We start from the raw sequence: 72,089 nt of genomic DNA, 5'->3' as shown, positions 1-72,089 counted from the left end.
TGTATGCAAAACTAGCTAGCTTGGTACATAGTGTTCACTATGTGTTCATTACTGCCCTGCCCCCATCTAGACCTCTAGGATTCTGTGTTAAAAATGTATATTATTTATGTAGAGATTTGTATGTTAAGCAAGTGAAAATGCTTAATAAAATACATTGAGATTAAATATATGCAGAACCATATAACTCTTGATATTTGCTTTCTCAGAAGTTAAGTGTGACTATTTCAAACAAAGATCTTTCAGCTTTCATCTTTTCTCTTCAGTGAGGTTCTGTCTCTTCTTATGGAAGCGTCACTTGTGCGTGGACTCCTCTGTGTGTGGTGATGGTCAATGCACTTGGGACCAGCCTCGTGCCACCAGAAGTCTGAGGGTTAATGCATGAGAGACACTGTATTGCATTTACAGGTACCACGCATGGAATGACACAAATAGATTATAATGGAAAAAAAAAAAGACGGAAAAAATAGAAATAAATAAATAAAGAAGCACTATATAGAGATTCAAGTTTTGGAAAGAGGGCAACTTTGCAACAAAAGAATACAGTTAAGAATAGTTCTTCCTACACTGCTTCCTGCTTGGGCTTCATCTGCTCTTCAAGGAACATGACTTTAGTGAAGCCCCAGTTGAGAAGATTTTGAAATGTAGTTCCCATGGCAACAGGCTCTGAGGTGACATAAATCCAAAGGAACTTTTCTTGGTTGTTCTATCATCCAAACAAGAATCCTCTAAGGCTCCTAGAGAAAAGTCAACTTTTAATGAAGGTTGGGTCTTCTCTGCTGTCTGTGCCCCATGGAGCCCTTTTCCTGTGGGTCTTATTTCAGGTTTGTAATAATGATTTATTTTCTTTAATTGTGAGTTGACTACAGTAGCAATGAGAGCAGGGATTGGGATTTATTGTAATCACCACAGCAGTGGCAAATTTCTAAGTGCAAGATTTGTGCTTCAGGCCTTGAGTGATTAAATATATATCCCTCGTGTGAAGGATAGGCAAGCAGTGGGAATGCACAAATGTCATCCAACACTCACACAAGAAGACATGCACACACATACAGAACTGATATAGGAGTTGTAATTAGCTTGCCAAGTGGAGGACAGATAGCTGCCAAAGCGATTCTGATTATAAACCCACAGCACGATGACTGCAGCTGCCCCATCCCCACCAAAATGCACCTCTCATCAATTGAGTGCTGTTTCAAATCTCATAGAGATCTATTTTTTTTTGGTTGTAGAATTTAACATCATTAAAAAAATAATTCCCGGAAGAGGGTGTGGCATGCGGATGATACCCAACAAGTTCTTCATGGACTGTGTCGATGAATTTGTGAGATCTTTCCTGAGAACTGCTTTTGACAATCAAAGGCAGAGCAAGCATTAGGACTGTGCGTGTTTGGGGAAGAGGAATTTTTGCCAAGACTAGAAATGGGCACAGAAAGAGAAGCTTGGAGGCTGTAAAGGAAACCTCACCCGACTTCATAATTTGGCCTTTGTGGTGTGGTTATTTGAAGAATAGGTCATCCATGGTGGGATGCGAAGTAGGGACAGGTGGAATCCTCAAGGATCCTGATCCTGTTTGTGGATTAAGTTATGTTGGAGAGTTGGGTCTTAGGTAAAGTTTTGAAGAAAAAACATTATTTCTGAATTTATCTTATTTCTAGCAATCAGCTCTCTTCTTCCTCCCTATATTAGCAACTCTCTTGCCCCCTTCAGGCTTGTCTAGTTCTTAGAAGCTTTTTTTCCCCCTCATTCCCTCCCAAAATGATATATGTTTTTTGTATGTTCTAAGTATGTTTCCTATAACATTTATCGAGGCTCTTCCATGTGTCAGTCTCTTTGCCCTATAGGCTCTTCCATTTTATGATTTAATTCAACCCTCACAACAACTTTATGGATTATTATCATTATCCCCATTTTACAGATGAGGAAGGTTGAGAATCTGAGATTAACAAATGTTTTGTGAGTTGTTGCAAGCCAGCTTTGATATTTGGTTTTAAAGATATACACATGAATAAACCTAGCTCCTACCTGCCACAGCTCCGGGAAGTATACGGTGATCACAAAGACAGCAAAACAATGTGAGGAGAGTGGCAGATCTAAGGACAAGCTACTATAGGACCTTCTGGCTAATCTGCCAGAGGGTACGAGCTGGTAATGATTTGAGATCCTATTTCTTCGGGCATTTTGGCATTTTGCTAGGGCATACTCAAGACATACAAATTTTCTGAAACATGGAATTTCTGGTACTTGATAAATTTAGTGACTCATATTTAGTTTCCTGACCTGGAACTAAACAGGTTTGGGTGAGGCTGCTTCCTCTCAGGTGGAGTAGGAATATTTTGGTCAGACTTGCTCCAAATACTATCTTAGAAGCACCTTAGCTGAGGTTTCCATAAAAAGCCATGCTGGGGACAAGGACTTGTGTGCATGGAGCTTATTTTGGGAAGTGATCTCAGGGAAGAGGAAGAGTAAAGTAGGGGAGGATGGGAAGCCAACCCATGGTGGGCTATCGAGGTGTTTACCTTGATGGGAAATTCACAATCAATCCCTCTGAGGCCCCTTTGAGAATCAATGAAGAAAGAAACACTGGAGACACAGAAGAGCAGAGCATTTATCCACTGACTCCCAAGGGGGGTTATCTCCTTCACACTTCCAGGTTTGCACACGCACCAGAGCGGCTGGGTGCATTCTGGCAGACAGTCTGTGTGTGGTGGCGGGGACATCTTAGGGCAGAAAGCAGGAGAAAGTGGCACAGCCAGTGGACTGTGCTCTTTGACTGCAACTGCATGCAGCCAGCTGCCGCGGCAACAGAAGAAACCAACAAGATGGGCTGAGATGAGGCAGAAACAATGTCCAACACAGAGAACCTGGTGACGGGATTTGAACTCAGGGCCTTGTAAACATGTTTAGAGTGGAGGGTAGATGACACCATGGCTATAAAAGGCAGAGGCCAGCCACATTACGTGATTTGTAACGTGCTAAAACATTTAGAAAGGCCTTTTGCTTCATTTACCTCTTTCTCATTCTGAAAGTCCATCCTTTGTCACTTTTCTTATTGTGGTGCTTTGAGTTAAAGCATCTTGCCTGAATTACAAGATAAACATTGCCTAGAGGGACTACTGCACCAAGTCATTGACACCCAATAGCCTATTAGACTGATTGGTCTTCCTCAGCACACCTGATCAGGCCATTTCTCCATGGATTCACACTGCATACACATTTCTTAGCATTTAAGTTTCTCCCCAATATGACGCTGGGGTGCTATTCCAGGTTTGATGTCCAATTATGTCCTTTACTTGTAGTCTGAATTGTAGTCAACCAAATCAAAGACTGGGTAGGCTTCTCCTGGGATAGGCTGAAAAACCCCTCCAACTGGAAAAGTTAGAGATTCATGTTTTATTCCAGACTCTACCACCAACCAGCTGTGTGACTGGTTGGGCTTCAATTTTTCTGTCTGGAAGATGTAGGGTAGGACGGTTAGATCCGTGAATTCTAAACCCGGCTAAATATCCCCATCACTAGGGATAGATTTAGAAGAAAAAACAGATGATAAAGTCTTACTTCTGGAGACTCTGATTTATTATGTTTAGATTGGAGTAGCAGAATATGTACTTTTAATAACGCACAGATTTATCTGACTCAGTTGTATAGCTAGATTTGTGAACCACAGGACTAGATGACTTTTAATATTGCTTCAAATCTATGAGACCCCAAACGTGTGAATTAGCCATCACTGAGCTCAAGCAAGGCTCTGAGAGACTGGGGCACAGTGGGGTAACTTCTGTCATGAGGGAGAGTTAGAAAATGAACAAAGTAAGCAAAACAGGGAAAAAAACATTGGTGGGTCTGGTGGGAAGAAGAGGGGTCAAACTACAACACCATGAGAGTCAGCATGAGGGCACTGAGAGCCTCCGTAAAAAGAGCTGACAGGATGGAGGACAGGGGCCATCAAGAATTCCAACAATTTAGCAATTTTGGAAAAATATGTTCTTAACAGACAGGGTTTTCTCTTTATTGCCAAGCTCAAATTCCAAGAGATCACAGGGAGGCTCTGTTTCTCCTTGGACTAGATATTATGCAATTGCTGTGATAAACTGAAATTTAAGTGGTGTATGGAATGCCCTTCTCTGAACCTGAACAGCATTTTATTTCTACCTTTTCTGGATCCTATCATGCTTTTTCAACAAAATAAGTTTGTTGTGTTCTAGCTTATGTTTTCCAGGAGATTGTCAAACCCCTGAGAGCAAGGACCCTGCTTATGTATTTCATTATCTCCCACAGGAAGAGTTTAAACACAATCATTAAGAACACCAGATTTATTACTCTAAAATGGGAGCGATAAAACCTAGTTCATAGGATTCGGGGGAGAATTAAAAGTAAGTGTTGTATACGAAATGGTATTGGATTCTGGCCTGCTGGAGTCAGTACAGAAGTGCTAGGACAGGAAGAAAGTTTGGTATATATAGTAAGTGCTCAATAAATGGTTATTATTTTTAAAAATACTTTGCATTTTTCTGAGTAGATGCTAACTGAACAAATAATGTTTCTAAAAGCCCAATGAAATATTATCAAGGGTACAAGAAAATATTCCTTTTTTTTTAAAGTTAGTTTCTAGGGTTGTGATCCCAAGGGATCCTCTGACTTTCTACTTCTAATCAGGTCCCCAGATTCATAAATCCAGAATAAAACTGCTCAGTCTCCTGTCACCAGATGGTACTGATTATAGGCAAAGACGCTGTTTCCCTTCTACAAACTGGAAAACAGCCTTGGGACAAAGCCTCCATCATATAACAACTTCTTTAGCTCAGAACAAATTCTAAGGCAGTCCAAATTCTGATCCTTCAAACAGGACAGGAGCTCAAATCGTCTGTGCTTAGTTCCTTTATCTGTGTTAGCACCAGAGCCATTTACCTGTCTGAACAACCGTGGACAAGAGTTGGATTGAAAGGTACATCACTGAGGCTCTAGGCTGAAGGAGGGTGAGTGATTGAATCTGGGCTGAACTTTTTTTAAGTCCCCAACCTCAGGAAGTAAAGGCTTTGGGAAAGACTACCTCCCTTTTCTGCTCTGTCTGGGGTGACCATGGGGTGGAAAACTCCAGCCACAGTTGGGCTGGCTCCAGCCTCTGAGAGGACTCTCTCCAGATACTGGCCTCAGGTTTTATAAACTTGAGCAGAAGTTGGAGTTGAAGGACACAATAAATGGACCAAAGTAAAGATGTGGGAGACTCCTGAGCTCATCTTTGAGACCATTCTTCCCAGCAGGATCTGCCCTCACCATGGAGAAAGGTCCATCCTCCAGAGGGTGCTCCAGTGGCAGAGTCCTTAGGGGGCCATGAGAACAGACCCACAGGCATCTTGAGAGGCCTTTCTGCTGAAGTTCAAAATCTCTCTATGTGGATCCAGTTCTCAAGAATGGGAGGTGACTGGGAGGAGGGGGGGGGTCTCTGTCTTTTTCTCTCTCTTTTTCTCTCTCTCTCTCCCCCTCTAAGTGACTCTTTCCCCTTGTTCCCACAGAATGCCTTTAATAAGAATGGGAGCTGAGAACTCCTCCGTGACAGAGTTTATCCTCGCAGGCTTAACCAACCAGCCAGGACTCCAGATCCCTCTCTTCTTCCTGTTTCTAGGTTTCTATGTGGTCACTGTGGTGGGGAACCTGGGCCTGATAACCTTGATTGGGCTCAATTCTCACCTACACACCCCCATGTACTTTTTCCTCTTCAACTTGTCCTTCATAGATTTCTGCTATTCCACTGTTATCACGCCCAAGATGCTGATGAGTTTTGTCTTGAGGCAGAACATCATCTCCTACGCAGGGTGTATGACTCAGCTCTTCTTCTTTCTTTTCTTTGTTGTCTCTGAGTCCTTCATCCTGTCAGCAATGGCATATGACCGCTATGCCGCCATCTGTAACCCACTGGTGTACACGGCCACCATGTCGCCTCAGGTCTGCCTACTCCTTCTGTTGGGTGTCTATGTGATGGGGTTTGCTGGGGCCATGGCCCACACAGCATGCATGGTGAGACTGAACTTCTGCGCCAACAATCTGGTTAACCACTACATGTGTGACATCCTTCCTCTTCTTGAGCGTTCTTGCACCAGCACCTATGTAAATGAGCTGGTAGTTTTTGTTGTTGTGGGCATCGATATTGGTGTGCCCACAGTTACCATCTTCATTTCTTATGCCGTCATCCTATCCAGCATTCTCCGTATTCATTCTACCGAGGGCAGGTCCAAAGCCTTTAGCACCTGCAGCTCCCACATAATCGCAGTTTCTCTCTTCTTTGGGTCAGGGGCGTTTATGTACCTCAAACCATCCTCTCTTTTACCTATGAATCAGGGGAAAGTGTCCTCCTTGTTCTACACCATCGTTGTGCCCATGCTCAACCCACTAATCTATAGCTTGAGGAATAAAGACGTCAAAGTTGCTCTGAAGAAAACATTGAGCAAAAAACCATTCTCTTGAGAAAGGGGTAATACTTAGGAAAGGGCCTTTTTCCATTCCTTATATTATTCAGGTTCTGTTGGTTACTTGGAAGAAATTTTAACTCTTTCTCAAAGAAGTTCATCCTTCCCATTTTATGCATCCTTTAATTTAAGAAGATTCTTAAAACTATAGGGTACTCACTTTTAGTGGACCATAAGGATCATTTAATCCAGTTCTCTCATATTTCTGAGAATAGATACAGTTTATATACCTTCTCCAAAGTCAATCAGTTTTCAGCCTATTAGGATGTAGGTTTTTTATTTCTTTTTTTTCCTTTTATTTAAAAATTTAACTTTAATTAGCCAACATACATCATTAGCTTTTGGTGTAGTGTTCAATGATTCATTAGTTGTGTGTAACACCCAGTGCTCATCAGTAGGCTTTTGATTTTTAATACTAGTTGCTTTTCACTATGGTTCACTTTCTTCCTTCATCAGCACTGGAAGATTTCATTTCAAATGTGAACTGATCTAGGATGTTAAGATCTGGTTCTATCTACAGAAATTTCATGCAACTTTTCAAGGGCTAATTTTAAATACCACATTTTTGCAAAGAAGGTAGGAGGTATAAAACTTTGTTGAGATGGTCTTGGCTAAACGACCAAATTCTTTAAGAATTTTGCAGAGTATTTGGGGGAAGTATGCTAGAGCCCAGATAGTAGCAAGCATGGTAGCTCCTAAGACAGTGGTGTGGAGTTTCAGGGACTTGGACTTTAAAGGATTTGGTCATGCTGACTGGATGACCTTATAGAAAAATGCCAAGGTTATGAAGTACAGGATTTGGGCATTTTTTTTTACACACAATCATTTCAATGTTTCAAATTGTGCTTTTAAAACCTGGGTGGAGAAGTCCAGAGCTCAGGGTGGTCAGCTAAAAATCTGGAGAATATTTCAGAACCATAGAGGAGAACTTGTGTTACAAGCCAGTAATTAGGTTAGGACCACACAGCAGTCAGTCAGCAGAGGAAATGACCACTGACTGTTATGGAACTATATGTGACAGAGACTATGTGAGGTATTCTCCGTGTGCCTCTCTAAATCAACTCTCTGTTCCTTTGTGCCTTACTTCAAGTCCTGGGAGGCATTCTCTAATGGATCTTGTCAGTGGGCTCCCTGACCCTCTGGTTTCTTCTGGTTGGGTTAAGCCAATGGCAGCAACAGGAGAGGAAATCAGAGGAAAAGTGGAGCATGATATTGTGATATTTATTTCCCTGACTTCCCTCCAGTGGGCTTCAGTAACTGCCCATTTCTTAGCTGTTTACAGTAACTGCTCCTTCATCTCTTCATACGAAGGGGTGCTAATGCTGCTGCTGTTAGCTTCTGCCATCCTTCTGTGGTTTCTCTTAACCACTCTTTTGCCTGCCCCCATGCAAACAGTACCCTTGTTATGTTTTTCAATTATTTTGTTTCAGGTCGTCATCTGTTTTCTGTTGGGACTCTGATTGACACACCTTCCAGTAAAGGGTGGAAAGATTATATAATTTAGGTTTGTAAATCCACAGCCTAATGGTACTATGTAAAGGGAGGTAGAGTTGTTTTTTGGTTTAAAAGAAAATTATAAGTGGTAAATATTTCTTTTGAGAAGCAATGATGTATGAAAGGCTCTGAAAATACTTTTGATTTATGAGATTCTTTTTAGGAAAATTCTCTTCTAATTGTAAAAATGGAGTCTGGATGGATATATAGTTATATCTTTTGGGAAGGTACAAGTCACTAGGGGTGAATTCAAAAGAATAAAAATGGAACCAGGGAACTGTGTTTAGATGGCACAGAACATAGGACCATCATGGAATTGAGACGACTTGGACGGGGAAAGGAGAACAGCAGAGAGACTCAAAGAAAGCAGACTAGGGACTTGGGGGGGGTGTCAAATTTGAACCCTAGCTTTCACTCAGCAACTGTGTGACCTCACAAAAGTTACTTCATGTCTCTTTCTCTTTAAAACCATTTCCACAGGATTATTAAGAGAATTATTTCTCTTTCTACATTATACATTTCTGCATTCTTTCTACATCCCATCTGCAGTGTGTATTTATTTGTATATTGACTGGGTAGTACATATTCATGGTATTTATAATTATTACCAAAAATACTCAGTGTGGGGTGCCTGGGTGGCTCAGTCGGTTAAGTGTCTGCCTTCGGCTCAGATCATGATCCCGGGGTCCTGGGATCAAGCCCCGCATCCCTGCTCAGCGGGGAGCCTGCTTCTCCCTTGCCCTCTGCCACTTCCCCTGCTTGTGCTCTCTCACTCTCACTCTCCCAAATAAATAAATGAATACAATCTTTTAAAAAAATACTCAGTAGGGGTGCCTGGGTAGTGCAGTGGTTAAGCATCTGCCTTCGGCTCAGGGCGTGATCCCAGCGTTCTGGGTTCGAGCCCCACATCAGGCTCCTCCACTAAGAGTCTGCTTCTTCCTCTCCCACTCCCCCTGCTTGTGTTCCCTCTCTCGCTGGCTGTCTATCTCTGTCAAATAAATAAATAAAATCTTAAAAAAAATACTCAGTGAAAGGAAGTCTCCCTTTACTCAATTTCCTGGCCCTTTTGTACCTTCTCCAGGGTCTGTCACTGTTGCTTGTTGGTTGTATGTTTTAAGACAGTCTTTTTATGCACAGTGCTTGTGTAAGCCAAGACGTAAGAGGGAGTTCCTCAGGTTAGAGGGCTGAAAGCTATCAGCAGAAGTTGGGAGGGGGAAGGGACAAAAGCAGGGAAGGAATACGTTTTGTTTTGCAGAACCAGTGGCTCCTGACAAGGAAACCCAGGCTAGGTGTTTCCCCTGATAGCCCCTTGCATAAGCCAGTCTGAGCTGGTTTGGAGTTGAGGACTGGTGCAGAAGCCCCCCAAGTTGACCTGAAGTTACCTTTAACTCACTATAATACTAAGATCTCTTATGGGCAGACTTTTCTACTATAGTTTGAACATATGATGGATGCACTAGCATGTTGACACACCAGGCATGTGCAATTGAACCAAAGTGCCTAAGTAATAGAATATGTATTAAATTCCTCCTTACTGTGTATGCAAGATCCCTGTCCCTGCTCCCTAATCCGCTGAATAAAAGCTTCCTGTACTAACCCCATAGGAAGACAGTGCATTGAGAGCTATCTTCCCGTCCCCTTACTTGTAACAAGTAATAAAAAGTTCTTTGCTTTCAACACTTCCTTGAATTGTGTTCAATTCAGTGCACCCCAAGTGGTGAACCTCTTGAGTTCGGTTATACCTGCACATACATACACACAATCTTGTCCTTGTTCTCAAAGTCTATGAGCAGCTGCTTTAAAATGTATCTACCAAGGAAATCTAATTCGCAAAGGAGGGAATGAACGGTTGTTATTGGATAAATAAATGAATAAAAAAGCAGGAAAAATGTATATGAAGGGTTGTGGGTAGCCAAAAAGAGGCAGAGAGAAAGGCACACTCTGAAAACAAGGGAGTGTTGGCTCTAGTTACGTAAGTGTGTATCCCAAGACACAGCTCACGGAATTTGTTTTTTCTGATCTCTTGCTTCCAACTTGATTTTTTAAAAAAGATTTATTTATTTGACACAGAGAGAGAGAGAGAGGGGAGTGGCAGACAGAGGGAGAGGGAGAATCAGACTCCCCACACAGCAGGGAGCCCGACATGGGGCTCGATCCCAGGACCCTGGGATCATGACCTGAGCGGAAGGCAGACATGTAACTGACTGAACCACCCAGGCGCCCCCCAACTTGATTTTTATGATTGCATAAAATTCTAGTATATGGATGTATTATAACTCATTAAAAATTTTCTACTACTGTATGTTATTTTTGTTTTCCCAAATTATAAACAATGCTTAAGAGACTTATTTAATAACTCTTTGAGTTTTCCCCTAATTAGGATACATTTTTAGACAGGGAATTACTGAATGACGTAAGTATTAAATATTATTCCAAAATTCCTTCTTTAAAGTCTATCTAAATTTACACTCTCACTAGTAGTATAAACATTCTCAGATGGTCTACTCTCAGCCAGATTCTGTACTAATAAGGGTGTCACTCATCATAACTGATTACCTTTAATTTTGATAGTGGTGGTGTTTGTCTTATTGTCTTCTTTTATATCTTTTATTCCTTCTTACCTCATAAACTACTTGCGTCATTTGAATGGATAAAGAAGAGAAAAGCAGGAGCAAAATTGAGAATGTTTTCTACTGTCTTCTTTTTCTTTCTTACATATTCCCTGTAGGGGAGGGAAATAATTTTCCCTCTATCCTCCTTCTAGATTGTTGGCTGAGACTCCCCTGTGATAAAAGACTGATTAACAGGAGAAAAAACAAACTTTAATAACATGTATACCTCCTATATACATGGAAGATAACTCAGGAAAAATGGCCTAAGTCACCACCTTAAATACCATCTCCAGCTAAAGACAGAAGATGTTGGGGGAGGCTGGAAGGTTATCAGGCAAAGCACAGTAAATGTAGGTATTGTTGTTATGGAGATGTAAGCTGCTACCTTCTCCACTGATAACAGTTTCTGCGGATTTAGTCATCACCCTCTTCTTGGTACAGAGGGGAGACAGCCTTACAAATGGAGATTTCCCTTATAAATATAAATCTTCCTCACAAAGAGGCAACATTTGCCCAGTTTCCAGAGCTTCTTCTATGCCTTTGTTTTCTTAAAAATAATCAGAGTAAGATAATCCTTATGCCAAAGAGACACATTTTGGGGTAGCAAATTCTGCTCCACTCCATCCCTTTGTTTCTTCAATGTTTTTTTCTTGGCTTCATCATAACTCTGGTAATCTTTTTGGTCCAAGGAAGGGAAGATACTCTGGAGCTTTCCCTTTGAGATAATCTATTGTGAGGTATCTTTCTGGAATATCTTTCTTCCACCTCTCTGTCTCTTTCAATGTCTGTGCTCTGTATTCTCATAGCACCCTGCACTTAACTTATTAAGTGTTGGTCAAAATATAGGGCCACTGCTCATTTACTTTTCTGTATACACTTACACTACAAATCAGACTGTAAGTTTTGTGTGAGCAGGGTCCCTGGCGTCCATTTGATACATCCTCTACATCTAGTAGCTGCAGCAGAACCAGACCCTACCCTAGATTTGTAAATCCCAACTTTCCACTCCTTTTTATGGTCAAGAGTAGTGTTGTATAAAATGGTTAACCTAAGCAAACTCTAAATCACTATCCAACTGAACACTGGCTCTGAAAGCAATTTTATAAAACACCAACAATTGTGCATTCACTCTGAACTCTCCGTTTTCACTCATATCCCAGAGACAACACACCAAAGAAAAATTTGTACAATGAAAAAAAAATGAATCATTCACGTACGAATCTCCCATTTTCCCCAAATAATAGACTAAGCCTGAAAGACTGTGTTCAAAAGATAAATTAGAAAAAAGTCACCAAGACATAGTCTGATCCTTCCTTGTTGAGTTTTCAGGGCACAGTACTGCTTTCCTTCTTCTTTACCGTCACAAATGAATACATTCTATATCTGGTCAGACTGACTTCTGGGGACATTTGACAATACAGTTTTTGGAACTTTGCAAGTTCCTAGCAGTTTTACCGAGGAAAATTACTACTTTCCCTTTTGTAATTAAAGTTCCGAAGAGATACTTTGAGACTGTGAAATGTCTTATTCCTTTTCAACTTTTCACACACCAGTTTTAGCATCCATTGATAATTCTTGCCTGAATCAATATTACTCTGATGGTTGAAAAGTGGAGATTTTCTAACTCCATGTACCCTTCATTATTGTTAGTTGGCACTTTGTCAGGAAGAACCTTTCCTTGTGTATTTATTTATCCATGCACTCATTCATCTGTTTATTCATTCATATTATAGTGGACTCATGCATTCCAATTTTATCCACTGGGTTATGATTCATAATTGTCATTGCTTACTTTGATGCTCAGATTAATCCAGTGGGAGACTTTTCATACTAGTTCCTATGTTCTTTTGATATGCCTCTATTAGATTTTGGGTACTTTGTTTCTTTAGAGCAAAGCATATGTTTCAGGCTGATTTTGTACCTTCCCTGCCCCAGCATTGGTTCTATTTAGAGACAAATGGTGTTTAAACCAAAATATGAATGGTAGGTGGAATGAGCTGTATTTAGTATAATTCTGCAAGTAGATATTTAATGAGAATATTCATGCTTATAAAATATTCATTCATATGTTTTTCCCTTGAGGATACCTGTCTGTATACAATTGGTAGGCCTGGTCTCTGTGAATGAGCCAATGCTCTGTGTCCCAAAGTCCATTAGCCTTGAGTGTCATCTGTGGTCCCCTTCTCACTACTTTTTATCAACTCACATGACAATATCCTCAGGTCCCCTTCAGTGATTGGTGAGACCCGATGAAAGGAAGAAGTGGGGCCTGGACTGAGAAGGGAAAAAAGTCCTGAGACTCTTGTCCACACAATCTGATTTTGATGCCATTCAGTCTAGCTTCCTTAAAGATAGGACTCCTTGTCCCATCTGCTTCCTTCCTTCACATTGTATCTTGCTTGCAGTGACTACCCTTCCCCCTTTATCCTAACTTTCCAGACTTGTATGACTTGAGAATGAAGGTGGACAAGAGTTTCACACTCAAGAGACTCATGTTTTTCGAGCCCCAATAATGACATTGTGGAAACTTCATGTCCTTTGGACTTCACATACAAGTTCTCATTTAATCTTCTCTACAAGTTAAGGAACTTGCTTAAGATTGTATTAGATACTAAGTGGTGGAGTAAAGAACTGAATTTAGACTGTCTGACTCTAGAGCCCATACTCTTAACACTTTCTGCCTTCCAGACGTTCCGTCTGTGTGTGTAAGACATAGCACATATATTCATCTTGTGTAATGTCCAAGTTTCTGCTGCCTTTGAGCTGGGTAAGTTCATACATTCACTCCTATTTAGAAAAATTTGCTGAAAAGATATGTCAAGAGAAATACCCTAAAGATTTTTCTCCTTATTTATTGGATTGAACTAATAGGGTCAGTAATATAAATATGTGTGGGACCTGCTGAACTACTGTAACATGGACTATGCAGTGATAAATTTAGAAAATGCTTATTTGAGGTTATATACCAAACCTCAACCTGGTGATCTAACATATGCAGAGAATTTTATGCCTGGCAGATATAGAAAGTGCTAAATAAGTGTTGAACAAATTCTTAGTGAGACTTTAAAATATTAAATTGTGCAGTGTTTTTTTTTAAAAGATTTATTATTTATTTGAGAGAGACAGAAAGAGGGAGAGAATGCACAAGTGGGAGGGGCAGAGGGAGAGGAAGAGAGAATTCCAAGCAAACCCTATATTGAGCACAGAGCCCCACACGCAGGGCTTGATCTCATGACCCTGAGATCACAAACTGAGTTGAAACAAAAGTTGATTGCCTCACCAACAGAGCCACCCAGATGCCCCTGCAAAGTTCTGTTTTTTTTTTTTTTTAAGATTTTTTATTTATTTATTCGACAGAGAGAGAGACAGCCAGCGAGAGAGGGAACACAGCAGGGGGAGTGGGAGAGGAAGAAGCAGGCTCATAGCGGAGGAGCCTGATGTGGGGCTCGATCCCACAACGCCGGGATCACGCCCTGAGCTGAAGGCAGACGCTTAACCTCTGTGCCACCCAGGCGCCCCTGTAATTTAATTTTAAAAATAATTTTTCTTAAATTTGCAAAAGTGATACTCAAGTACTATAGGGATATGTAAAAGTAGAGATAAGCAAAAGATTAAAAAAAAATCCATGATTCTACTACCTAGAGAAAACTACTCTTAAAATTTTAGTATATATTCTTTCAGAATATTTGTGTGTGTGTGTGTGTGTGTGGTTTTAATGGCTTAGACCATTTTGCACAAACTATATATACACACACATACACACATATTTTATATATATATGTATATACACACACACACACACACACAGATGTGATCATAGTAAGTACAACTTTGTGACTTCATTTTTCATTCTGTAACATATTGTAAACAGCTTTCCATGTGATTAAATTTTCATCAAAATCATTATTTTCAATGACTATATTCATTGTATTTAAAGCTAAAAGATCAGTGGAATGAGGCAAAATGTTTCTGTTTGCTGCACAGAAAGACATTGTTTCCTTCTCCCAAAGAGTTTTTTTAACAGTGATGTGTTCATCTGATGATCCTAAATTCCTCTTCTAAATTCTAAGAGTAGCTTTGTCTTTGATTTATTCTTAGTGTCAACTCTGCATATTCCTCCCACTACCTTAGTTCAGTTTTCCTGGTCTCCATCCTTCTTCTTCATCTTTTTATCAAAAGTCAAAGGCAAGTCTAGACATTCTAGCCTCATTTATGCTTTAATTCCCTTTCCCTAGGGAAGAAGTCTCTACATCCCAGGCAGGTAAATAAAGAAGCAACCCTATCTCTTCCCCTTTATCCTCCCCACTTTAACCTAAAGGAAAGGGATTGTTTATAGGATTGATGAGAAATTGGGAGAATGAACTTAAGTGGCTCAGTGTGGCCAAGCCCCCTTTGTATGGCCCCTAGCCCCATTTCTGGTTAGGACAGGCACATTTTCAGGATTCCCATTCATTTCTTCCATCTGTTACCTTTCTCTTTTATAAGAGAATACCAACTGTTGTCCAGCTTGGTTTAGACCTGTATTAATTAATTTAGTCTGTGAAGTGCCATAGGGAATTTCAAGGTCCTACTGTACATTCAAGCTGGGTCTTTCAACTTTATCAGCAATAAAGCTGGATTTTTTTTTCTGACTTCTGTGTCTAATTTCTCAATTGATTCTGGAATCAGAAGTGGAAGAGACTGATGATTTATTATTACCATGAACCCTTCCCGACTATCTCCCATCCCTCCCTGCTATATATACAATAATTCAAGTCTCAATATCATTTACCATTCTCCAAATTTGTAGTACTTTTTTTCCCCTCTGATGGCCTTTTAATTTCTTTTTGTGATTCCTTTTGCTCAGAATGTCCTCCTGATTTTCTCTGCTGGTAACCTTCTACTTATACTTAAGCCTAATAGCCATGCATTTCTAAAACCATATCATAAAACAGATTGTATATTTCCATAGTAACAATGTAATAATTGGAGAATGTTTCTGAATAAAGATCTAGCACAAAATAACCTGTTAAAAAACCCAAAGATATACTTTCTAGAATACTCTATAATGATTTTTTAAGGGGAAAATCATTTCCCAAGTTTTAAAAAGTGTGCAAAAAGCTATTACAGGTATTGATTTCATATGAAATATCAAAAGCAATAAAGTGAATATAGAGTCCATGAAAAACAGAACCCTATCATAACACTGTCCAATTTAAACAAACACTAGCTATTTAATCATTAATAAAAATAATTATTGTGTCATAAGCTTCCTTAGATGTTAAATATAATTCCTTTTATTATTATTATTACTATTATTATTATTATTATTATTATTTGCTATGGCCCACATTGCATTAAAAAAGCTGGCCAGATAATTCACTGAATACCTTTCTTTTTAGCCAGCAAAGAAGTTTATTATTCATTCTACTAAACAGTGTAATGAAGCTTATTAAAAAAGAGGAATCATTGAAGAATTGAAAGTTTTAAAAACTTTGTGTAGAAGTATGAAGAATAATCTGTAGAACTGGAAATGTTTATTCATTTATCCTCAAATGATATCCAAACATTTCCATGAAAGGAGAAAAATCATTCAAAATAGAGCAAAACTTTGAGAGAAAGAAGGTGATTTTGGTAGTTGTGTCTGCCTTCATCTTGGGGAGAAGAGAAATTTGTCCCATAGCCTCAACAATTTCCCCATCTCCACTCCCTGTCTACAGCCCCCTGAATGTCCAGTCCCTATTATGCCAGCAAGGGTTATTGACTGCAAACAGCAAAAGTTGATTCTGGTTAAATTTGGCAAAAGATGGAATTAATTGGCAAGAAATTGGGGGTAATTAACAGACTCTTAGAGCAGGCTAGGGGAACCAGCTTTTGGAGCCAGGCAGGATCTAGGGGGAAGCCAGGTGGTGGAATCACTGCCAAGTTACACCACAGAACCATCCGGTTAGGCTGCACTGGTTGCTTCTATTGGCACTGCCAATACCAAACACGTTATCAGCTGGTAGTTTTTTTGTTTTTGTCTTTGCCAAAATGAAATATAAATTGTTCCTGTTTCTTTTTGTCACTCGCCCCAGACTTAGAGTCCTGCATGGAAACAACCGGGTGAATTCAATCTTATGTTCTTTGGGGAAGTTTCACAGAAGGACGCTGGGTCTGGTTCGAAACAAGGCTCACATAGGGGCAGATCCCCAAAATAAAAGGAGTACTGATGCTGGACAGTCAATATTTCTAGTTAGTTACGTATAAGTATCTGTTTATTCTATGTATCTAGGTATATATCTAGATCATATATTTGAAAGGGCAGGAATTGTGTCTGTTTTTGATTGTTGCTTTATTCTTAGAGCAAAACACAGGCCGTAGAATGAGGCAAATACTCTATCTATTGGACCTCCTCTATTTCTACATTTCTTAAGTTATATCTAATTCACAGTTTTTTTCCCCATGGCTGATGCTGACTTCTGGATAATTTCTTTAGATGTATCCTCCAGTTTACCTATTATCTCTTCACCTGTGTCTAATAGGTTGTCTAACACATTCATAAAGTTCCTCATTTCAACTATCATGTTTTCATTTCTAAAAGCTCTATTTGATTCTTTTAAAAATCTGCCCTGTCAATTTTGATGGGGCCTTCATTACACTTTTTCTTTTTTTTTTTTTTTTGAACACATTAAATAAATTATTTTGTATGCTGTCCCTGATAAACCTAATAATTTTGCAGGTCTTGTCCTGTAGCTTGTGGTTTATCATTAATGGTGATTTTCATTCCTGGTGGCTTATTTAGTGTTTGTTTAGTGCTTTTCATTAAGAGCTCATGATCCCCAGATAGTTATCTGGGGAAATTCTTTGATATCTGGAGCTAACTTGTATTTTCCAGAGAGGACTTTGTTTGTTTGTTTATATTTGTAATATGATGGGGGTTTTTTGTTTTTGTTTTTTTTGCCTGAAATGCAGAGGTTGTTAGAAGTTCTCAGGGGATATTTTATGTCTTCCTGGCTCTTCCCAGTGCCAAGGCCAAGTTAGACACATATCTTTGCCTTTTTCCTGTGTTTTTTTTTTATTTCTCTAATTTAGCCATGGAAGATGTTTCCTTTTGGAGATACAGTATTACAAGTTAATAATGATTACAAACTAGCAGGCTTCTAAGGTTTAGTCATGAAAGGACTTATTCCAGGATTTATCTCTTATGCCCTGCATAGGCCACTCAATTAAAACCCAACTCTGGAATCTACTAGTTCCGTAAGGGCAAACTCCAGGTCCAGTGCCTATGTACCCCTCTGAATTATTACTTTATCTTTCGCTCCCACAGGAATTCACTTAGTTTCTGCCACCTCAAACATTAACAGATAAATGATTTTTATATTTTCCCCAGAATTCTTAGCTTTGTTTTATCAGGGGAGATTTGTCTGAGTATAAAGTTTGCAATAGTACTGGAAATAGCTGGCCTTAATACTTACTGGATGATAGATAAATGAGTAAGTTGATTTCTACTCTAATGAACAGAGATAATTTTCAGTCTTTCATTGCTAGACCATTGCCACATATCTGCTAAACTGTTATTCAAGAGGGGAAAATGCAGTGGATATGAAATTATGTGTACAAAAAAGAAATACCAATTTTCTTCATAAAAATAAACCTAAAAACATCTAATATGGAACCAAAAGGAGATTTTCTGAGTAGTAAGGGGGAACTGGACTAAGTAATTCAAACCTGTACTAAAAATTCCCTGGGCCACTTCCCTTGAGTATTTTCCCCTGATGTCTATCAACTAACATACAGGTCCTAGAGGGCTTCTGCACCCCCTTAATATTTTGTAAATAACCATAAACTTGCTGTCCTGTAGTATATCTTGAGACAAGGCCAGGGGGTTCCAATATGACTATCCTGAAGGCTAGAGGATGATAAAAGAGAAATCAGAGTGGAAAGGGGGGAACGGGGACAGGGAGGGAGGTACCCTTTTAGGGCTGAACCTTGGAAGTCACAAAGCATCCCTTCTGCCATGCTCTTTTGTTTGAAGAAATCCCAAGTCCTCACCTAGATGCAAGGGTAGGGAACATAGATCCCATCTCTTTGAGGAGTGTCAATCCTATTGTACCAAGAACACGTGGGATGCAAACTGTGCGTGTGTGTGTGTGTGTGTGTGTGTGTGTGCGTGCACGCACTTGTATGGCCATCTTTGGAAAAAACAAAACAATCTTCCATACACATGCGCATTGTATGGTTGTTATAAATATAATATTACATTAGGAAATATCCAACATAATTGCATAATGCCAGGCACTCTGTAGTTGCTCCATATGCCATTAATTCTTTTATCACTTGACATTCTCCTTTTATATAAGAAATAAAGGGAGTTTTATGTTAAGAGACACAAGATGAATGAAAAATAAAAATGACGTTTTTGGTTTTGTTTTTTGCATGTGCTACCACACTGAGTTGTTAGGTCAGTAAATTCCCACTTTACAAATTAAGGAATTATGGCTCAGAGATTCTTAGTAATTTTAGTGTTGAAGTAGTTTGTCAGGATGACTTACTAAAATATTGTTTTTGTTCTTGATTTATGTTTTAAGTTAACATTTAAGTGTAACATAAGGATATAGCTTGATGAATTTTTGCAAACTGAACACATCCAGGTAACCAGCACTCCTATCAGAAACAGAACATTGTCAACAACCCTGAAGCATCCTTCGTATCCCTTTCCAGTCACTAGCCTCTGCAAGACCAAGTATGAAGAACTGCTGACTTCTAACACCACAGATTAGTTTCCTTATTCTTGAAATCCATATTAATGGAATTATAAAGTATGTACTGTTTTGTGCTTGGCTTCTTTTGCTTCATAATAGGTTTGTGATCTTTATCTATGCTATTAACTTTCATGGCTATATGGAATTCTATTTTATTAATATCAATTTATTATCCAGTCTATAGTTGATTGACATATGGGTCATTTTTGGTTCTTGGTTATTATGTATAATGGTGCTATGAAACTTCTTGACATGTCTTCAGATAGCATGTGTACTTATTTTTATGGGGTATGCACCTAGGAGTAGAATTGATAGGTCAAAATACATGTATATGTCCAAATTTGTAATAATCAATTTATTGTACCATAAACAATGATATTCAACAATGTTGTACCACTATATGAATGGTTACAATGTAAAATTGTACCATTGTTTAATCCTTGTACCTACATAATTCTTCTCCTTCTATTTCCCTTCCACCTATTTTAGGCAGGTAGCTAGGGTTTGTATTTCTTTGCTTCAGAGTTTTTGGCTAGGTATAAATCAGAAAGCTTGCAGCAAGTGCCCTTCCCATTTCTGAACATAAATCTACTGAAGATATAATATTGGTTGGTCAGGAGGAGTAGCTTCAGTTAAGGAGAACTTTGAGGGCAAGGTGGGTGAAGGACAGAGAGATACTCCCTTAGTCAGAATGGGGATGGAGGTCAGTGGGTCTAGAAGTAGGGGCCAGAGGACCGGAATAGCTGCTTATGCTCTTTTTAGTAGGGTGACCACATATCCAAATTCAGACACTTCTGAGAGTGAGAGAGTGTGCTACTAATAATTATACAAGGATAATAGATGTAAATCAGAACTATTCCAGGAAAACTGGGATTATTTTAGGCAGCTTCAGTTAACTTACAAATGCAGTTGCTTACATGCCTTTGAATGTTTCTTAGAATATTCATGTAGCAGATCATATGGAGAGCAGCTTTGTCATCTGGAGAATGACAGGATTAAAACATTTAGGTACATCTCCTGTTACATCTTGGACTGCACACATCTATAGAGTAACTTTATGCAGGTGTAGGTATGCTTCCTTGCATATGTGTTGTTATATTTTAATCTCCTTATATATAGCAAAGGCCTGTCTGTGGCCCTTAATAGAGCGGAGGGTAGGTGGTGTTTGTGGTGGTGGTAGTGTGGTGTCTCCACTGTTCCGAGCAGCTCAGGCTGTTAGAAACATTTTGTCTGAGGTGCTCTCTGTAGCATCTAAAACTCTGATCTAAATTGTTTTTGGTCCTATTAGCAAAACTCCTTTTGAATATTTGGAAATGGTGGCTAAAATAAGCTTTAGGCCATTTTCCTTTAGTCAAGCTTAAGTGCCAAGAGTTAATGGAGAAGAAAAATGAGCCCCCACACTCAGCAGTGAATGGCATGAAATCCCTGGAGTAATAGGGAAGTTTGAATAGAACACCTGAGTCCCAAGATGCTAGGTAATCCAGGCTGTAAACAAAGACAGTGCAATTCCTTCTTTATAGAAACAAGTCTCTGAGAAATTCCCAAGGGAAATTGTGTCAAAGCAGACCCCTGAGATCATCAAGTAGCATAAACTTCTCTGTGATATGCCAGCTGGGGTTCTGGTAAAAATGAGAGCTGCTATTTTTTTTTTTTTCTCCTGAAGTTGGCATAGACCATCTGGGAAAGTCCACAAACAGAAATCTTGGTCTATTCGCAGAGCACCTTGATGACTGGGGTTGGTAAAAGGTCTGATTCTCAGCACTGAGGGAACCAAAGAGTTAACACTAAAGGCTGCCTGCTTTATGCATGAACACCATTTTCTCCTTTGGGCTAAAGGAAAAAAGATTGCATAAGAACCAGCACTGAGTGGGGCCAGGGAGAAGGAAGGTAATGTCTGAATCCCATCTTTCCTGGTAGCTTTCTTTTAAACTCACAACCAAGACATCTAGAATATGTTGATTACTTCCCTGTTCTCAACACTGACTTTAATGTGAGATGGAGTGAGGGACTTAGAGGAAGAAGGTAGGGTGTATACAGTTGGGGACACTCGTGGCTTTCTCTCCAGAGTGGGAGAGGGAGGCAGAGAATGGGTGGAAACAATGGGGGGACATGAGAGCTCCTGTCTCTCAGAGCCTGAGGCTGTGGGCTCAGGTTGTACTCCTGGCTCTTGGGATGTCCCTCTGATAGTCCTTGGACAATCAGTGCAGGTATATCACCTCCTCACCTCTCAAGAAGGGACAGAATTCTTGTGCCCAAGAACATACTCTCGCCCAGGGTTGCTGAGATATAGTCACAGGCACATTGTCAACACCTTGACTGGGGGAGGGGGCATAGATGAGAAAAGAGAGTAAAAAGGTAGGACATTCGTGCACGGGCTCATCTGCTGGAGCCTTCTTCCATCAGTCATGCTTGTGCCTATCATCAATCTATATATTTTATCACTTGTTTCCACAGACAGCGCCCTGGAAGAGAATGACTCTGAGAAACAGCTCCTCAGTGACTGAGTTTATCCTAATGGCATTATCTGAACAACCACAGCTTCAGCTACCCCTCTTCCTCCTGCTCTTAGGGATCTATGTGCTTACTGTGGTGGGCAACTTGGGCCTGATCACCTTAATTGGGCTGAATTCTAGCCTTCACACTCCAATGTACTTCTTCCTCTTCAACTTGTCTTTTATAGATCTCTGTTATGCCTGTGTATTTACCCCCAAAATGCTGAATGATTTTGTGTCAGAAAATATCATCTCTTATGTGGGGTGCATGACTCAACTATTTTTCTTTTGTTTCTTTGTCAATTCTGAATGCTATGTGTTGGTATCAATGGCTTATGATCGCTATGTGGCTATCTGCAAACCTCTGATGTACGCGGTCACCATGTCCACTCAGTTCTGTTCCCTGTTGATGTTTGGTTCATATGTGATAGGGTTTGCTGGAGCTATAGCCCACACTGGAAGCATGCTGAGACTGACCTTCTGTAATTCCAACATCATCCACCATTATCTGTGTGAAGTTCTCCCTCTCTTGCAGCTCTCCTGCACCAGCACCCATGTCAATCAGCTGGTGTTTTTTATTGTTGTGGGAATTGTCATTTCAATATCAAGTATCAGCATCTTCATCTCTTATGCCTTGATTCTCTCTAATATCCTCCATATTCCTTCTGCTGAGGGCAGGTCCAAAGCCTTTAGCACCTGTGGTTCCCACATAATTGCTGTTGCTTTGTTTTTTGGGTCAGGGGCATTCACCTATTTAACAACCTCTTTTCCTGGATCAATGGACCAGAGTAAATTTGCCTCAGTCTTTTATACCAACGTGGTTCCCATGCTTAACCCTTTGATCTACAGTTTGAGGAATAAGGATGTGAAACTTGCCCTGGGTAAAACCCTGAGAAGAGTACTCTTCTGATGCTTCTGTTTGTATCACTTAATTACTGGTAAGCATCACACTCAAGTATCTTTTTATTTACAGGTGCAGAACTTTCCATCTTTTTTCTCAAGTAGGGTCTTCTCTCCACATTACAAAATTGGAAGTCTCTTGCTTATACTCTTCTTGAGGATTATACCATTTTGTACTACTTAAATTGGTTCATTGCATGCAATTTAACATCTGTTGAGTGTCCACTGTTTACTAGACTCAATACTATTTACGCAAGAGATGAGTAAGATGAGGTTCCAGGCCTTCCATCCTTTCCTTGGTAGGCTAAATAGGTTTGTCCAAGCAACAGTTCTGGTTGGGAGAGGGAACAAGTAATGCTAAAGAGGGTCCGGGAGAGTGAATTTGTTTTCTTCAGTTATGGGAACAGCTTTACCAAAGACAAAATGTAGATATCTTGGTGCCATAGGTAAGATAGTCTCCCAGCTTCTTGAGAGACATCATAAATCATCTCATATACATACATGTATACACAAGAGAAGGCCTCGTGCAAGAGTTCTTTACATGGCTTGAAATGTAAAGATAAATCAAAACTAAAATCTTTCATTTCCAAGTTTCAGAACTCTTAGGGCTCGGAATGGTAACCATGGCGTAGGTGGTTTTGTAATTGGGCCAATTTCTTGGGCTCTGTATGCTAAGGCTGAAAGTAAGAACAAAGGAGAAATTCCATGGATTTATGTGATTTTGTTAATTGCCACCTCTATCTTGCCCTGGAGATACTATGTACATTACGGGGCATTTAGGAAAATTCTTTTATTCTTTAAAGCAGATCTAGATTTTATTGTCTCTAAGAATATGTGTGTGTGGTTATGTATGTATGTGTATGTATTATAGTTAAATAGAGAATCAGGAACAAAGAGGAGTCATATTACACTTTTTACTTGCAGGGAAACTTGGAATCGATCCAGATTTTGAGTGCCAAAGTCCACTCTGTACTAGTCTGCTGAAGACTCTGCTATTCTATATTGAATAGTTCAGATTTCAAGGAATACACCTGCATAAACTGCCCTGAGTGTAGGCAAGAAGGTGAATCTTGGGCCAGACCAACCCATGAGCAGAGATGGGAGGATAGAGACTCAGTGTGGCCAGAAGAATGGGGCTGAGCAGAGGCTAGAACTTGGGGTGTCTTTGAGAAGACTCTCTGTGAAGAGTATTTGGTACTTTTCTTTTGGATATGGTTAGAGTCATATAAAGTACTAAGCTGATGTACTTTGCTTATATTCTCCACTCTTCCATAAAACTGGATAGTTGTACAATGTGTGTTGGTATGAGAAACAAGGCAGTAAAGAGCAATTAGTTCTTCACATTTACCTCTCTGCTGACACTCATGTGGAAGCAACAGCATCATACTGAGAAGTAAGGTAGCTCAAGTGTTCCAGGTCATGGCCAGAAGCAAGGCATACTGAGATGGAGCTGACAGCAGAATAAAGAAGCATCTGCAGCATGGAACTGACTAAAGAGGAGACATAAGACAAACCTATTTTCTTCAAATATGGTAAAGACAGGAGTCTGGAAAGAAGGTGGAAAAATCTGATAGATAATTGGATTATGCCTAGATTATGATAATCATATGTAACATTTACTGAGTATAAACTAAATGTTTAGGCACTTTTGCGGTGCCTTACAGACATTAAACTCTTTGGAATTATGTTAATGCCATACTGAACAACTGCTTGTCGGTCCTTTGGGCCTAGCTGACTTCTACCCTCTAGAGGACTGTCTGTGTCTAGGTGTGTGGGGATCTTGGGGACACCAGGAAAGAATCAAGAATAGGGAAAGGTAACAGAAGTGTACTATGATACAAAGAAAAAATTACCATTGGTATAAATGAGTAGGAAAAAGGAATAAATCAGAACCATAAGGATATGACTGGAAAGGAATAATTACAAAAAAAATGGATGAAATCCCCCAAATATCCTTCCTTACACTCATTACATATTGGCATTGGGTGAGTAAAGGTGAAAACGTAAGTTTGACTTATTGAGACACTGGCTGGGCTCTTTCAGAAAGCAGTCCCTTTGAAGATCTGAAATGACCAAACTCAGAGTTACTTTTCCTGGTTCTTGCAATAGCCAGATAAGAGACATTTATTGCTCCTACAGGAAAGATGACATTTTGTAAATTCTAAAGACCTTCACCTCCTCTTATAAACCAAGGCTAAGTTATCTTTTGGTCCTTTTAGGTCAGTGTTGAGGAACAACCAGGAACACGTTTGGGAGCTTCTGCTTTACAATAACTGAGAGGCCTACTTTGATACTCTGTGTCAGATGTCCTCAAGTGAATCCCTCTGCCACAATGCCAAAATGCTGTCACCTGATCACATCATGACATTTTGACTTTCAGCAAAAGGAGTTTTTCCCTTTAAGAAGCATTGTAAAAGTTGGGATTCCTCTCTGTCCAGTTCTTGGTCCACTTCTCTACGTGGCTCTTCCTGAGGGATCTCTCCAGCCTCTCTGGCTTCAACAACCATTTACTTTATGGTGACTCTTAAATCCATAACTCTGGTCTTGATCTAGGATTATAATTTACAATCAGTTTTAAATTAGAAATATAAAAATATTATCAATGTTGATGTCCAAATAGAATTATGTAATGATTAGGTGGTAAAATAGTTTTGGAGTATAAAAAAGAATAAACTTTTCTTGATATCTACACATTCTCTACAGGTGGGGGAGCGCAGAGATAAGTGATAGACACCAAGTAGCAGCAGTGAGAGTCCAAGGAGTACTTCTGGCTAGAGTTTGGGGGGGATAGGTCAGATGTTTCTCTATGTTCTGTGGAGCAGATGGAAGGATAACTGTGACTATGGCTCACTGTTGGCCCTCAGCCCATGTATTAGATAGAAAAACATATTACCTCTCTTCCCTCACACTTCCATAAATGAAATCAGTCATTTACTAATTGCTTCAGCTGCTAATAACATGAGTCTGACTGTAGCGGCTTAAGCTCATAAAGGTTTGTTTTTCTCTAACATAAAAGGCATCTAGAATAGTAGGCTGATATGGCAGTGTGAGTCAGCAAGGACTCAGACTCTCTCTTCTGTCTCAGTAGTGACTTCATTCTCGTGGATGCATCATGGGTTCCATATGGCTATTAGAACTTCCATGTCCACGTTCCAAGTAGCAAGAAGACACAAGGACAAAGAAAGGCAGAAGATGCAGTGATCTCCACTGACATCTTATTAGCCACCAACTACTTACGAGGGAGACGGGGCAACTTAGCATTTAACTTTAGGACGTTGCCATCCTGGAAAAAAACCTAGGATTTTATTACTAATTAAGAAGGAGGAAATGGCTAATGGGTAGGCAATTAGCAACTTCTACCAAAGAACAGAATTTGTTCCACTTGCCAGGAGGAAAAAGTTAAGAACTGAGCACTTTCCATCCCTATTTTTGCTTTCTTACTTGCTGTACTCTATGAGAAGAAGATACATTAATCTGACAGATAAGATGGGAAAAGAGACAAGTTGGTCATTAGATGGAACTGTACCTAATCTCTTCATTACTGACCTGTTGGTATTGAATTAAGGCTAAATCTTGACAAGGACAAGTCAGAGCTATGCTATTTCATTTCCAAGTCCTCCTATATTTTATTGGGTGAAGTTAGAGTCCAGGTTCTGGGAGGGAGGTTTGAGTCCTGACCTAGATTCCTAATCAGCTTTGTTATTAATAAAGGTTGTATTATTTTGATCCTCTTTGGCTCCTTGTACATTCTCACTAGTTAGATGTCATAGGGAAGGAAGAATGTTTGATTACTACTGCTAAATCTCCCATATGATGGTTATCTTTGCACTTTTAGCATAAAGGACTTCTGGGAACCAAAGCTCTCATTTTTGTATGCTTTGAGATGCTTCCCCTTGACCTGTAGCGGGTTACTGTAAATTGTAGGGGAGGAAAAAATCCCTTCTATCCATCTTAGATTCCTTGACTAGGGGCCTAAGAATTAGACAAAAAACAGACTAAAAAGAGAAAAACAGAAGTGTGTGTATTAACATGTGCATCCTGCATTCATATAGGAGTACTCAGTGATGGGTGGTTAGAACTTCAGCTTAAATAGTATCTTAAGAAAAAGAATAATAAATTTGTAGGGAAGTGGCAAGACAAAAGAAGGCTTTGAGCCTCTAGGGGTGGCAAATTGTGGAAAGGTAAAAATATGGGGGAAAACTAATGGATGGTAAGGACTAGTTAGTAAGGTTTGCTATGTAATTCTGCTGGTGAGGTCTCTGTGTGGAGAAATGTCTAGAGTTGTCTCCAGAGATTAACTTCTGTCTTTCCTGGTAGGTAGAGAAGGGGAAACACCTTTACAAATTTATGTCTTGCTTTTAGGTAAACGGGGAAGGCAGAGAGTTTTTCTTGTATCTGCTATTTCTTAAAATTGCCTTCAAATCAAAATAATCCTTATGCCAAGAGTGTTATATTTTGGAGTGGCATATTCTGCTACCCTTCAAAATCATACCAAGGACAAAGTTCTTAAGAATATACAAAATGCAACCCAAATAGGGTCATGGACAGAGGGGCTCACTGAAAGCTAATAGGGACATTTAACAAGAAACATTAGGCTAAAGAATCCATAGTATCACAGAGAAGCAAGAAGATTTGCTTATCTTATAAAATTTGCCCAACCATTTATGAGTTCAACAGATATTCACTAAATTCTTACTAAACTACAGGTAAAGAGTTCAAGATTTCACTTTATGGGATCATTAGGGCTTGAAACTGTCTCGTGTTTCCATTAACATGCACAATCACGTGCCTTAATTGATAAACTGAAGTGGTATTAATTGATATAGCTTTCTGAAATTGGGAATCCTAATTTAGAACATTTGCCTTATTAGAACAATTTGATATCTCCTTGGAGGTAAGACAAAAGTATCTACAAGCTGCCAAACAAAATGAAAAGATGTGTTTATCAGTGTAAAGTAAACACAATGAAATAATTTATTATTGACTAAAACTGGATGGTAGAAAAGAAGGAGAGGGGATAGGAAGTGGAAATGTTAGTTGTATCATTAATCACAGCAGGGAACTAATAGATACAGTAAGAATTTTATATAAAGTTGTAATTATAAAAGCATGCATCAAAATTTCACACACATAAAGAGGAAGGAAAGCAAACCATCTAGTGAATGACTAAAATAATACAAATATAAAATATGAAGCCATAACATATTATGATAGATTTAAAGCAAATATGTATTATACAAATAAACGTAAATGTCCTAACCTTTCTATTAATAGAAAAAGACTCAGGCTGAATCAATAAACAAAATACTACTCCATGTTGCCTACAAAAAACACCTGTAAACCAAGTGATTCAAAAAGGTTGAAAATAAAATGGTGGCCAAAGACGTACCACACGAATGCAAATGAATAAACAAATAAACAATATAGTTATCAGCTAGAATGTAAATCAGGCCAAAAATGCTAAGTAGGAATACTTTACAATGTTATAGGGTACAAGCAACAATGCATGTGTAATAGTTGTGTCTTTCCATGAACCAAATAGTAAAACATCAAGAGCTGTATGAAGAAAAAAATATGTTGGTGGAAGGAAACTTTAAACTACCTTTCTCAGTCTATGACAAAACAGGTTTACAGAAAAAGAGAAGGAGAAAAGATAGAAAATTCTATGTCTAAATAAGATAATCAGTTAGACACATCTAATTGATATACGTCATTTCCATGGTATAAATTTGATATATATGTGTATATGTATGTACATGTATGTGGGTGCAGTTCTGTGTCCTAGAAATTAGAAATACAACTTATTGTGAAGAGGACAAGACAGTTACATAAATTGAATGGATATTAGGTCACAAAAGCAACCCTCAATAAATTTCATATGTTGGAAATAGTACAGATAATGCTTTCTGATCACTGTGTAATAAAACTAAAACTTAACTACATAACCAGAACACAAAGTCCTCTATTACCTGGCTATTACAAACTCTCTTTAAAACTATTTGTAGGTGAAAGGAAACAAACAAAATTGCAAACTATCTAGGGGAGCCTGGGTGGCTCAGTTGGTTAAGTGTCCGACTCTTGGTTTCGGCTCAGGTCATGATCTCGCAGTTGTAGGATCGAGACCCACGTTGGGCTCTGTGCTCAGTGTGGAGTCTGCTTCAGATTCTTTCTCTCCTCCCCTCTTATTCTCTCTCTCTCAAATAAATAAATCTTTAAAAAATAGCAAACTATCTAGAAGAGGAATATGAAAATCCAACATTTTACAACATATGGGATATATGTACAGCTAAAGCATAAAACAACTCATAACCTTATATACTGTATCAATAAACAGAACAATGAAAATAAATTAACTAAGCACTTAGTATGTCAGGAAAATAAGCATAATAAATTAAATAAAAATAGAGGGTAGGAATTAATAAAGTTAAAATCAGAAACTACTGAATTGGAAAACACAATAGCAGAATGTATACATAAATTCAACAGTGGTTTCTTTGCAAAACTGATACAGTAGATCAACTTCTATCTATTCTGATTCAGAAAAAACAGGGAGGGAGAACAAATACAAAAATTAAGAAAGAAGGGGGAAGTAGAAACAGGAAATAAAAAAACCCCAAATAAACTACTTTGTTTCAGCTCTATTCAAATGAATTAAGGAGCCTGGATGAAACAGACCTTTTGTGAGGGAAATATAGTTTAATAAAACAAATGCTGAGATGTAAAGAAAACCTACAGTCCAATTCCATAGGATAAATACAGAAGGTTGTCAAAGAGTTACAAAAATTCCCAGACCCAAATTGTTTCACAGAAGAATTCAGCCTAAGAACAAATAGTTCCTATACTATTTAAACTGATCCAAAGCCTAGAAAAAGAAGAAAGACTCCAAAATTATTTTTATGAGATGAGCATAACGTTGATGCCAAAATCTGGCAAGACTGCATACAAAATAGGAAACTACAGACCAACCTTACTTAAGAAAATCAATTAAAAAATCCTAAATAAAAAATTTTAGACATTTCAGCAGCAGAAAAAAAAGACCCATCATTAATGCATCTTAGTAGGATTTAGTCCATGGCTGCATGGATGGTTCAACATTAGGACATTTAATATAATTTATTTATTAATAGAGTGAGGAGGAAAATCATATGATCATCTCCACAATGGATATTTATTAAAATTTATCATACAATCTTGATTAAATTCACCTTATAATAGGGCTTGATAGAGCCAATTTGAAGTTTGGATCTCTATCTCTCTCTCAAGCTAGAACTAAAACCCTCATGGCTCTTTTTCATTTACTTTTATTTCTAGCAATGGATGATGCTCATCAAACTGCCTGCCCTCTTTGGACAAAATTCACAGAAACATTGCATTTGTCAAATTTCTTTCCTGGCCCTTAGTACCTCACGCTATATTAGGTACAATGTTAATATTTTTGCTGTCTTGTTCATTTTTATTTATACTTCTTTTATTTTCTAGCTATCCAAGTTTTGGACAAAAATTCTGGGTCCCATAATTTTAAGAGCAAAAAACACAGCATATTGTCCCTGGTTGAGGACCAATGGGCGGTCTGCAGCATGAAATTTTTTTGTTTTCTTGACTGTGCAAATATAGCTCCCCAGCAAATAATATAATATAATATAATATAATATAATATAATATAATATAATATAATATAATAATTATAATTAATATAATATAATATCTTTTATTCCTCTTTGAAAAAGGAAAGAGATGTGGCAGAGGGACTTCCTAGGAGTGAATACCTTCCACGCAACTCCCATTTGTTTTCAGCCTCTTAGAAGGTAGAAATAATGCATATTCTCTTGACTATCATCTTTTACAGGGGAATAAACTATTTCAGAGTTAAAGAATCTGCTGAAGGTCACCAGAATGTGGCAGATCCTATTTTTTTTTTAAGATTTTATTTATTTATTTGACAGAGATAGAGACAGCCAGCGAGAGAGGGAACACAAGCAGGGGGAGTGGGAGAGGAAGAAGCAGGCTCATAGCGGAGGAGCCTGATATGGGGCTCGATTCCACAACGCTGGGATCACGCCCTGAGCTGAAGGCAGATGCCTAACCACTGTGCCACCCAGGCGCCCCAGATCCTATTTTTTTAAATTGAGGTTTAACCGATATACATTATATTATTTTTAGGTATACAACACGATTCAATATTTGCATATATTGTGAAATGATCACCACAATAAATCTCGTTAACATCTGTCACCATAGTTACAGAATTTTTTCTTATAAATGAGAACTTTTAAGATGAACTCTCTCAGCAACTTTCAAATATGCAATTCAGTATTACTAATTACAGTCATCATGTTGTACATTACATCTTAATGGGTTATGTATTTTGTAAAGGGAAGTTTGTACCTTTTGATTCACTTTACCTATTCTACCCACTGCCAACCCTTGCCTCTGGCAGCCACCAATGTATTCTCTGTATCTATGAGCTTTTTTATTTTTATTTTTGTTTAGATATCACTTCTAAGTGTGATCATATGGTATTTGTCTTTCTCTGTCTAACTTGTTACATTTAACATAATGCCCTCAGGATCTATCCATTGTTGTCATAAATGGCAAGATTTCATTCTTCTTTATGGCTGAATAACATTCCATTTAATAAGTATTCCATTTTACAAATTATGTATATAATTTGTTGTTGTGTACATATATATACACTATGTTTTCTTCATTCGTCTGCCGATGGACACTTAGATTGTTTCCATATCTTGGCTATTGTAAATAATGCTGCAGTGAACGTTGGGGTCCATATATATTTTCAAGAAAGTGTTTTTGTTTTCTTTGGATAAATACCCAGAAGTGAAATTGCTGGATCACACGGTAGTTCTATTTTTAATTTTTTGAGGAACCTCCATACTGTTTTCCATAGCAGTTGCACCAATTTACATTCCCACCAGCAGTGCATGAGGGTTCCCTTTTCTCCACATCCTTGCCAGCACTTGTTAGCTATTGTCTTTTTGATAACTGCCATTCTAGCAGGTGTGAGGCGATATCTTGCCATGGTTTTGATTTGTATTTCCCTCATGATTAGTGATGTTGACCATCTTTACATGTACCTGTTGGCCTTCTGTATATCTTCTTTGGAAAATGTCTATCAGATCCTCTGCCCCCTTTTCAGTCTGATTTTTTTTGTTGTTGTTGCTGTTGTTACTGAATTGTATGAGTTCTTTATATATTTTGGATATTGACCCTTTATCAGATACATGATTTGCAAATATTTTCTCCCATTCGGTAGGCTGCCCTTTCATTTTGTTGACCATTTCCTTTGCCGTGCAGAAGCTTTTAAGTTTGATGTAGTTTCACTTGTTCATTTTTGCTTTTGTTGTCTTTGCTTTTAAAGTCAATGTCAAAAAATCATCACCAAGACTGATGTCAAGGAGTTTATTGCCTATGTTTTCTTCTAGGAGTTTATGGTTTTAAGCCTTTCACGCATTTTGAGTTAATTTTTGTGTACAATGTAAGACAGTGGTCCAGTTGAATTCTTTTGCATGTTGCTGTCCAGTTTCCCTAACACCATTTGTTGAAGAGACTGTCTTTTCCCCATTGTATGTTATTGGCTTCTTTGTTGTAAATTAGTTGAGCATACATGTGTGGGCTTATTTCTGGGCTCTCTATTCTGTTCCATTGATCTCTGTTTGTTTTTAACCTAATACCATACTGTTTCAATTACCATAACTTTGTAATATCATTTAAATTCACAGAGCATGATGACTCTGGCTTATTCATCGTTCTCAAGATTGCTTTGACTATTTGGGATCTTTTTCGGTTACATACAAATTTTAGAATTGTTTGTTGGTTCCGTGAAAAATGCCATTTGAATTTCAACAGGGAATGCATTAAATCTTTAGATAGTTTTGGTACTAAAATGAACATATTAACTGTATTAATTCTTCCAATCCATAAGCATGGAATATCTTTCTATTTATTTGTGTCTTTTTCAATTTCTTTCATCAATGTCTTATAGTTTTCAGTGTACAGGTCTTTTGCCTCCTGGTTGAATTTATTTGTATGTCTTTTATTCTTTTTGATGCCCTTGTAAATGGCATTGTTTTCTTAATTTCTCTTTCTGATAGTTTGTTATTAATGTATGGAAACACAACCAATTTCTGTATATTGATTATGTATCCTACACATTTACTGAATTCATTTACTAATCCTTATTTATTTATTTTTGGTGGAGTGTTTAGGGTTTTCCATATATATTTTAAAAATGTTTTATTTATTTATTCTTTTGAGAGAGAGAGAGAGAGAGAGTGAGCACGTGTGAGTAGGGGGGTGAGGGGCAGAGGGAGAGGGAGAGCATCTTAAGCAGGCTCCATGCTCAGCATAGAACCCAAGGCAGGGCTCGATCTCATGATCTTGATACATGAGATATCATGACCTGAGCCAAAATCGAGAGTTGCACACCTAACTAACTGAGCCACCCAGGCACCCCCATATATAGTATTATGTCATCTGCAAATAGTGACAGTTTTACTTCTCCCTTTCTAATTTGAATGCCTTTTATTTCTTTTTCTTGTCTCATTGATCTGGTCAGGGACTTCCAATTCTATGCTGAATAAATGCATATCCTTGTCTTCTTCCTGATCTTAGCGGAAAAGCTTTCAGCTTTTACCACTGAGTATGGTGTAAGCTGTGGGTTTGTCATATGTCATATATGCCCTTTATTATGTGGAGATACACTCCCTCTATACCTACTGAAAGTTTTAATCATAAATGGATGTTGTATTTCGTCAAATGCTTTTTCTGCATCCAAAGAGAGAATCATAATTTTTGGCAGATCCTATTTTTAAACCCCACTTTATTTGGCTCAAACTCCACTGCTTTTTTGCACTAATACACATTGCTTTCTAGGAAGGAATGGAAAGATACAGGAATACGGAATATAGAAGTAAGAGAGAAGAGAAAGTGACAATCTGGAGAAATGACTGCAAATTAACAAGGAAGAGAGGGAAGACACATCAGTGGTGTCCTATAAGTGAAATACAGTCTGCATTGGTTTAGATTCCAAGACGGTCACTTGCATATACCCTTAAAAGGTCTATGTCTAGAACCAGATGAAAAAAGCAGCTACAAGAGAACATTTAACCTTGGTTTGTTTTCAACAACACTCACAAGATTGGGGGACAGATCAACCTCATTCTGGGAATATGTCAGAATCTTTGGGACATTGTGTTTGGTTAAAAAAAAAAGGTTTATTGTCATATAATTTTGTATATTGAAAGTGAAATAAGTACAAATAATTTTGTAATGCAATCTAGTGGTATAAAACATTCTGGTGTGATTACACGAGAAACAGAATTTATCTTCTTGACACCATTTATTCCAGAGACTAGCAAACAAGGCTATTCCTTCAAGGTGTATCCTCAGAATCTGTAAAATTTAAATTTTCATCAAATAGTTTTAAGATGGTTAAAACACTGTTTTATAGGAATAAATGTGGATCATATGTTGTATTGGTAAGCATTTAAAACTAGAGAATATAATAACATTAATTTTTTTATCCACAGCCTTTTCTACAAACATCCATTATATAACTGTAAATTCCTCAACTCTTTCATTTATTCAACAACTATTTTTTGTATTCCCATTATATTCTGGATATTGGGGATAGAGCAATAAACAAAATAACAAAAAAATACTTGGAGGTAACATTTTATTGGAGTATTTTGTTTATATTTGTATTATTTATACTGTGATTGCCATGTCTTATCCATTCCTTCCTCATCACACAACATAGCAGGTGCCCAGTAAGTTTTGCAAATTGAATATATTCAACCTGTTTAAATTTTTCCCTAAAGAACATCTTTTTAAAAAGCTTATGTGTTTTAATAATGAGTTGAAATTTTTATATAGGGAGTTATGTAAAATCCATGACTATACATTTAGGGGCTTAAGAAAATATAAAACAATTTTTTTTTCTTGTTGAAACAACATCACTGAGTCACCAGCACAACCTGGTGGCTGTTTGACTGAACTGCCTGGTTTAGTGTTTAAGATTTCTCCTCTGGATTATGTCTCCATTTTTGTATTAAGCTGGGCTTCCCCCCCCCTTTTTTCTCTACTTATTTTTGTATTTAAAAATCATATAAGAATCTTAAAACTATCGCGATTAAAATTTACACAACTTTTTGTTAAGCAAATGTAGGTATTTCAAAATACTGCACGTACTGGTCCTCTAATAACAGCGTGGCTGGAAGATTTGTTCCTCTTCAAAGTAAATTAATTTCTAGAGGGTCAGAAGAGTGTCGTGTGCACTTTTTCATTATAATCCTGTTCCCCACAGGAACTTAATATTTTGTGAATTAAAAGCAATTTTTGTTTTACTTATTTGTAACATTTTAAAAAGTTTGTGGGCTTTCCAGGTGATTGATGCCCATTTATTTAGCAGAGTCTGGGGAAAATATTTCTGTCAGATCCGTGATACTTGTAATCGGGAGTGCTGAGATGGTTCTTCTTTCAAGTGACCATTCACCAGAGATGTCCTCAAACCTATTTCACCATGGATAGGGATGGTTGCACTAGAAGACCTCTGATTCTAAGATTTAAAAACTATTAATGATACATTAAAGTACATAATTTTCAGCGGCTTGTACTTCCAGTAACTAATGCAGGAATTTGACTCTTGTGAAATTTCCTCAAGAATTTCTGAGAGTCTCCAAAAGGCTCTTGCTGTGCTCGGGAACCAGACATCTCACTGGCAGCACACTACTCTCTCTTGCTGCCCCCCTCTCCTCTAATCAGAGAATATATTGCTCTCTTTGTTTTTCTCTGAGGAAAAGAACAGCTGTTTTTTTCCAGCCCCAGAAACTTGGGCCCCCGAGTTTCTGTCACATTTGTCTGTTGCCCCTCTCGCCAGAGCTTGAGGAACAGTCCATGGGAGTACAGACACATTCTCTAGGCTCTGTTACCAGCTCCTGACACAGAATTCTACTTCTTTCATCCCTTGTTCCCCACTTCCCACACACATCTGCTGCTCTGGATGGTGGCCACTTCCATTGCTTTTATCACTGTAAGAAACATTTAAATGAGCATCTATGATGTCCTGGGTCCTGCATTTGCCATTGGGGTTACAGCACTGAACTCTGCCGATATGGTCCCAGTTCTCATGAGCATCCCACCCAAAAAATAAATATGGACACAAAACAAGGTCATCTCACCATGAATTGTTATGTTGGGTGGCTCTATTGGTGGGGGAAAAATTCATTCAGATAGGAACAGAACGAACATAGGATTCTCCATAACCATATATATTAAGGATACAACAGAGCTTAAGAAAGCTGTTCTAGCATGTAAAAACTTGATAGCACTGAAAATGTTCGACTCAAAGATAATAATAAAATCAACCTAAATGAGTGATATTTTAAGATTTCAGTTTTAAGGAGAATATAATTTAAAAAATTCCTTTAAATATTTTAACTTCCCCATTTTAGCCTATTTTCTTTATCTTTTTTAAAAAATGAAACTTCTCATTGTAATTGTAGAGTCACATGAAGTTATAAAAACAATGCAGAGATCCCCTGTATCTGTTATTCAGTTTCCCGCAAGGGTAACATTGTAAAACTATAGGATAATTTCACAACCAGGATATTGATAGTGACATGATCCATTGGTTTTATTCAGATTTTCCCAGTTTACAACTTTACTCATTTGTGTGTGTGTGTGTGTGTGTGTGTGTGTTTGTGTTTGGTTCTACACAATTTCATCACATGTGTAGGCTTGTGCATTCATTCACCTACTACAGTCAAGATACAGAATGGTTTCCACAAAGACCTCTCATGTTGTTCTTTTATAATCACTTCCATCTCCCTCCTTAAATTTCACCCCCATCTTTAAACCTTGATAACCACGCAGCTGCTCTCTATCACTAAAAGTCTTTCATTTAATCAATATTATATAAATGGAATAATACAGTCCATAGCATTTTGAGATTGGCTTTTCACTGAGTATCCTTTCCTTGAAATTCATCTAGGTTGTTGCATGTATCTATAGTTCATTCCTTTTTTTTTTTTAAGATTTTATTTATTTATTTATTTGAAAGCAAGAGAGAGTGAGCATGAAGGAGGGGAGGGGCAGAGGCAGAGGGAGAAGCAGGCTCCCTGTTGAGCAGGGAGCTGGACACAGAGTCCAGATCCCAGGACTCTGAGATCACAACCTGGGCCCAAGGTAGATGCTTAACCGACTGAGCCACCCAGGTGCCCCAGTTCATTCCTTCTTTACTGATGAATAGTATTCCATGATGTGGGCCGACAGAGTTTAATCGTCTCCCTACTGGAGGATACCTGGGTTGTGTCCAATTTTGGGCTATTACAAATACAGCTGTTATGAACATTTGTGTATAGTTTTTGTGTGAAAATAAAGTTTCCTTGCTCTGAGCTATATGCTCAAGAGTGTAACTGCTGAGTAACTGAAAATAATAACAAACTTACCTAGAGTGATTATAACATTTTATATTCCCACTAGCAATTTATGAGTGATTCAGTTTTCCTATGTCATTGCCAGCATTTGGTGTTGTCCATATTTTTCATCTTAGCCATTCTGAGAGATTTGTAATGTTATTTCATTGTGGTTTTAATTGTGTTTCCCTTTAATGACACGGAATACCTTTTCATGTGTTTATTTGCCATCCGCATGCCCTCTTCAGTAAAATGTTTGTTCATGTCTTTTTTTAATTTTCTTTTTTATTTTTTTTAACTGTTGAGTTTTGAGAGTTCTTTATATATTCTTGATACTAGTTCTCTGTCAGATATATGCTTGCAAATATTTTCCTCTTCCGTAGCTTTTCTTTTTACACTTTTAATATGGTCTTTGACAGAACTAAAACATTTAATTTTGGTGAGGTTAAATTTACAAGTTTTTCCTTTATGGATTGCGCCTTTGGTGTCAAGTCTCAAATATCTATGTCTAGCCGTAGATCCTGAAAATTTTCTCAAAATCTGTGTTCTTTCAACCAACCGTACAAGCTTAACATAATTGAGATTTTGTCTTGACCTCCAACTTCATCTATCCTACTTAGGAAAGAAGGTTTTAGAAACAGGGGCTAGAAGATCAAAATTTTCTTCCAGGAAGGTATCCTTGGTGATCTAGCTAAGAATTTTATTCTTCCTCTTCTATATTTATGAGGATAGTCTGGGAGTCAGGGTAAATCCCACCACAAACTCCTTAAGGCAAACATCCATTATCATTGCTTTAAAAATGACATCAATCGTCTGGTGGTTTTCTTTTGCAGATTATAATTGTAATCCTGATGATATTTGAGAAATATTGGGTAATGCAAAAAATTTCTCCCCATTAAAAAGGAACAGTATTAAGTCAAAACTACAATGAGATACCACCTCACACCAGTCAGAATGGCTAAAATTAACAACACAGGAAACAACAGGTGTTGGCAAGGATGCAGAAAAAGGGGAACCTTCTTACATTGCTGGTGGGAATGCAAACTGGTGCATCTACTCTGGAAAACAGTATGGAGGTTCCTCAAAAAGCTAAAAATAGAACTACCCTATGACCCAGCAATTGCATGACTAGGTGTTTATCCAGAGGATACAAAAACAGTGATTAGAACGGCACATGCACCCCAACATTTATAGCAGCATTATCAACAATAGCCAAACTATGGAAAGAGCACAAATGTCCATCAACTGATGAATGGATAAAGAAGATGTGGTATATATATTTAATAGTGAAAATAAGTCAGCAGAGAAACACAAATATCACATGATTTTACTCATATGTGGAATTTAAGAAACAAAATAGATGAACATAGGGGAAAAAAACAGAGAGGGAATCCAGGAAGCAGACTCTTAATTATAGAGAACAAACTGAGGGTTGCTAGAGGGGAGGTGGGCAGGGGGATGGGTTAAATGGGTGTGGGGATTAAGGAGGACACTTGTTGTGATGAGCGCTGGGTGTTGTATATAAGTGATGAATCACTAAATTCTATAGCTGAAAATAATATTACACTGCATGTTAGCTGGAATTTAAATAAAAATTTGGAGAAAGAAAGAAGAGGAACAGTATTAATCACAAATGAAAAAGGGTCATTTTCCTCTGAGTAAACCGAAATGCACAGCTGCACACATTACTCCCTTTGCAGGTTCATTTTTCCTAAATATATATATTTAATTTAAATATATATATATTTAAACCTATTGCTCTGTTTGATATTTCATCACAAAACAGAGGGAAATAGGACATTTTTCTACTAGGTCATAGCCACATTCTATACTATAGTATGAGTTAGTTCCATGAATGTACAGAATTCTGTTTTGATCTGTGTTATATCCTAAGGGCAGCACCTACTATAATAGGGATTCAAAAAATTTTGCAGAATGACTGAATGAATGAATCAGGATGATAACCACTAACGATTTCTTTCGGCAATTTAGGAAAGTCATAACTGCAAGAAAGATCAGAGTAGTGAATTCACTTAGTATTCTATTTCTGAATTATAGAGCTAAGGAGAACACAACAAGGATTTCTCAGGCTGGTTACCTTAGAGAGGAAGGAGTCTCTCTATGCTTATCCAGTTATATACAGTCTCAAGTCCGGAGGTTTGTGTTCTACTGGTTCACCCGTATTTACTTCTGAACTGAATATAACTGAGATGGGCAATATGGATACTTGTGCCCATCCCTCAGGGGCCTTAGCCTGAATTCCTAAACTGGGTATTTGGTGGGTATATGCATCTCTTTGGCCTGCTGTAATTTCCCCCAGCTTCTTCTACCGCTGTCCAGACTTAGTCTTGGGTGCCCGATTACATTCCAGCCTCTGCTAGGACTGACTACATCCTTACTCTGAATCCTAGGCCACACCTTAGACATCACCCAGAATTAACTGCTATTAATGTTTTGCTTTATTTGTTTACAGTCCTAATTTGTAATTGCCATGTACTCCTTCACTGCATGCTTGTACTCGTCCTAGAATGCATCATGCTCTGTCACCTTGGGCCCTCTCCTCACACTGTTCTTCTAGAACACTCTCCCTGCCATGTTCCCACCTGACTTCTCATCACACAATGCACACCTCTCCCTTTGTTCAGTTCACTCATTTCCTTCCTGTGTTTTCTGTTTAAACATTACTTTCTCTGTTAAGTCTTCTGGCCTCTTACACCAATCTTGTATGCCTGGGCACCATTGTACCTATTATCCTCGCTGTGGGTATAAAACTGCTTGTCAGACTTTACTATAGACTTTAAGCTCTTACAAGACAAGGGACAAATTACTCATCACTGCTTCAAGATTGCAGGAGTGTTTCTGATATGTAGGCAGCAAGTTTCTAACTTTGGAGAGACACAGAAGAGAGAGGAGTATAGAGCTGAGAGACAATGAACATTATCTGTTCATCACAAAACACGCTGTTTTGTGTGTTAATTCTCCTTTGTTCTACTTTCAATCCTCAAGAAATGTTGGGGGTTTCAGAGTCCACAGTAAGTGAAAATAATATTATGTTGAATTTAGCCAGGCACCAAAGTGCCATGGTATTATCAACAAATATACTGAAAATGTGGTTTAAATGTAGCATAAACAAGACAATCCAGGTAAATTAAGTCCTTTTGATTCTTCCTTCCCCATAGTTTTTAATAGAAGCAGAATTTATATGTAACTTACTTCTGATAGCATTTAGTGACACAAAAAACCAAACTTACAGCGATTGAGGTTGATGTTACATGAAAGAGGATTCATTACTGGTAAAGCCAATAATGACATTGCTTTCTTGGTGTGGTATCTGATACCTAGCATTCTAGTAGCCTAAGATTTAGGGCAAGGCAACTGCCAGTCCTAATGAGCAAACTGAAATGCAATCAGTTTTTACTACAGTTCAAGCCAAGCCTGAGGACTATGCAAAATAGCAGAGATATCTGTACTCTGTTTCTGCGGCCACCCTGAGACAAAATTTTATCTACCATGATGAATTTTCATGTTATAAAAATTCCACAGCCACTTTGTACACAGCTAATTTATTTACTTGATTTTATTAGCTTCCACTGACATGGGCATAGGTTGCATTCTGGAGATAGGTTTTTAATTTCACATATATAATAAATAGTACAACGCAACCCTATTTCATTTTAGTTTCTGAAGGTAAAATTCCATGTTTTCCCTTGTTTATGTTGTAGCCCAACTAAACAGTTCCTTTTTTGTTTCAAAGGAAATCCAAGTACTTCAGGAGAAACAAGATATTTTGCAAATGGGGAGTGCTGGCTACTTAGAACATTAGTCAATTTGAAGGATACTTGTGTTATAACAGAAAGAATGGCATTTCTTTTTATTGTATTAAACCAGACTCTTTTTTCAGTCTTGAAGAGTTATAGCCATGCATTTAAAGAAAGCTAATTTTCTGGGGGAAAAAAATGACAGTTTTTATTAACATAAACTTTTAATCTGGCTTAGAAAAAAATTCTATCTAACAAGTTCACAAATTTAATTTCATAAATACTTATTTTGCCAGATCCTAGACTAACCATGCATAGGAGAAAGAAGAAAGATGAGGTGGCCAAATTCTATTTGATTAGACAGAGAAGTCAACAAAATTATGACAGTCTGATATATATAGGTTTATCCATATATGTAAAATATATATATATCTTATCACCAATGCTTTTATAACAGAAGTCAGATTAAATTAATTTAAATTAATTAGGTTCATTTCTCTCAGTTCCTAACTGGTATTAACATATGCCATACTTTTAGGCTAATACTTGCGATCCTTTTGACTAAGCATAAATATCTCACAGATACTACTGAGGCTTTGTTGAGTTCACCACAGTCCCTAATACAGCATATAAGGGAGTGTCTTTGTTTGGCCCCACTGAGAATCATTAAGGAAAATAAATTAGTGTTGTATCTCTGTATTCACACAAAACAAGAAATTTGGTACAGTGCAATTTTTGATATTTTGTATTATGAAAAGACTCCATTTTTTTCCTTTTTCCAAATGTAAAATATAATTAGTTGTCTCCTTTTGAACGTATGCACAGAGATTCAGTCATGCCTCATCAGCATTATACTATATAATTATAAAGAATTCATATTAAATATTTCTAGAAGTATAAGCATTTCTCTAGTTTGGTGTTAAAACCTTTATGGACCATTCTTCCGCTTACAGAGACTTTCAGCTAAGGGTACATTCCTACCCTCACTTTCAGGCAGATTCTAAAATAATTCTCCAGATTTTTATCTCCCTCTTCTTATACTTCCTTTTTCTACCCCTTTAATTCCTTAAGAGGCAAAATGATAATATGGAAAGAATACAGGGCTTGTTTTTAGATGAATGAGGTACAAATCTGGGCTGTGCTCCGAACTAATTATGTGGCCTTGAACTGAATTTCTGCATCTCAGTTTTTCCATCTCTCAAACAGGACATTAAGACTTGCATTATGATAACATTTGAAAGGAGACAACTCCTGTTAAGAACTCCATAAACGTTAATTCTGTCTCCTCCAAAGCGAAAGTTACAAATGGAGAGCATGAAGCCTTCCATGACAAGGGTCTGCTCATTTTTGTTTGCACGTCTTAAACAGAACAAGAAAGGCCTCCAACTTTTTTGTGCATCTGGGTGGAAAAGCCTCATGTTGAACCTGACACTTGATTTTGTGGCCAAGGACACTCTCTCAGCTGTGAATTTTGTTTGATTCATTATGGATCACAAAATATTTTTTGAGAATTAGGAAAATAGTAGGAGAAAAAAGCTGATTAGAAGATAGGACAGTAGCAATCTTCTTTCTAGTATATCAGACTATTTACTCAATGCTATGAAACCTAGCCATGTTTCTCAAGAAATGTCTGTGATTTTCATCATGGGTGAGTTTAAGGTTGGCAGGTTGGTGAGTCTCACTCATTCTTAGCCATCCATAGGAATAAAAATTTTTAAAAAGCAAAGTTCAACAAGGTTATCTCTCTCTATCTCATCTGTGGGTTAGGAAACCTGGTATAGAAACCAGGACTAAAAGAATGCTAAAATTCTGGAAAATTTATAACTTATAAATAAAAATTCCAAAAATGCTGAAAACCAGAAGGGCCATATGAAATTGTTTTTAGGGAAAAAAAGAGGGGTGACCTTATCAGACAGCATTCCACTCTAATATTTGCTTATGTATGAAAAGTACATGGGAAGAGGCAAAGTAGGAGGTGGTCTAAGAAGAAGTAGGAATTGGGTGTTGATTTTGATATGTTCTTTATAGATCCTGGATACCAGCCCTTTATCTGATACGTCATATGCAAATATCTTCTCCCATTCCGTAGGTTGCCTTTTAGTTTTATTGACTGTTTCCTTTGCTGTGCAGAAGCTTTTTATCTTGCTGAAGTCCCAATAGTTCATTTTTGCTTTTGTTTCCCTTGCCTTTAGAGACATGTCTAGCAAGAAGTTGCTGCGGCTGAGGTCAAAGAGGTTACTGCCTGTGTTCTCCTCTAGGGTTTTGATGGATTCTTGTCTCACATTTATGTCTTTCATCCATTTTGAGTTTATCTTTGCGTATGATGTAAAAGAATGGTCCAGTTTCATTCTTCTGCATGTGGCTGTCAAGAAGTTAAAAACAGAGCTACCCTACTACCCAGCAATTGCATTACTGGGTATTTACCCCAAAGAAACAGATGTAGTGAAGAAGGGACACCTGCACCCCAATGTTCATAGCAGCAATGTCCACAAAAGCTCAACTGTGGAAAGAGCCGAGATGTCCTTCAAAAGATGAATGGATAAAGAAGATGTGGTCCATATACACAACGGAATATTACTCAGCCATCAGAAAGGATGAATAGCTACCATTTACATCGATGTGGATGGAACTGGAAGTTATTATACTAAGCAAAGTAAGTCAATCAGAGAAAGACAATTATCATATGGTTTCACTCATACGTGGAATATAAGGAATAGCATGGAGGATCATAGGGGAAGGGAGAGAAAAGTAAATGGGAAGAAATCAGAGAAGGAGACAAACCATAAGAGACTCGACTTCGGGGAGCAAATTGAGGGTTGCAGAAAGGGAGGTGGGTAAGGGGATGGGGTAACAGGGTAATGGGCATTAAGAAGGGCACGTGATGTGATGAGCACTGGGTATTATATGCAAATAATGAATCATTGAACACTATATCAAAAACTAATGATATGTTGGCTCCTCTCTTTTCTATCTGTATGACCTTGACCAGGCTATTTATCTTTTCAAGATATGTTGATATGTTGGCCAATTGAATATAAAAAAAAAGAAGTAGGCATTGGGCTGAATCTTTGCAGCATGCTGTTAGGAATAAAGCTGAGTTCAGTATGGGGCTGAGAATAACCATGAGATTTAATAATGTTTGCCTTCTTAACTGACATGCTTACAGAGAAATAAGTATTTAAAGCAAAAACCTTGTTCTGAGGAAAATTATGGGGACGTGCATACACACACACACACCATATACACACCCCAACAACTCCACAACATTCGTTCTGCTTAATTTGCAATTCTCTTCAGGGTTTTTTTCAGAGCATACTTGACATCCTTGTTCCTTAGACTATAGATGAGAGGGTTCAACATGGGTACTATATTGGTGTAAAAGACTGAGAAGAACTTCCCCTGGCCCATAGAACCATCAGATGAGGTCTTGAGATGTGTGAACAACCCAGATCCATAGAACAGACCAACAGTTACTATGTGGGAGCCACAGGTGCTGAAGGCTTTGGACCAACCCTGAGCTGATGAGACATGGAGGACACTGGACAGGATCAAAGCATAAGAAATGAAAATAATGAAGCTGGATATTATGACAACTGTGCCCACAATAACAGAAGTCACAAGCTCACTGGCATAGGTGCTGCTGCAGGAGAGCTGGAGGAGGGGGAAGATGTCACACATGTAATGGCTGATGATGTTGGAAGCACAAAAGGACAATCTGACCATGTCCCCTGTGTGGACCATAGCACCAGCAAACCCCATCACATAAGAACCAAACATCAGCAGAGAACAGACCTGAGGGGACATGGTGACCGTGTACAGCAGGGGTTTACAGATGGCCACATAGCGATCATAGGCCATGGCTGTCAACACATAGCACTCAGAATGGACAAAGAAACAGAAAAAAAACAGCTGAGTCATGCATTCTGCAAAGGAGATGATATTCTTCTCTGACACGAAGTTCATCAGCATTTTAGGCGTAATGACCAAAGAGTGGCAGAGATCTATGAAGGATAAGTTGAAGATGAAAAAGTACATGGGAGTGTGCAAATGAGAATTTAGGCAAATTAGATTAATTAAGCTCAAATTCCCTACCACAGTGACCACATAGTTCAGTAAGAAGAGAAAGAAAAGGGGTAACTGGAGCTGAGACTTATCTGTAAGTCCTACCAGGATGAACTCCATCACTGAAGTGTCATTTTTCGTAGCCATTAGCTGCAGGGGTGTGATCTGTGAGGGAATGAGAGAAGTGTCACATTAGGAAGGGACTCAGATCCTTTGCTTCTAGAGTAAGGCCCTGTTCTGTGGGGGCTTGAGTGTGACAGTACCCTGGAAGAAGAGCCAGGGCAAGGACTCTCCATCTTTAACTTTCTTCTCTTGCTTGTCCTTTTCTTCATGTTTTCAGATCTCAACTGTAACTCCTCACCTCCTCTGGTCTGACATAATCCAGAATGAAGTCTTTTAGCAGGGACACCAAAAATGATGATCACATGTGAGAGAGAAGGAAGCAATATCTTGAAGAGATAAATAGCCTGGTCAAGGTCATACAGATAGAGAAGAGAGGAGCCAACAGTTGTACTTGAGACCACTTCCTATGAAAATTCCTGGAGCTCCGAGACAGTAAAGTCACTGTGATACCCACTGCACCCACTGCTCAACCCACTCTCTCCCTCTTACCTTTCAGAAACTCAGTACCTGGCTTAGTGGAAGTGCTAAGAGGGAAAAAGCCTCAGAGAGATTACGTAACTTGTCCAAGATCACATGTAGTAACTGGAGGAATTTGAATTGCCCTATTGTTGTGAACTTCTCCTGACCATTCCATTTATCTAATCTTACCTCAAAATCACAACGAATTGTTTAGGAAGGACAAGTGGCCTCCCTCTTTGCTGTGGGAATGAAAACATCAGAACAGAAAGACTCAGCTGCCCAACTTCCTTTTGCCTGGAGACCTCTCTGGGGCCAGACTCCTAAGTGTTCTTTTCCCTTTACTGTCCTGAAGGAGACAAAGGCTCTGAAAATGGAGAAGCCAATATCCCTTCTGTTTGTGGATTTGCATAAAATGTCTTCAGGGCAAGGCAAATGCATCAACTTTATGTCTCCAAACCATCAGTGGGCTATATTGTGAATTTATCTTATTCTCTGTGGATCTCGGCAACTTGTTCAGAATCTTGAAACAAGGCTCATTTAGCATCAAAGTTTGATCAGGCTCCTGAGGGAAGAAATTACTGAGCCTGTGTTTACATCCTTTGCCAATAAGTTAACATTGGTTCCTTTGGGACTTAATGTTCTCCAAGCATTGGTTCACATTAAAACTTTTGGATCCTCTGCGCAGGGAGGGAGTAGCCTCCTTTGTGTTCCTAGTTATCCGAGAGCTCATGCTCAATTATGAAAGAGGAGTATTCAGGGGCAGAGCCATTGCCATTCCCAATACTTTTTTTTCATTGTTTTGTGATTGGTATAGAATTATGTCATAACTCTATACTATCCATCTTTTGGTGTATTTCATATCTATAGAAAAATATAATAGAGACATATTAAAAGAATGAATTCTGGGGGGTGCCTGGGTGGCTCAGTCCGTTGAGCATCCAACTCTTGGTTTCTGCTCAAGTCATGATCTCAGGGTTGTGAGATCGAGCCCTGCACTGGGCTCTGCGCTCAGTGTAGAGACTGCTTGAGAGATTCTCTCCCCGCCCTCCTCCCCGCCCCCCCAACTCTTCCCTCATCTTGCTCTATCTCAAATAAATAAAATCTTAAAAAAATGAGCTCTGTGAGAAACAAACTGAGGGCTTCAGAGGGGAGGGGGTGGGGGAATGGGATAGGCTGGTGATGGGTAGTAAGGAGGGCACGTATTGCATGGTGCACTGGGTGTTATACGCAACTAATGAATCATCGAACTTTACATAAAAAACCAGGGATGTACTGTATGGTGACTAATATAATATAATAAAAAATATTATTATAAAATATAAATAAATAAATAAATAAGTAAGTAAATAAATAAATAAATAAAAAATAAAGCCACTCTTGTCACTTAAAAAAAAATGAGCTCTGGAGTCAAATTAATCAAAATTGAATTAAAAATCTTCCACTTACTATGTGTGTGATCTTGGACAAATTACTTAATCACTCTGAGCTTATTTTACCTCATCTACATTGTAAGTTTAATAACAGCTCCTACTTTCTTAGATTGCTTTGAGGATTAAATGCTTCATAATCTCTAGCACATTTAGTACACTGCTTGGTATATGCAAAGTGCTAAGTCAGTATTAGGTTTCCTTCTTCTTTATCCTTATGTATATCTATACACAGACCTCTTCCTCAAGTTCCTAATTCTGTACCCAACTGTTTACTAGACATCCCCGCTAAATTGAATTCAGCATCTCCTTGTGGCCCCAGAAATGTTTCTCTTCTTGCTATCCTTTTCTAAGTTAATGGCACCATCCTTAAGCTAGTGAGCTAATCTAGCAATGGGTTGTCATTCTGGGCTCTTCCTTCCCACTAACCATCAGCATCTGATCTTCGAAGTTTACATAATTCTATTTCCTTAAAGTCCCTGGTTTCTTACCCTTCCTTTTCACTGTACTGCCTTTGATAAAGCTCTCTTGCCTCAAGTTTGGAATACTTTAACAGTTTTCTTAACCTGGGGTCCTACTATCACCCGTTATATTAGCTTTTTATTGTTGTGTAATAAATTACTATAAACTTAGTGGCTTAAAACGACACCCATTTATTAGTCATAGTTCTGTAGGTTAGAAGTCTGGTACAGAATGTCATGCTGGATGCTCTGCGCAGGCTGACATCAGGGTGTGGGCAGGACTGCATTCCCTTCTGGAGGCTCTGGGGAAGAATGTGTTTCCAAGCTCCTTCAGGTTGTTGGCAGAATTCAGTTCCTTGAGGTCTCCATTTCCTTGCTGGCTATCCACTAGGGGTCACTCTCAGCTTCTAGACGCTATCTTCATTCCTTGTCTAGTCCGCCCGTCTTCAATCCAGCAATAAACAACACAGGAATCCTTCCCGTGCTTTCACTTTCTCTGACTTCCCCTTCTGCCACTAGCTTGAGAAAAAACTCTCTGCCTTTAAAATGTTTGTGTGATTGGGTTAGGCCAGCTCTGATAATCTCCCTAATTTAAGGTCAGCTATACCATATAACAGCACAGTCACTGGCATGGTATCTCATTATATTTACAGGTTCCCCTCATACTCAAAGGAGAGAGGATTATACAAGGGAGAAAGTCACTGGGGAGTCATGTTTTAGAATTCTGCTGTCCATAACTATCTTCTCTGGAAATCTATTCACACATTTTATATAGAATTAGTGATAGAGAATGCATCATTCCCTTGCCTAAATCCCTTCCTCTTCTCCAGCACCAGTGCAAACCTCTCAGCCTGTCACAGAAAGTTTTCTAGAGCTTGCTTCCTAACTGCATCCACAGTCTCATCCCCCATGTCTCCACTCCTTGAACCGTACTCTCCAGGAACACTGAAGAATCTGAAGTTCCTCTCATACATTCTGATGACTTCTTGGCTCCATGTTGTTTCATCTGCCTGAAACGCCTTCCCCCTTCTTCCTCACTTGGATACCACATACTCATTCTTCAAGACTCAGTCCTGTCCTCATTTCTGATGGAACATCTCTTCTGATCTCTTCCCCTGTCCCCACTCTCATCACCTGAAGTGCTGTCTCTGTATGCTGCTGAGGCGTCTTGTGTACACTCCCACTTACACACAACAAGCTTACCCGTGTATCTTCGTTACACTTGGACTGTACCCTCCCAGAGGGCAAGGATTCAGTCTTACTCATTTTTATCCACGCTGCTATGAACAGATTTCTCCTTCCTTCTTCCCCACCCTTCCTCCTTCTCATCTTTAATCTTGTATTTCTAAATAACATGCAGTTGCTTCTCAGTTTGTCAGTATTATTGACTTTAAGTTTGGGAAATGAAATTTAGCCAGTTTTCACCTTCTACCATCACAAAACTACTTCCCAGTGTTTTCATCCTCCCAATACAGTTTTTTAAGTTAGATCAATAGTCAGTGTTTACATGATTTATAAGGATGTGCATGCTCTCCATATCTTTTTTTTAAAAGATATTTTATTTATTTAATTGAGAGAGCACTTGAGTGTGCACAAGAGCAGGGGTGAGGGATGGGGGTGTTGCTGAGGGAGAGGGAGAAGCAGACTCCCCGCTGAGCAGGGAGCCCATGCTAGCCTGACCTTATCCCAGGACCTGAGGTCACGCCCTGAGCTGAAGGCAGACGCTTAAGGACTGAGCCACCAGGCGCCCCTATGCTCTGCATACCTAAGCAGTAAAATTTGCTGATTACTTTTCCTTTACAATCCTTGTTCTCTCTACAATAAATAATGGTCTGGGTTATTTGTTGGTTCAACTTTCTGTGTTCGTACAATTAATTAATCTCAACACTCTCCCCCAGTTGCTTAAATCATCTTTCAATCCTTACAAAAACTTCAAGTGTTCAAAATAAAATATACAAAATTAAAATACAGTAAGTTTCTATCTCACTTATTGGAAGTCCAAGATATGGTTTCAAATCATAGACAGCTTCCTAAAAAAAAAAAAAACAAAAAAAAAACCAAACAACTTGGACCTAAGATCCTTCTTGTAGCTCTGTCACCTTCAACATATACTCTTTTATATCAAGTTGGCCAAAGAGGAAACATCATGAGAGATTATGAAAGTGAAGTTTTTGTGGGTTTGGAACTGGAACACTTAACTTTTACTTATATTTCATTCCTTAGAACTCAGTCACCGGGTTGTGCTTAACTGAAAGGGAAGCTAGGAAATACAGTCTAGGCTTGTGACCAAGAAGAAGATAAAAAGAGTTTCTAGATAGCTGGTCTATCACCACCTTGCACGTCTTGACCCTACCTCAATGTCTGAAAGTGTCTTTGTTTTATACTCATATGTAAATGATAATACTCAATATGTGAACTTCCAACTATTTCTCTTGTTTTTAGTGTAGTATGGCACACTCAAGTGCTTTCCTTCCAGAGATCCTCCATTCTATACTTTCTATAGAATAACCTCCAGTCTTCCGCTTCAGGAGAAGCATTCACCTGGAGATCTATTTTTTTTTAAGACTTTCATAGAGCTCTCCTGTTTTTATCTTTTCCTTCACCTCTATTTTCAGAGGTGATTTGTGCCGCCAAATTACTGAGCATTCAGGAGATGAGGAAGTGTGCCATATTTGCGTCTACCAGGTGGCTTAGCTTGAGCTTCCTGGAGACTACTGAGTCAGTTACTGATCATTTTTCTGCTTTCCAGCTTTCCAAATTTCTTCCCACTCTTCTCCCCCCTACTGTTTTCCTTGTCCCAGTGGGTTAATGAAATATACTTGTGCTTCAGACTTCTAATGCCTTTAGATTTATTCCAGTGGGCTTTCAGAAAGAAGAGTACGTGGGCTCAATCTGCTATGTCTAATCAGAAGCCCTACTGCTGAATTTCTAAGGTGATGTCTGGGAGTATACAAAATCATAATTCCATTGGCAAAATGCACCTGTGTCCCTGCTTAGAGAAGGGTACTGTCCCTGAGGTTTAAACTCCTCCACAAACAAGTTAGGTGATTATTTTAGAACTTTCACTGATTCATTTCATTCAAGAAACATCTCTCAGAGGACTTAAGTTGCAAGGCACTCTGAACACAAAAAGGAAGAGGACACAGATCCTGCCCCTTGGTTTTCTCAGTTTGATTAGAGAAGCAACAAAAGAAACTAAGAATTGTACGACTTATAGATAAGTGGTCCTAGTCACAATAATACATTCTTTTATTAACCTGTCCCTTATAATTTTCACAACTATCTGAGATAGGCGTTTCTGTTTCACATATGAAAAAACCAAAATTAGGGTTAAATGGTTTTGCCAAAGTCACAGCAACTAATGGCAGAGCCACGGTTCGAACACAGATCTTTCTTTTTATTCTTCCCTAGAGGTACCAAGAGGTGCCACTTGAAATTGTATATCCTTATTCCTTTCCTGTATATCTTGCTCTGATCTATCAAGGCACATTTTTTTCTTTCACATAGTTAGTGCGCACTTACTCTTTCTGACCGCGGTTGTAGATCCGTTTAGATCCCTCACAACTACCCTCCTCTTTCTACCGCAGTTTTTTCCCACTTGCCCTTGCTTGTTGCCAAAGCCTGAAGTACAGCAGGACTCAGAGAGATTGCTTCCTGGAATTTGGTGTTTCTTCTTTTCAAATTTACAGTTATTTTGAAATTCGGGCATTTTCTGTCTTTGGATTATGCTGTGATTATGTTGTTTTTATGGAGTTTTATTTGTTCTTCTTATTGTTTTCTGTTACTTTTACCAGAGGCATTGGCAGGTGCACATCTAAGAAGATGCCATTTTCTCTGGTTTCTTAGAAGTCTTATCAGAAATATATATATATTTTAAAGATTTTATTTATTCATTTGACAGACAGCCAGTGAGAGAGGGAACACAAGCAGGGGGAGTCGGAGAGGAAGAAGCAGGCTCCCAGCGGAGGAGCCTGATGCGGGGCTCGATCCCAGAATGCTGGGCCTCTCAGAAATATTGTCTTTGAAATTCTATATATGTTAAAGTGCTGTACTGTATTGATTTGGAGATGATTCACTTCTCAGTGAACTCAGAAATATTATTTTGGTTTTGGTTTTTTAAAAACATCATTCGTCATCATCTAAATCTGTACTCTCTTAGAAAAAGTAAATATTCAAAAAGTTATCAGGACTATTACTGAAAATAAGACTATTGACTATTGCTGTTATTTAAGACAACCACCTTGTTGGAAATAACTACATTGTCATATAAAATACAGATTTTTTTTTATGAGAATGAAGACCTGAAAGCGTGTAAAGAGTTACTAGGTGACAATAGGTTACACGAAGAATCCTACATCTGTTAAACAAATTGTATTATCTAAGTAATTATTTACTCTCTCTCTCTCTTTCTCTCTCACACATCTTCAGATCCCAATGGTTTCACTGGTTAATTCTATCAAACATGTAAGGAAGAAATAATGCCAATTTTCTGCAAATTCTTTCAAAATACAAATGAAGAGAAAATACTTTTCAACACATTTTATGAGGCCAGCATAACCCTGATACTCAAAAGAAATAAAGAATTACATGAAAAAAAAATACAGCAATCTCCCTCAGAAACATAAGTACAAAAATTATTTAAAAATATTAGCTAAACTAATATAGTGTTCTATAAAAAGGATAATGTATTATGACCAAGTGGGGTTCATCGCACAAAATCAAAGTTGGTTTCAACTCTGAAAATCATTCAATATAATTCATAACAGTAAAGAATAAAGGAGAAAGTAATATGATCAAGTACGATAAAATAAATACTCATTATCCTAAGAAGTCAGAAAAATAGAAAGAAAAGAAGCTTCTCAATGCAGCAAAAGGCATTTATAAAAGATCTATATCTAAAATCACAGTTAATGGTAAAGACTGAATATTTCCCTATAAGATTGGAAATAGCTAAGATTATTCTCTCTCTTCCATATTTGGTGAAGAGTCTAGCTATTTAAATATGATACGAAAATGAAATAAAATGCCAGTGATGGAAAAAGAAAAAAAATAAATGAATATTATTCACAGAAAATATGACTGTTAATGCAGAAAATCCTAAAAAAAAAAAAACCCACAAAACCAAAATACAAGAACTAATAAATGGAGTTAGCAAGGTCTCAGGATACAAGGCCATTAAACATAAATCATCTGCATTTCTTTATAACCAGCAGCAACTTTTTTAAATGAAATTTATAAAAACACCATTTACAATAGGATCCCAAACTAAAATAATTAGAAATAAATTTGATGAAAGATATGCAAATCTCTAAGCTGAAAACTTCAAAACCTTGCTCTGAGAAAGAAAAAAAAAAGATTTAAATAAATGAGAGATACACCATGTTCATGGATTGGAAGATTCAAAGCTGTTAACATGTCCACTTCCCTAAAACTGATCTATAGATTCAATGCAATCCAAACAAACACAGTGGTTCAGTGCCTTCGAAATTCTGAGAAAACGTAGCTTTTAAACTAGAACTATATTCCCTATCCATTGCAAATAAAATAAAAGCAATTCCAAAATTCATTGTCTATAAAATTTGCATTCCATGCACCCTTTCTAAGGAAATAATGGAGTATCTGCTCCATCAAAATGAGGAAGAAAACAGACACAGTGAAGAGGAACCTAAGGAGACATGACAAGTAAATGTAGCGTGGTGACCTCGATGAGATCCTGGATCTGAACAAGGTAAATACTAAGGAAAAATAGTATGGACTTTACTTAATGCTAACATAACAATATATATTTATTAAATTGAAACAAATGCACTGTAAGATGTTAATAATAGGGGAAACTGTGGGTATGTGGACATTCTCTGTACTATGTTCTCAATTTTTCTATAAATCTAAAACTACTCTAGATGCTAAAGTCCATTTAAAAAAAAAAGGAGGGAAATCAAGAAACAGGATGATACAGGATGCAGGAAACAGGGGACCTAACACAGGTGAGAGGTGAAGACAATCTCCAGAAAGATGGTGAAGAGGGATCTCATGATGTTAACCTTTCAACAAATTAAGAGGGCATCCCATTAGCACTGGAGTGGACAATAAGTTTCTTGGAAAGACTTTTTAAAGAAGATGAAATAACAGAATACCAGCTAACATCCTACGTGATACATACACATATACAGCTACAGCTGTATGTACTGGAGGGGAGCTATACAAATGGGAAGAGGCAACGGATAAATCAGGAAAACCCATAGAATATTAAGCAAATGAAAGCACCTGAAAATATGCACTTCAAGGAAAACAAAAAAGGAAAGAAAACGAAAGCAAAGTATTTGATGCATTCTCTGTAAATAGTGCTTAAAATTATCTTAATAACATAACTGCTAAGATTTATCTAACTTAATTTATATTTATAACCATACTGCAAGGAAGAGAAGGTATGTGTGTTTGTGCAGTGACAGGGAGGTGAAAAAAGATTAAATTCTTATGCATTCCATAGGAACTCACATGAGGAAACCACTGGAGTAATCTAAACATGAGAGAAAGAGAACCTTATCCAATTAGTATAATTGAGAAAAAAGGCTAGACCACGATTTCAAAGAGAGATTCTCTGGGACTTGGAGACTAGATTAAGAAGGTGATTGAGAAGAAGGAGCTGACTAGTTTGTGAATTACTTGCCTAGGTGGTGGCAAAAAAAAAAGAAAAAAAGAAAAGAAAATGATGATCAGAGGAGGACCAGTACTGGGAATTAACAAGAAAATGCTGAATGCAGTTTAGGGCACTCTAGCTTGAGACACATAAATAGGACTGTCCAGGAGGCAGTAGGGAACAGGTTCATGCTATACATACAAGTGAATATGAACAAGGAGAACAAAACACTTATCAGACTCTTTCTTTGTACCAGGCAGTGCTCTACCACCTTCCATGCACTAAATCATTTAACCCGTACGACAATTATTCTCATCATACAGATGTGGACACCAAGACTGAAAGAGGTTAGGTAACTGGTCTAAAGTCTCACAGCAAGTGCAGAAACCCTCTGGATTTAAATTCAGACAGTCTGATTGCGAGTCACTCCCTTAACCACTTTGCTACAACAAACCACAACCTCAGGCTAGTAGGAGCACTGGCTCTCTCTGCTTTCCTCACACTAATGTCATATCCACAACTGTGCTCCATGATGTGGGTACTGATGTTGCCTACTGCTCAGGACTGAGCGAGCAACCCTTGTCAGTGGCAGCTCAGCTTCCAGGCCTCCTGGCCTGGCCCACCCTTGCGGGAACTTCTGCATCTACCAAGCTGGGAGAGTAGGGCATGTTGATGGGAGGAGCTCTATGCAAAACATCACAGACTCCCATTGCCTTACATAAAGTTCCACACTTTTGAAGTGTCACCAGTTCTCAGATTTGATTCATCCAGAGTGCCAGAATTGTTGTTTTGGCCAATTCTGTCCCAGCTTATATTTGCTGACCTTCGCACTCAGCCATAGCTGGCAGTTCCACTGAAGTTCTGTTCGGTTTGTCCTACCCATCCTTTAAAAAAAAATGTAAACTGTGTGTGTGAATTACTTCTAATAATTTTTGGTGGAAAAATCCAAAATTGTAGCAAATGAGTTGATATTACATGAAACCTGTTTCATAAGTCTTAACCTATTACTGAGAAAGCCAACAGTGACATTGTTTGCCAAAGTGGAGGCTAGAGTCTTGTCTTTTGAGAAGGGAAGTACAAACATTACACAAATTTCAGTAATTGTTAATTTAAACACCCTAAAATCTTGTATTGTGAAGTTTAGTTATATTTATAACTTATCATTTAACCCAATTGACAGATACATGTTTTGTCAGGTAGTTTATATTTCGGCTTACAGGTGTGGGGAAAAATATTGTATCAGGGTTTATGTGGACAAACAATAGGAAGTGACTCTGATAAAGTATGTCAATTACATCTCAATTAAACTGGAAAAAAAGTGACTCTAGCTTCTTTAAATAGAAAAAAAGTTTATAGAAAGGACATTGGGAATTGAGAGATTTGGTATGAAGTTGTAAAACCAAAGCTGGAGAATAAGGCAACTCCAGGGGCCAACAGGCAGGAAGTATTTCAGAGGAATAGTCTGGCCACATTGTTGGCCCTGATGCTGCAGGATCCCCACCCTATTTTGACCACTCACTCAGTCCTGGAACACAGCAGCTGCCACTTGAACGGTTCCCAATTGTTTCACTGCATTTGCATTATTTGCTCCAGGTCAAAATCTTAGATAGGAGTTATGTGATTGGCTGAGTCTAGGTCAGTGTGCCTGTTCTGTTGGCCAGGGAATGTAGGGGCATAACTTCTCTCCCTCTTGGATTCTATAGGGGAAGGCTGGGCACTACATCCCACCAAGATGACACAAGATGAGGATTCTGTCTAAGCAAGAAGTGGCACCCTTTTTCATCTTCCCAAATATTAAATATGTGTGCAAATGTGCTTTCCTATTTATAGAAAGGAAGAAATTATGTTTGCAAATATATAGAGAGATTTACATAAAATCAAATATTACGTTTTTGTGGGGATGAGGGATTTGTGCTTTTGTAAATAAATTTTTATTTTAAAATAATTGTAGATTTAAAGAAAAGTTATAAAGATAGTTCAGAGGATTCCTGGACATACTCTTCATGCAGATTCCCCCAGTATAAATTTCATACATATCCGTGGTACATATCTTAAGACTAAGAAATTAACTTCAGCACAACACTGCTAATGAAATGATTTTACTTTGGATTTCACCAGTTTCTGCACAATTGCCATATTTCTGTTCCTGGATCCAATTTAGGAAGTCATGTTGCATTTAGTTGATACATCTCCTTAGTCTTCTCTGATCTGTGACAATTTCTTAGTCTTTGCCTTTTTTAAATGACTAAAGCAAATTTGAAGAGTGTAGATCAAATATGTTATAGAATGTCCTCATTTGGTTTTGTATAATGTTTTCTTATGCTTACACTAGAGAATAATGTCCAGTGAAGAGTCCTTACCATTGCATCATAACAAGGTCTAGATGACATCAACATGATTTACCACTGGTGGTGTTAACTCTGATCAACTGGTTAAGGTGGTTTCTGTCAGTTTTCTCCATTGTAAATTTACTATTTTTCCCTTTTCCTACTCAATTCTTTGGAAGTAAGTTACTATGTGCAAGGGAGAGGAATTAAGCTCTACCTCCTGGAGGGGAGTTATCTAGCTATGTATATTTGAAATTCATATGGATTCATGGATATTTACTTTATTCTTTGGGTTATAATCCAATAGTACCATTTTTTATTTTGTTTTCCAAATAATTCCAGCTTTGGTCCTTAAGAGCTCCCACGTTGAATCCTATGAATTTTTGACTATGACTCCATCTTCTTTTTAAAAATCAATTTTTTTTTACTCTCTGACACTATAAGATGCTTCAGAATCATTTTGAAATTTCCTTGGTCCAACCCTAAAAGGAATCATATCTCCAAGGAATCCTAGTTCTTATCACCAGAGAACGTTATTCAGAAATAAGATCTGGGTGCTGGATGTGTTCATTGATACTAGGGTATCACTGCTTCTAGGTCCTCTTGAAGGTGCCTCAGCCCCTCCAGCCAAACTGGTAGTGTTTAAGCTTTAGGAAGCACCCTTGCCCTGCATGATTGATTAACCTTTCTTTGTATATCTATAGATTATGCATTCTTTCCTAGAAAGAACAGAGCACCTCTGCATGTCGGGAAACAGAAACCAGACCCCCTTGCGGAACCGCCATAATCAAGGGCATGTAATCAAGAAACGTTAGGGACCACGTACTCCCTTTATTAACTGTTCTAAACTCCTTTAAAAACCCCCAAGGCCAGGCAGGAACCTCGGAGTTGGCTTTTGGACAAGAACCCACCTTCTCCCCAAGTGGCTGGCCTTCTGAATAAAGCTCATATTCCTTTCCAATCAAAACTCTTGAGTATTGGCTTTTTGAGTGACAGGCAGCTGAACCTGGATTTTGGTAACACTCTCAGTGGAAAGGGGTGGGAAATTTGTTGTGTATTCAAACTCCTGTGTGTATCTCCCTATCTAATTATTTCTATATTCATCTATCTTAATATCTAATAGAAACATGAATGAATGAATGCTGTTATCTCCAACTCTAATCCAGCAACACAGGGCTCATTGTAGCCTTCCTTTTTTGCCTATTTGTAACTTATTTCTGTGACAATGGGAAACATGACTCCATTATCTACCATTTATTTACTTATTTGATTAGATATCATAAGTTTAGGGTAAAAAAAATGTGTAAAACATTGCACTTTAGTTGCTGAATTTGTTTTTCACAAGAGTATGTTGGGACTCTGAAACTGTTACATGCACACCGGATACCGGGATTGATTAATAGTAAGTCGTAACCGAAATTTTGTCATACTCCAATGCCTTTTCCTGGCAGATCTGCTTAAGTACACTGCCCCCGGAGCAACAGCCCCGCCCGCGCAACTCCACCGCCCACCACCGCCCCCCCCCCCCCCCCCAGCGTCACGCGCTCTTCCTTTCTGTGCGCATGGCCGCTCCACTGCCGCTCCGAGCTCAAGGGAGCCTCATAGAAGCCTACTCCGAGCGCGGGAGCTGGTGCTCTGGGTGCCCTCTGTGCCAGAGCGCAGCGGCAGCCTCACCCTTACCTTCCCCTGGGAGTCTCCGAAGGCCTGGCTGGCGGAGGAGGCAGCTGGCAACGTCGTGCAGGTCGTGTGCGAGGGCTCCCAAGCCGCGGCAGATGCTGAGGCCCAAGGGTGAGGGGCGCGCGGAGGACGAGGACCTGATGTCGCTGGAGAACCCGCAGCCCGAGAGCCCCAGCGGCCGTCATGGGCCCAGGCGACAGCGTGGAGGCTGCAAGAGGAGAGGAGCGGGTCCCATGGGCGCGCGCGGCCTCCGCCAAGGCCAATGGCTTGTACCGCAGCAACTTGAGGGATGACTCGAAAGCCATTTTGGGAAGTACTAGCGCCCACGACCAGAAGCACCATGGAGTCCCTGCCCCGGGCCATGGCAGCCCTGAGCTAGGCCGCCCAGCAGCCGCGTGCAGCCTGGACCCTGACACATCCGACGGGGACAGAGGTTCAGCCATCTTCCACTCGGTCAGCCTGGAGACCCAGGGCTCGCTGAGCTGCAAACACTGCGCACCTGTGGGGCGGAGTGGCGTGGAGAGCATGCGCAAGGAGAAGCGTCTGCCACCACTTCTTCAGAGTGGAAGAGCAGCTCGGTGGCCCCGGGCAGGGGGAGAGGGCCCGGCAGAGGAAGACACCAGCGATAGCAAGGCGGGAAAGTTCATGCCCAAGATCCTGGGTACCTTCCAAGGCAAGAAGTAAGTCTGATGGCCCTGCAGTTGAGGCGGGGGTGCCCGCATCCCTGCTACCCATCAGCCAGAGCACCTGGCCCTCATGCCACAGCAGTTCGGAACCCAGCTGAGCACAGGCGGAGCTCGGCCCCCCCTTGGGACTCACTGTGGATGCTCTGCTTCTTGCCCCTATGCCTTTCCATCCTTGGGGCCCCGGCTGCTTAATGCCCTATGCCTTAACCCCCCCCCCCCCCCCCAATCCTTTCTTAGCGTCTGTCTCTGGGCCTTCAGCCACCTCTTTACGCATCGGCCTCCACCCTTTTAGGCCTTCATTCACTCCAGGGAGCCATCTCTTCATTCCTTCGTCCTCCATCTTTCAGGGGGGCCCATCTTTTTGTGCTTCAGGCCCCCATTCTCTCAGGGCCTTGTGTTTTGGGGCTTCTGCGTTCTCAGGGTTCCCCTTTGTTCACAGCCTTCTGCTTTGCATCTTCACTCTGCTGCCTCTGTACTATTCTCCTGGCACCCCATCCTGTCTCTCAGGACCTCCCACCTTTTCAGGGCCTTTTCTCTCCCATCTCCATCTCAGATTGGTGAGGTCTCACTTCTTGCCCTGCCTGGATCCTCATTTTTGGGCTGCCTTCCCAGCACCCTCCTTGGTGGCCTATCCTTTTGCTGTGGGAAAGCAAGAGCTGGTTGCAGGCAGTTTCTTTTCTTTTTCTTTTTTTAAAATTTATTTTATTTTTATTTTTTTATTTTTAAAGATTTTATTTATTTATTCGACAGAGATAGAGCCAGCGAGAGAGGGAACACAAGCAGGGGGAGTGGGAGAGGAAGAAGCAGGCTCATAGCGGAGGAGCCTGATGTGGGGCTCGATCCCACAACGCCGGGATCACACCCTGAGCTGAAGGCAGATGCTTAACCGCTGTGCCACCCAGGCGCCCCTCTTTTTCTTTTTTTTAAATAATAATTTTGTAATAATTTTTTATTATGTTATGCAGGCAGTTTCTGAGGGAGGGGTGGAATCAGACGCAAAGGTTGCCTCTCTCACGTAGTGCAGTAGGGGGTGCAGGCAAGGGGGCAGGGTGCAGAGGATCCCTGAGAGGCTGCCAACGAAAGCAGATCTGGCTCGCTCCTCCAGCAAGGCTACAGCTAGCCCCTGGTGAGGAGTGAGAGCATTAGGCTCTGCAGCACAATAAAACTCAATCTGGGTAGATGATGATACCCCAGCTTCATGAAGGATCCCTGGCATCCTCTGACAGACACACATGCAAAGGCCCATCCCCAGCTATGCCCAGCAAAGGGTTGGGTGATGACTGCTTCTTCTTGAACAGGCGAGGGCAGGGGACAGAGGATGGTGGTGACTGAGCCCCAGCCCACTGCTCCATAGGGTCCTGTTACACTATGAGTTGGGACTGGTCCTTGCCATGCAGGTACCCAGCAGATCCCAATTTCACCCTGTTGTTGCATCCTTTCCTCTTTGTCACAAACCTGCAAAATCTGTCCAGGTTTCTTCTCTTACTTTTCTTGTATCTTTTTCACCTCCAGAGAGTAACTATGATTTCCAATGAGACATTTTGACATTAAATGCTTAGAAAGCCCCCCACTGAGTTTTTAGCACTGTGGAATTAGTGTTTCTGCTTTTTCTTTTCAGAGAGTTCTGTTTTTGTTTTTTTAAAGTGTAAGAAATTACAAGAGCAAAGGAATTTAAGGCCACTGAGCAAGGGCAGCAATTCTGAGAAGCTGGAGAAGGGAGGATGGTGGTATTTGGGGGACACTTTCACTCCCTGACAGTTTATTGTTTGTTATCAAAGCCACCTCTAAGGCACAGGTGACAGCAGGGACATTTTTTTGGGTGGAAAAAGTCAGGTTTGTTTTTGTGCAGTCTGGTGTGTTGCTGTTCTAAGCAGGCTATTCTAGGCCTGTTATTAAGGGAGAACCTTTGCAGGGAGTGGAGCATTCTGCCCGTGCAGAGGCCAGAGTTTGGGAGCCTAATCTGAGCCCTTGGAGTTCCTGTCTGCATCCTCCCACATCTTGCTAAATAAGGCATTTCCTAAAATGTGATTCTTTACATTTTGGTGTTAACAACAAAACACAACATACACACACACACACACACACACACACACACACAAATAATGATGTGCCCTTCCAGAAAGAGTAATGGTAGGACATACCCTGTGTTCCCCTTGTTATTGATTGTAAGACCAACAGAATTCTGGGTGTCCCAGTCTTTATTCTTGGAGGAGGAAGAATGAGAGTCTTGACTTAGGTTGGCTTAAAGAAAATTCCAAGATGAATAATGTAGTAAGATCAAAAGATGAACAATGTATTACATCATGGTGTAATAACAATTTTTTTACTGTTTTCCCCCCAAAGAATACCAATTTCAACAATTACCCACAGATGAGAGAGCCTTTGTGGGAGTCCAGAAGTTTAGCCCAGAAGTACCAGCACACTGTTGGAGCAAGAAAATCGAAGATTGGATGCATCGAAGAGGGTAAGAGGAACAGTTTCACTTTACCTATGTCCTGCTTCCCCCAAGGCAGTGTAGCTCATTACCAAAGGAGGTGTTCTGATAACCTGTGACTTGTGATTCCTCCCACTGGGGAAAGTAAGAGTATGTGAATGAAGGTCTGGTTTCCTCAGCTATGGGAGACACTGCCAAAGAGATCCACTTCTCATCCCATTCAGATTGCTGAGGTATATTGTGTGGCTGAGGGTGGGAGTGTCTGGGAAGGTAGCAGGTAGGGCTGTTGGAGTGCATCAAAGGGATGTAGATCCTACTAATCGTACCATGGACTCCACTGGGAAGCTTGCTGTTGAGCCACTGGGGATGCCCTCAAGTCGTCATGGGCACCCCCTGACTTTGTGCACCTTACCCACACACAACCCCATCCTGTGGATGGTTTTCCACATGTGCTTCCAGTGAGAGAAAGCCTTTGCAGATGGCTGGTAAGCACATGTGGAGAGACGGCCCAACTCTGCAGGCTGGGGAAAAATCACACACTTGAGTGTTCAGTCCTAGGGAAAAGCAAAAGGGAGGTTCTCAGCAACTAACCTGGCTTTGCAGGATGGAGGGAAGGCATACAAGTTTCAGAATTCTGCCATAAGATGAAATAAGTTTGGAGCAGCAATATCCATAGAAAAGGTCTGAGAAAGTCTCAGAATCACTAGCAGGGGTGACAGAAGGTTATTCTCTTCTAAAGCAAGTCAGAAATACTGGAGGAGGTAGCTGCTTCTTCATATATGAAGATAACAGTAGTCTTCAAGGACTATGAAAAATCAGTGTAACCCAACACCACCAAAGGAATACAATAATTTTCTAGAAATAGATCCCAAAGAAATGGAGATCTGTGATTTGTCTTATAAAGAATTCAGAGGGGTGCTTGGGTGGCTCAGTCGTTAAGCATCTGCCTTCGGCTCAGGGCGTGATCCTGGTGTTCTGGGATCGAGCCCCACATCGGGCTCCTCCGCTGGGAGCCTGCTTCTTCCTCTCCCACTCCCCCTGCTTGTGTTCCTTCTCTCGCTGGCTGTCTCTATCCAATAAATAAATAAAATCTTAAAAAAAAAAAAAAGAATTCAGAATAGCTGTTTTAAGGAAGCAGGGTAAGCTACAAGAAAACACGCAAGGACAATTCAATGAACTCACGAAAACAATACACAAACAAAATGAGAAGTTTAACATAGAGATGGAAACCATCAAAATGAAGCAAACAGAAAATCTGGAGCTGATGAATGCAATGAATGAAATGACAAATGCAGGAAAGAGTATCAGTATGTGAAGAAGAATGAGTCTTTGACAGGGCATTTAAAATTATGCAGTGAGAACACGGAAAATAATAAAAAGGAATAAAGAAAGCCCATGTGGCCTATGGGATACCATTAAGAGAAACACTGCAGACATTACTGGAGTTACAGAAAGGAAGGATAGAGAAAGGGACAGAAAGCTGGATTAAGGGAATAATGGCTGAATTCCTAAATCTGGGGAGAGATTTAGACTCCTAACTTCATAAAGTTAATAGTTAACCCCAATATTTCCACCCAAAGTGATCTTCTTCAAGACATATTATAATTAAGCTGTTTAAAATCAAAGATAATGGAAACAATTTTCAAAGCAGCCAGAGGAAAAATAACCCTCACATACCAAGAAAGCCCCATAAGGCTATCAACAGATTTCTTTGGAGAAACCTTGAAACCTGGGATGATATACTCAAAATACTGAAAGAAAAAACTGTCAACCAAGAATACTTCACCAGGTAAAGTTGTCTTTCAGAAATAAAGGTGAGACAAAGACTTTTCCAACAAACAAAAACTGAGGTAATTCATTGCCATTAGACCTGCTTTGTAAGAGATGCTGAAAGGAGTGCTCTGAGCTAAAACAAAAAGACACTAACTAGTAACATGAAAACATTAGAAAATATACAACATACTGGTAAATATAAATATGTTTAGTCAAATTCAGACTAGTACTACAGTATGGTGGTTAACTACTTAACTCTAGTAAAGGTTAAAGGACACAAGTATTAAAAATAACTATAGCTACAATAATTTGTTAAAGGATACACAATATAAAAAGATAAATTGTGACATCAAAAACAAAATATGAGAAGGGAGTAAAAGAATAGAATTTTTGTAGTGATTGAAGTTTTTAATCACCTTAAAGTAGACTGTGATGTCTATAAGATATTTTATGCAAGTCTGATAGTAACCACAAAACAGAAGCCTACAGTAGATACAAAAGGATAAAGAGAAGGGAATTGAAGCATACCATTACAGAAAGTCATCAAGTCACAAAGGAAGACAGGAAGAGAGGAAGAGAGGAACAAGGGAACTACAAAACAGCCAGAAAATAATTAAGAAGGCATTAAGAAGTCCATACCTATCAATAATTACTTAAAATGTAAATGGTTGAGATTTTTCAGTCAAAAGGCAGAGTGGCTAAACAGGTAAACAAATGAAAAACAAGACCCAACTATATCTTGCCTACAAGAGATTTACTTCAGCTTTAAGGACACTTAGACAATAATGAGGGGATAGAAAAAGATATTCCATGCAAGTTGAAACCAAAAAAACAGTAGGGTCAGCTATTCTTCATCAGATGAAATAGACTTTAACTCAATAGCTGTAACAAGAGACAAAGATCATGATATCGTGATCATGATATGATGCAGAGGAGACATTATAACTGATACTGCAGTAATACAAAGAATCATAAGAGACTATGGACAATTGTATGCAAATTGGTTAGACTAGAAGAAATGGATATATTTTTAAAAACATACAGCCTACAAGACTGATTCATGAAGAAATAGAAAATCTGAACAGACCAATAACAAGTAAGGACATTGAATCCATAATCAAAAACCCCCTAAGAAGGAAGAGCCCAGGACCTGCTGGTTTCACTGGTGAATTTTACCAAACATTTAAAGAAGAATTAATGCCACACCTTAAACTCTTCCAAAAATTATAGGGAGGGAACACTCTCAAAGTCATTGTACAAGGCCATAATTACCCTCACACCAATGCCAGGCAAGGACTCTATAAGAAAAGAAAACTGCAGGCTGCTATCTCTGATGAATATTGATGTAAAATCTCCAAACAAAATTCTGGTAAACTACATTCTGTAGCACATTAAGAGGATCATACACTATTATCAAGTGGGATTTATCCATGGGATGCAAGGATGATTCAACATATGCCAATCAATAAATGTGATACTCCAGATTAATAGAATGAAAGGTAAAAATCGTATGATCATCTCAACAGATGCAGAAAAACCATTTGACAGATTTCAACATTCTTCCATGATTAAAAAAGTACAGGAGATGGATTACAAAAGAGTATGAAAGAACTTTCGAGGGTGACGGAAATGCTCTAGATCTTGATTATGGTGGCAGTTACATGACTGTATTATTTTTTGAAAATCATTGAAAAACTGTACTTTTAAAGTGGTTGCATTTTGTTGTTTTCAAATTATAACACAATAACGTTTAAAAAAAAGAGAATTGCAAGAAGAACCAGTCTCAACTGTGATCTTTTTGCCCCTGCCCCTGAAACATTTTCCATAAATAAAACAGATTTAGTTTTGTATTAAACAACAACTTCATTTGTTTTAAATTACTACAGAAGGTTGAATAAATGTGGGTTGTGATGCAGCACAACTCAGCAGTAAAAGAAATGGAGCATTGATGCATGCAACACCTGGGGTGGACTTAACGGCATCATGCTTAGTGAACAAAACCAACTTCAGAGGTTATACGGGGTGCAGTCTCATTTGTTGTCTTTCGAAAGACTCCACCATAGAGATGGAGAAGAGGTTAGTGGTTGCCAGAAGACACAGAGGAAGGTGAGGGGAGATGGGTGTGACTGTAAAGGGGTAGAAGAAGGGAGATCCTATATGGTAGTGGGACAGTTCTCTTTCATGATTGTGGTCATGATCACATGATCATTACCTTGATCACATACCACACACTACGTGGTCAGATCACATAGACCTACACACATAACACAAACACACAGTATAAAACTGCTGAAAGCTGAAAATGTTTATAATCCTGTATCCTGTTAACATTATTATGCCAATGTCAATTTCCTGGTTTTGCTATTATGCTATAGTTGTTAAAGATGTTATTACGGTAGGAAGCTGGGTTGATTTCAAGGAACTGTATATATTATTTTTGCAGTTTCCTGTGAATCTATAATAATTTCAAAATAAAGAAAAATTAGATGCCTTCTTACAAGTATGATCATAAATTAATACATAAGTGGGAATTCTAAAGTCTTATTTTCTTGAAATGGAAGCTTCTTAACAGTGATTTTTCATATGGATTCGACATAATATGTTAAAAGCAAAGACATATTGAGTCAGGACAACCCAAGGTAATTAAATTTCCATGAAATAATGGATCATTTTTATATTACATGATTTTTATTAAATAATAAGCTCTGAAATCAGTTAAAAAGTTCCTTTTGTTTATGTCTATATAATTGGTGCACACACTGAATATTTAAAAGGGCTCAAATATTTAAAAAAGGCAAAAGAAATAAACTTTCCTGAAAGGTTCATAAATCTTTATGAACTTAAATCCTTAAAACTAATATGTTACCTAGAATTATAATCAGAGAAATTTTCTTTTTTCTTAATTTAAATTCAATTAGCCAACATACAGTACAGCATTAGTTTCAGATGTAGTCTTCAACAATCCATCAGTTGCTTATAAGACCTAGTGCTCATCACATCACATGCCCTCCTTAATTTTCAATGACATTAATTATTTGAACCTTTACAAGGGGACAGCATTGGATCCTTTCTCATATGCCCTAGGGAATGTATAATCCCTGATGGGAAGTTAACATTTACTGTCACAATTAGGGTATAAACAGAGACACTAGTTTCTTCCCTACAGAGCTTATCATGATGGGAAGTTCCGAAGGGAGACCTACATGTACCTGGATTTCTAATCAGATTCAAAAATATATAAGCCTTAAACAAATGCCTTGAGCTCTATGACACAGTGGCTCCAACGTCAAGTGTTGCCCTTCATATTTTCTTAGTAAATTTATAACAACAAGTTTGATCTACAACCAAGAGTGACTCCTGGAGTGCTCAGACTGTGAGATCTGCGAGGTGACTCTTTGGCCAGTAAAGGAAGAAGATTCTGTAACTACATTTGCTCAGCTTTGATATCCTAAAAGCCAGTTCTTCTTCCATTGGAGGTGAAACACACATAAAGGGTCAGCACAGTTCTTTCAATGGAAGGAGAGTGAGTTAATCAAATTTCTCTTTACCTCTTATTCTCTCTGTTCTTGAAAAATGAGGAAAAATATTTATGTTGAATAACAAGAAGCTCAAAAGTATGGAGCTCTGACTGTACCACCTGCTTTATTCTGAGCATACCCTCTCTGTGTTGGCTTCATCTTTGGTCTGGCAGCAAGATAGCTATAGCATTACCAAGTGACACATCCAGTATATAACAACATCAAAGGAAGAGATTTATCTCTTTCTTAAGATAAAGTTTTTAATTGAAATATACATACAAAAGAGTTTATGTGTTATAATCATGCAGCTTGATACATTTTCACAAACTTAACTAATTTAATCAATGTCCATATTAATTATCTTTCTCTTTCATGCCCTCCTACAAAACCAAGGAAAATACATCCACCTTCCTTTATTCATTCTCTGTCTGGCTAGCATGGAACAGAGAAGGAGAATGTGTAGGACAACTGAGTATATGATGAATTGTAAATCTTAGGCTACCAAGGTTCTCCTCAATATTGTTATCAATTATTGACTTCATGGATTCTTGCAGTAAGTTATTTGAAAACATTATAGACTGGTAGGGACTCTCTTCTAGGAAGCACAATTGTGATATGGTCTCTGCCCAAGAGGAATCCTTTCTTTCATGACTGTCATCACAGGGGAACTGAGGTATCTGGTAGGGGAATGGAAACATGAGTAGGAACTAGGAAGTGAAGGATCAGATGAATAGGAGGGAGAGATGGGGATACCCTCTCACTAGTGAAGCTCACCAGTAGGTAGCCTTCATCCTCAGCTACTCCATCCCTGTATCTTCTAGTAAAGACAGGAGCAGTTATTTGTCACATGCAGCTCAAGCAACAAAAGACAGAGTGATTTTAATGTTGAGGGGCATGTGTGCCAGTCCACTCTGACCCCATGAAGCAGAGAAAGACTTATTTGATTTCCACTGATCTGAGTCTTCTTATAAATAAGAGTGTGTAAGGAGAGAGCTGGGGTTTCTATTAATGGGACTTTCTTCTGTTCTCACAGATTTCCAAAGAGGAGAACATTGGTTAGAAATGACTCCTTAGTGACTGAATTTCTTCTTGCTGGATTAACAGACCACCCAGAGCTCCAGCAACCCCTCTTTACCCTGTTTCTGATGATCTACATTGTCACCATGGTGGGCAACCTTGGCTTGATCCTTCTCATTGGTCTCAACTCGCACCTCCACACCCCCATGTACTACTTCCTTTTCAACCTGTCCTTCATTGATCTCTGTTACTCTTCTGTTTTCACTCCCAAGATGCTGATGAACTTTGTATCAAGGGAGAATATCATCTCCTATGTCGGGTGCATGACTCAGCTGTTTTTCTTTCTCTTTTTTGTCATCTCGGAATGCTACATGTTGACCTCAATGGCCTATGACCGCTATGTGGCCATCTGTAATCCATTGCTGTATAGGGTCACCATGTCCCATCAGGTGTGTTCCTTGCTAACTGTTGCTGTGTATATGATGGGCTTTGCTGGAGCCTCTGCCCACACAGGGTGCATGCTTAGACTAACCTTCTGCAGTGTCAATATCATCAACCATTACCTGTGTGACATTCTTCCTCTTCTCCAGCTCTCTTGCACCAGCACCTATGTCAATGAGGTAGTAGTTCTGATAGTGGTGGGAATTAATATCACAGTACCCAGTTTTACCATCCTGATTTCTTACGTCTTCATCCTCAGTAGCATTCTTCATATCAGATCTGCTCAAGGACGATCAAAAGCCTTCAGTACGTGTAGCTCTCACATCATTGCTCTTTCTCTTTTTTTTGGGTCAGCGGCATTCATGTATCTTAAATATTCTTCTCCTGAATCTATGGAGCAGGGGAAAGTTTCTTCAGTTTTCTATACTAATGTGGGGCCCATGCTCAATCCCTTGATCTACAGTTTGAGGAATAAGGATGTCAAAATTGCACTGAAGAAAGTCCTGATTAAAATCTGGAGGAGAAACATGTTCTAATTAGAAACAGCAACAGTATAAACAAGTTCAGTTTTTTTAATTTGATAATTATTGGTGTTTTTTCAAGATGAGGCTGTGTCCATAACCATATTGCTTCTATAGACTGTATTATGTGTGGTTTAAAAGACTTGCTTATCATTTTCCTGATAGCTGATCTCATCTTATTTTTCCTTCTTTATCTCCATCACCTTGTGCAAGTTTACATAAATAACTAATACATTTTATAAATAGAAACTATGCACTTACTTTTCTTTTTTTAATAATAATATTATTTTATTATATTATGTACCATACAGTACATCCCTGGGATTTGATGTAAAGCTCGATGGTTCATCAGTTGCGTATAACACCCAGTGCACCATGCAATATGTGCCCTCCTTACTACCCATCACCATCTTATCTATGGACTCTGAGAAACAAACTATGCACTTACTTTTCAAATAAGTTTTATACTATTTTTGTTTCTGGGCTATTCCTAATATGGACAAATATGGTTAGTTTTATCAGTTACATAAAATTAAAATTACAGCTCACCGATCTAGACACAGAAGTGACAAACAGTTCATGAACTCTCATTTTTAACAATATTGTCAGTGGTGTAGACAGTAGCATTCAAAGAAATGCATTTCAAATTGTGTATAAAGATTAAAGTAGGATCAGATCCCTCTGATACTGTCCTTTTGTTCTGTTTTTCTTATCACTTTCTCTGTTATTATTCTGACTTTTCTTCTTCCCTTTGATAATGGCACAATCTGTACCATGTACTTACTGCTTCTGAGAGTGTCTGTCAGCCCACTGTATTCAATATCAAAGAGAGGACACAGACTCCACTGTTCATTGCCAATCATAGTAGTAAGAGGGAATGATTAAAGGAATAATACGTGTATCTCACGATCCCAATAAGGGGTGGGGCTGGTGGTTTATTGCATTATAAAACTTGCAATCTTTACCATCTAAAATGATACCAAATATTTGAAAAAGAGCATGTAGTTCTTATTGTAAATTTTGAAATTTATCACTTTAAGGAAAATAGCACACAGTATCAGGAGAAACATTTTAGCCATTGTTTTACTTCTCCAGTGAAGTTTATCATGAAGAAAGGTATATATTAATAGTAATAAACTATTCCTAGCAACATTTTGTGAATATTTAAACCTTGCCCCACCAATAAGATAATAAATGTATTTAACTAGATGCTTTTTCCTATAATTTTCCTATTTCTCCAATGCTTTTCGCATTTCTGTATTTAGAATATCAAATATAGTGAGAGGTCAAGAAATGCTTGTTGAATTGCATTATCTTGTTTAAATAACAACAATAATATATTTAATGGTATAATAAATAGTAAAATATGATACATAATAATAAATAATAAATCAGAAACAACTTTGAGGTATAATTTGTTTTTGGAATTGGACTGTAGTAGTCATAGGGAGGTGCTGCTTAGCTCCTCTTCAAGAGAACCAGCTGTGGGAAGCATTGTTGACTGATAGTCTATAGCTGATACTCCTTTGGATTCACCGTCATGTTCAGGCAGAGTCCATGCTCCCTCTGAGATGTTCCCAGCCAGTGGCTTAGCATGATGGGCCATATAGGAGCTGACCAATAGCTGTGTAACACAGGTGTCTTCTGATAGGCAGTCTTGTTTAGGTACTTCCTGTCATCCTAACAGACTTTTTAGGACTTCACTGTAGTCTGAGATTTTCCTATTTGTGTCCTTCTCTCCTTTCTTAGGTGTCAGAGTTTCAACCGAGTCTGAAGGCCTTTATCAGTGACTTCTCCCTCCCACTTATCCTTCACAGCTATTTACCACAATAAATGTCTTGCAGGTCTAATTATTTCTTGGCATCTGCTTCTTGGGGAACTCTAGATGACACAAGATTTACACTAACTGATTTTAACACTTAGATTTAGGCTCTGAAGACAGATTGGTTTTGTTATAAGAATAGACAAATCCAGGGCATAGAATAGAATATTCAGAAACAGATTTTCATTTATATAATCAGTTAATTTTGACCATGTAACTAAGTAAATCCATAGGCAAAGGAAAATCTTCTAAGCAGTTGATTCTGTAAATAGTAACTATTCATGAGGAAAAGAATGAACTTGGACATTGATGTTTAATTTGTCAATGAAAGAGAACTCTTTCATTATTTAAATATGATTTCAATTGCAAAGTTGTAAAAATGGTGTAAAACTATCGCTTAGGTAAAAAACTTCTCATTGATGATTATAAAAGAAATTGAACATACAGTAATTAAAAATTCTTGATCAGGGATTACAAACAACTATTTAAGCACAACACCTGTTAATAAAGAAATTATGTTCTGGAAGCAAGTACAAATTTTTGTTAGAATTATGGATATATTTGAGAATATTACATAATAAAAAGTTATATATTTCTTTTAAGAGGGTTATTTTGACTTTTGAATAATCTGCATTAATATGTAATGAATATGCTAAGTTTTTCAATTTTACCATCAAATATAACAGAATCCTGAAAGTTCGTAATACATACATTTGTAGTTTAATAAGTAATGCAAAAAAGTGTAATTGCAGATTAAGTCATTAAAGCAGAATACTGTAGAATATTATTCATTGTTTTTAGTTGTTTTCAGTTGGTGATTAGATCCCAATAATCTAGCCCAAGAATAACAGAAAATGAAGTCGTTAAATATTTTATTTAGTCAACTTTGTTTTCAGACTTGATTAAGTGGTCAGGGGCATTCACTGTATAGGTGAATGTCCTCCGCTATTATGCCTTCAAATATTTTTCTGTCTCCTCTTCTCCCTCTCTGGGACTCCAGTTAGACATCTGTTGGGCTCCTTGATGTCTTATGGCTCACTGATGCTCTCTTCATTTTTTTTCCCGTCTTGTCTCTTTGTATTTCATTTTGGGTAGTTTCTATTGCTAGTCAAGTTCACACATCATTTCTTCTGCAGTATATGTTCTAGTTTTAACCTGAGGCAGTATATATATATTTTTTACATAAGCTCTTTATTTTAGATTTATAGAAAAATTGCAAAGCTAGTACAGTTACAATATATTCCATATCCAGTTCCTGTTGTTACTTTACATTAGTGTGATACATTTGTCACAGTTAATGAACCAATATAGATACATTACTAATTAAAGCACATACTTGATTCATATCTTCTTAGTCTTTATCTGATGTCCTTTTTCTATCATAGTATCCCAGTCAGGATACCACATTGCACTGATTAGTCATGGCTCGTTAGATTCCTCTTCCCTGCCATAGTTTCTCAGACTTCCCATGTTTTGGATTATCTTGACAATTTAAAATGTATTCATCAGGTATTTTGTAGAATATCCCTAAATTGGTTTTCCACTGTTTTTCTCATGATTATTTTGGGATTATGTATTTTTTGGATTTGGTGTATTTTTCATTTCACACACTGTATTTTTTTAGGTCAAGGAAGTCAATTTTGATCTTTTCTTATCTGTGTCTTTCCTTTATTTTTACCTTGTGGAGCTTATAGAATACATTACTAACAGCCCTTTTTTTGTTCTTATATACTAGTTTTATTTATTTTAAAAAACTTTTTAAAAAATATTTTATTTATTTGAGAGAGAGAGAGAGAGAATGAGTGGTGGGGAGGGGGAAAGGGAGAAGCAGA

At 38.6% G+C, this 72,089-nt stretch overlaps 4 protein-coding genes across 4 annotated transcripts; 3 read left to right on the top strand and 1 right to left on the bottom strand.

Moving 5' to 3' along the window:
• The first annotated feature begins 5,511 nt into the window (after nucleotides 1-5,511).
• Nucleotides 5,512-6,459, top strand: LOC113259751 (olfactory receptor 145). Its single transcript, XM_026505245.2, has one exon. It carries the CDS (start codon nucleotides 5,512-5,514, stop codon nucleotides 6,457-6,459), a length of 948 nt encoding a protein of 315 aa, XP_026361030.1.
• Nucleotides 6,460-21,762: 15,303 nt separating this feature from the next.
• LOC113259752 (olfactory receptor 8B4) lies at nucleotides 21,763-22,692 on the top strand. Its single transcript, XM_026505246.3, has one exon. It carries the CDS (start codon nucleotides 21,763-21,765, stop codon nucleotides 22,690-22,692), a length of 930 nt encoding a protein of 309 aa, XP_026361031.3.
• A 21,456-nt stretch (nucleotides 22,693-44,148) lies between these two features.
• LOC113259753 (olfactory receptor 143-like) lies at nucleotides 44,149-45,093 on the bottom strand. The gene has a single exon (XM_026505247.1). The coding sequence runs from the start codon at nucleotides 45,079-45,081 to the stop codon at nucleotides 44,149-44,151; it is 933 nt and encodes a 310-aa protein (XP_026361032.1). The 5' UTR covers nucleotides 45,082-45,093.
• Nucleotides 45,094-58,228: 13,135 nt separating this feature from the next.
• On the top strand, nucleotides 58,229-68,450 carry LOC113260182 (olfactory receptor 8B3). Its single transcript, XM_026505927.2, has 3 exons — nucleotides 58,229-58,718; nucleotides 61,075-61,195; nucleotides 67,490-68,450. The coding sequence occupies exons 1-3, from the start codon at nucleotides 58,229-58,231 to the stop codon at nucleotides 68,448-68,450; spliced, it is 1,572 nt and encodes a 523-aa protein (XP_026361712.2).
• Nucleotides 68,451-72,089: the final 3,639 nt, after the last annotated feature.

Source organism: Ursus arctos, unplaced genomic scaffold, assembly GCF_023065955.2.
Source record: "Ursus arctos isolate Adak ecotype North America unplaced genomic scaffold, UrsArc2.0 scaffold_22, whole genome shotgun sequence".
In the NCBI taxonomy this organism is placed as follows: domain Eukaryota; kingdom Metazoa; phylum Chordata; class Mammalia; order Carnivora; family Ursidae; genus Ursus; species Ursus arctos.
The sequence above is the reverse complement of the archived record's forward strand: the minus strand, read 5'-3'. Positions and strand labels throughout refer to the sequence as shown.

Excerpts from the sequence above, each read along its gene's own strand:
- LOC113260182 (XM_026505927.2), top strand. The coding sequence starts at position 58,229 with ATGGGCCCAGGCGACAGCGTGGAGGCTGCAAGAGGAGAGGAGCGGGTC. Across the intron at positions 58,719-61,074 it reads GATCCTGGGTACCTTCCAAG|AATACCAATTTCAACAATTA; the intron begins GCAAGAAGTAAG and ends TTCCCCCCAAAG. Across the intron at positions 61,196-67,489 it reads GATTGGATGCATCGAAGAGG|ATTTCCAAAGAGGAGAACAT; the intron begins GTAAGAGGAACA and ends CTGTTCTCACAG.
- LOC113259753 (XM_026505247.1), bottom strand. The coding sequence starts at position 45,081 with ATGGCTACGAAAAATGACACTTCAGTGATGGAGTTCATCCTGGTAGGA.
- LOC113259751 (XM_026505245.2), top strand. The coding sequence starts at position 5,512 with ATGCCTTTAATAAGAATGGGAGCTGAGAACTCCTCCGTGACAGAGTTT.
- LOC113259752 (XM_026505246.3), top strand. The coding sequence starts at position 21,763 with ATGACTCTGAGAAACAGCTCCTCAGTGACTGAGTTTATCCTAATGGCA.